The sequence below is a fragment of the Primulina eburnea genome, chromosome 6, assembly GCF_022965805.1.
Source record: "Primulina eburnea isolate SZY01 chromosome 6, ASM2296580v1, whole genome shotgun sequence".
Classification (NCBI taxonomy): domain Eukaryota; kingdom Viridiplantae; phylum Streptophyta; class Magnoliopsida; order Lamiales; family Gesneriaceae; genus Primulina; species Primulina eburnea.
Window position 1 is genome coordinate 22,488,476 of NC_133106.1, and position 72,089 is coordinate 22,560,564.

Genomic DNA, 72,089 nt, shown 5'->3' on the forward strand with positions numbered 1-72,089 from the left:
CGTATACTGATAGACATAGGAGCATCTCATTCATTTGTATCTGTTGTATTTGTTGGTGAGCATAGATTGTTACTACTCCGTTGATAGATACCGTGTCAGTCTCTACTCCTGTCGGTGTATGTTTGATGTCTCATGAGATAATTCTGAATTGTGTGATTAGATTCGGTGATAATATTATGATAACTAATCTGATCAAGCTAGATATGTCTGATTTCGACTGTATTTTGGGAATGGATACTCTATCAAATTATCGAGCTACCGTGGATTGTTTCCATGTAGTTGTCAAATTCAGACCGTATTTTGGGAATAAATGGAATTTTTATGGTAGTGATTCACAATCACGTACTCCATTAGTGTCATCAATGGAAATGTTTAGAATCTTGTCAACAGGAAATGAAGGATTCATGATCTATGCAGTTGATGCGACACATGGAAAAAGATTTGAAGTTTCAGATATTCCTGTTGTCAAGGAATTTCCTAATGTATTTCCCGATGAGATTCCTGGATTTCCACCCTAGAGGGAATATATTTTAGCATTGAGTTGGTGTCCGAGACAAATCCTATTTCGAGAGCACCATATCGTTTGGCTACAGCGAAATTGAAAGAACTTAAAGAGCAATTACAAGACTTATTGGAAAAAGGCTATATTAGACCAAGTATGTCACCTTGGGGAGCTCCGATATTGTTTGTAAAGAACAAATACCGGACGATGAGAATGTGCATTGATTACAGGCAGTTGAACAAAGCTACTGTGAAGAATAAGTATCCTCTGCCGTGTATCGATAACTTGTTTGATCAGTTGCAGGGTACATCAGTGTATTCAAAGATCGATCTTCGTTCTGGCTACCATCAGCTTAGAGTTTGAGAGGAAGATGTTCCGATGACAGCATTTCGAACACGCTATGGGCATTATGAACTTTTGATCTTGCCTTTGGATTGACTAATGCTCCTGCGGTTTTTTTGGATTTTATGATCGTGTTTTTCGAGAATTATAGACAAATTTGTTATTGTCTTCATAGAGAACATTGTGATCTATTCAAAAACAAAGAAGGAGCATCGAGAACATTTAAGTTTGGTCCTCCAGACTCTCAGAGCAGCGCAATTGTATGCAAAATTTTCTAAATGTGAATTCTGGCTGGACAGAGTAGTATTTCTGGGTTATGTTATATCAGCCCAAGGAGTATCAGTGGATCCTATTAAAGTGGAAACTATAATCAATTGGCCAACACCGACGAATATTTCCGATATTCGCAGTTTCTTGGGATTGGCAGGATATTATAAGCGTTTTATTGAAGGATTTTCTATTATAGCAAGGCCTATGACCCAATTAACACAAAAATATCGACGTTTTTGTGGACTGATGAATGTGAGTCAAGTTTTCAGACTTTGAAAGAAAAGTTGACAACAGCTCCAGTGTTGGCTTTTGCATCAGGCTCAGGTGGATATGTTGTTTGTTCAGATGCATCTCTAAATAGACTTGGTTGTGTTCTAATGCAAAATGGGCGAGTGATTGTAGATGCTTCTCGTCATTTGAAGCCGCATGAGACCCGATATCAAGTCCATGACTTAGAGTTGGTTTCCATTGTGTTTGCATTAAAGTTATGGCGTCATTATCTGTACGATGAGCAGTTTGTGATTTATTCGGATCACAAGAGTCTTAAATATCTTTTGTCTCGGCCTGACTTGAAATGAGACAACGTCGGTGGATGGAGTTGCTTAAAGACTTTGATTGTGAGATTCACTATCAACCATGTCGAATTAATCTTGTTGCAAATGCTCTCAGCAGAAAAGTTCAGAATGTTATGCTAATATCTTTGACTATCTCTAAAGTTCACGAGCACTTAGGAACTTCAGGATGGACTTACCAGATCAGTGGAGACTACTTTATAGTGTCATCTATTCAAGTTGAGCCACAAATTTTATCCAGCATCAAAGCAGCACAGAAGACTGATCCGCATATCCATAGATTAAAAGAATTGTCTCGAACAGGTCAGACAGAAAAGTTTAATGTTGCCTCAGATGTTAGTCTGCGCTTTAATGGTAGACTTGTGGTTCTTAATTTGATAGATTTGAAAGAAGCTATACTACGGGAACCACATTGTAGTCGACACAGTACTCATCCAGGAATTCGAAAGATGTATCATACCTTGGGAGCTCATTTTTCGTGGGAAGGTATGGAGAAAGATATTTCTCATTTTGTGGCTAAATGTTTAACGTGTCAACAAGTTAAAGACGAGAGAATGAGACCTGGTGGAATGTTACATATTCTTGAAGTGCCACAGTGGAACTGGGAGTACATTGCTATGGATTTTTTGACACATTTACCTCGTTCAAATCATGGTTGTGATGCGATTTGGGTGGTTGTCGATAGATTGTCTAAATCAGCTCATTTTATTCTGTATGATCGTACTTGTACTTATATAAAAATGGAAAAAATGTACATTGATCATATAGTTGAAAGGGGATCGGTTACGGTGACCGGTTGCGCAACGAAAGTTTAAAATTTGTTTCAAGAAGAACATGAAAACCGAGCACCCACTAAGTGTGTAGCAAATACGAAAAACACAAATTGTCATACTTAGGGTGTTTTAAAAAAATATACCTATCAATCTCTCAAGATTGATTTGGATCCAACTTAGTTGTCAAACAACTAAGCTCTTGAAGGGATGACTCAATCTACAAGCTTTCCAATGAGCACTCCTTGCTCAAAATAAAGCCCACAACCAACAAGCTAGTTCCCCTCTAATTTTGTACTAGAAAAATTAAAGGATTTTCTTTGAGAAATGTTTTCTTTCCTCAACAATTGAAGAAGAAAATTGGAGAGATTTTTGGCTTCAAAATTTCGGCCATGAGGTAGTGGGAGGAAAGAAAGAAGATTTTTTCTTGGTGCTTGAAAAAGTGATAAAGGTGCATGAGCATGCCATGCAAATTTTTAATGAAAAAGTAGTCTCCAACTCTTCACCTCCCAAACATGCAATTTAAGTGGGCTTGTAACATTTACAAAGCCCATGGACTTTAGTTTAAATATCTCAAACCAATTTGAGACCATTTGACTTTACTAGATTTTACTCAAGCCCACTAGTTGAATAATTATTTTCAATTGGGCTCTACAAGGCACAATGTTATTTAATTAATTCAACACTCGAATTAATTTAATTATTTGGACTCTACTAGGTCTAATAGTATTTAATTAATTTAAAACTTGAATTAATTTAATTATTTGGACTCTACTAGGTCTACTAGTATTTAATTAATTCAAAACTTGAATTAATTTAATTTAGTCCATAATAATGTTTATGAAAATCACAATTTTCAAATACATTATTTATTTCGCCAACTTTTTAATTTAAGAACACTTCCACAAATGAAAAGTTATATTTCCCTCATAGAAGTCATGCTTCTATTTTTCCTTACGCTTATAAACTCCTTTATAAGCCATTCAACACATTGAACTATTTTTCTTCTCAACGGGATCTAGAAAGCTAATACTTGTGTGGTCCTCAATGGTTCATTGATACAACTACCCGTGGGTTCACATCTCCATGTGATTCGAGACTAAACATGTCCTTATATGAGCATACCCCAACTGCTCAATTCTTACTTATCAACTCCTTAATAAATCAGAACGTCAGAACTCAAGTCTGATAGTACCCAACCAATCATGTTAAACGCCTAGCAGCATCGCTTACATGATTCCCTAGGTATCAAATGATATTGCCTGCAAGAACCATTCAATTATGGTTAGCGTACAGTACGGTCCCTTCATCTCATATATCCTGACCGATTCGAAAACTATTGGTTTATCGAGAGTTGTCAAAGAATCGATAATATGTGTCATGTCGTAGTTGCATCGATGGTGTAATCTAACAAACCCCTTTCTTAATTACCACCATACTCTGATCAGATATTTCAAACTACATACACATAGGATATCCATACCCGAAAGTAAGCGGTGAATCCCCGACTACAATGCATCGAATCCTATATGTTTCGACAAAGTACCCAACCTTGCCACCTGATGACCCCATATGAGCAGGTAAACAATTCAAAGTACGATTCTAGCATATAGAGTCTCAATGTTGTCCCGGGTCATAAGGACTAATAGTATACAACCATAAACTAGGACGTTTCCACTCGATAAGTGAGAACCACTTGGAAAGTCCTTTATGGAGGGTTGTTCAGTGCACTCTACAAGGAACACCTATCTGCATGTTCGGACATCACAATTTCCCCTACCAATGAAACATGGTACTCACATCGCAGATACTAGTCTCGAACTCGAGCGGTCTATATCCTTCTTAGCGGAGGCTGAATCGACTAGGAACTGTTTAGAATATATAGTATTGCAAATATGAGCTTCATGATACTCATCATATGAGCATCTCATATTCTTTCTACTATTTGTATATTCAAGGACTTTATCTATGCAACTAGCATGGGTATACAGATAAAGCAGTGCCAAAAAAATAATTTCAAATATTATTAAAATAAAGATGTTTATACATATAGTTGCATTGTGAACACTCGGCCAACACTTGGCTCGACGTGCACCTACTCTAACAATAGTAAGATTGCATGGTGTGCCAGTAACCATAGTATCCGATCTTGATCCAAGGTTTGCTTCGAAGTTTTGAGGAAGTTTGCAATCAGCTTTGGGTTCAAAATTGACTATGAGCACTGCCTATCACCCACAAACAGATGGTCAGTCAGAAAAAACCATTCAAACGCTTGAAAATACGGGTTACGGGCAGTAGTGATGGATTTCAAAGGTGGTTAGCAAGAATCATTGTCTTTGGTTGAATTCTCGTACAATAATAGTTTCCAGGCAACAATCGGTATGACACCATTTGAAGCTTTTTATGGAAGAAAGTGCAGATCGCCGATATATTGGGAAGATGTAGGAGAAAGACAGATGTCAAAACCAGAATTTATTGAAGAAATGAAAGATAAAGTTGAATTGATCGAGAAAAGAATGAAAGCAGCCCAGGATCGTCAAGACAGTTATGCTAATAAAAGGCGTAGACCTTTAGAGTTCCAAGTGGGAGATTATGTTTTCTTGAAAGTATCACCATTCCGGGGTACTACGAGATTTGGACATAAAGGGAAATTAGCTCCGCATTACATTGGTCCTTATGTGATTGTTGATAGGATTGGCACGTTAGCTTATCATTTAGATTTTCCGCCGAGTTTGTGTTTAATACATAATGTGTTCCATGTATCTATGTTGTGGAAGTATGAGCCATATCCGTCTCATATCTTGAATGTTGAGGATGTAGAGTTGGACAGTTCTCTTAGCTATGTTGAACATCCAGTGCAAATTTTGGACCGTAAGGAAAAACAACTCAGGAGCAAGACGATTCCATTGGTTTTGGTATAGTGGAGTAGGCATGGAAGAGAAGAATCTACATGGGAATTAGAGGCAAAGATGCGACAAGAATGGCCTCATTTGTTTGGGAATGTAATGAATTACGCGATGTATTCTGAATTTCCTATGTGTTATCAGTCGTAATGTTGTGGGTATCAGTGTTGTATTTGTTAGATTTCGAGGACGCAATCTCTTATTAGTGGGGGAGAATGTGAGGCCCAATAAGTTAGGCCCAACCCATTCCCAAATTTAATTTAAATGAATCCAACCCATTTTGTACAGCGTATAACAGAGAAAACAAAATCACTTCTCTTCCATTCCAGAAACCCGTCGCTTCTCTCGATCTTTCTGCTTCAGTGTCGTCGCGCCGCCAACAACAGAATTTTTAGTGCAGCAGCTTAGAAATCTTATTCCTCCAGTTTATTAGAGTCTTTCCTGCCTTGAATCGGAAGTTATGGAGCTAGATCGGCCTTGTTTCCAGCAACTGTTCCGTGAGCTTTGATCCGGTTTTAGGTAAGGTTTCGGCTTCGATTATTGGTTGTTCTTGGTGGATTACTTTGTAAAAGTGAAGTATTAAGCTTTTCCCCTAATTTTCCAGCTTGTTTTTCTGACGTGAACAGTGTTTCCATTGAATTTTTTGGCGAGCCACCTTCGCAAGATCAACGTTGTGCATTTTAGCTTTGATTCTTGAGGTATTAAGCTTGACTTTCAGATTTTGAAAGGGTTATATAGGCTGTCCGGAATTCGAATTTTAACCGCTTCGATTTAAATTATTTTAGTCAATTGGAATGCATTATATTGATATAGATAGTGAATTTATATTGTATGTTTTATCGTTGGACGAGTTTCATCAGGAAGTTCTTAAGAAATTATTGTGGTATTGTAAGTTATAATTGAGGTACGCTCAAACCTATATCATTATGACGCATATATTGGCGTGTAAGAATATTCGGTGAATGTTGTTTGCTATTATGTTCCTTGAATATTTATTCTGTTGCATTCATGCATTAATTGTGTTAGCATAACATATTGAGCATTGACTCCTTTGACGGCGATTTATGATGATTCTGATAAGATATATTGAGTCATAAGAGGGATGAGTGGGTTAAGAATAGCCACATTCCCATATGACAGCTAGGGACGAGCGACTTAGCTACTCGCATTCCCGATGCTACATGCATGGACGAGCGGCAATTTGATGCTGCATTTCTAGCACAGTGGCCACTGTTAGTTGATGATGTTATTCGTTTGGTCTCCATTTGTTATCCGTTATTCCATTGTTATCATTCACGCATCGCATGTCATTGCATTTACTTGGTATTATTACATGTCTTTTATATACGTCGTGATTTTACTGGTTTGTCGTACTGGGGTCAGAACCCTGTTTTCTTTTTATGTTGTGGTTGTTTTTGATGCCATAATAGGTCATTTCAGGGGGATTGACGCGTCTGGTGGAGCGTCATTGAGTGGTACCCAGTAGTCAGTTGGTTTATGTCAGAGTTCCCAGATATCTATATATTATACTGGTTTGATACATTTGCCAGGGAGATGCCATGTGTAGCTGTATTGTGATGTTTTTAATGTTGTTTGGATTTTTTTTTGTGGTACGTTGTGTCTAGTCCTGACCAGTGCGACTGTAGGATATTTGTTTGGTTGATTGTGAACTTGATGTTATTTTCGAGCATTTATCCCAAATGAACGTTTTAAACTCGTTTTCGCTGTTTACACCATTTAATCGTTATTGTGTGGTAATTAAATATTAAATACGAGCATGGCCCCTCACATGCTGATTGTTTTTTGTTTATGAAGATAACATTTCTTTATTTGATCACTTTTCCTAAGATTTTGGATGTGATATTTGATGGGTTTGAAATTCTAGTGCTCGTTCTTTAAGCATTAGATTGATTCCTTTGTGAGTCTTGGATGATAGTGGATTGATCAATACTTATCTGTCACATTCCACGTATTCCTTGTCATCGGGCTCAAGGTTTTTGCATGAAGATTGAAAAGGAAGAAGATTTAGATACGTGCACCATTTTTACCTTAAAAATAATGGTTGTGATTTGGCATGGTAAAAGGGATTTATTCAGGAACATGTCAAAATGGATTTGAGATCTTATCGGAGTATATTTCGTATTTATATTTGTAGAATGCATCCTTAGACACTTGTCGCAACAGTTGCAATTTTTTATCATGCCTAAGAATGGTATGAATTTTTATGGATAGAAGGGTGTCTATCACTAATCTTTATCGTAATCTGTATTTTCAATTTGGCATCAATTATACTTCTTATCCTAATTGTTATTTAAATATCTTCAATATATCGGTTTAATAAAAGGCAATCTTGTTATGTTGTTGTTTTTTTTTTGTTACTAAACCAGAGATGGCATCGATGCAAACTAGTCTGGCATCAGTTTTGTGCAACAACGTAAATAATTTGACTTCCCTGAAATTTCTGAACAGCTCCTTCCGTGGGATTGATGTGAATGGACAGGTCAGTATCTTACATAGAAAGGATATCAAATTTCATATAAAGTTTTTTGTGAATATCCTGGTCATTTTTATGTCTTTCAGTTCAGATGCTAAAAATATATGGAAACGGTTTCTTGAACAAAACTCCCAAAATTGAGGAAGGAATGGATCGACAGAAGAGAGAAATTGGGAGGACCAAGGTTTACTCAGATGTACTATGCCAAGCAAGGTATCATTACCGAGTACATGGCATACTGTGCCGCTCATGAAAAGCTCAACCCAGAATATGTGAGATCAGAGGTTGCTCGTGGCCGTGCAATCATTCACTCAAACAAGAAGCACTTAGAGTTGAAGCCGGTGATAGTTGGGCGCAATTTCTTGGTGAAAGTAAATGGCTATAATATTGGAAACTCTGCTGTTCTAAGTTCCATGAAACTCGTGAAGGGATCTTACGCTACCGGTTGGAACTGTTCTCATCTATCAAGCTCTGGAAAAGGTTAGCAGGATCGCTTAGAATCTTAGCTGGAAAATTTTCAGGGACACGCTAGCCGAACAAGGTGTTGATTACTTTACGATTCATGCTGGAGTTTTACTTCGGTACATCCCCCTAACGGCTGGAGGATGACCGGAATTGTTTCTCGCGGAGGGTGGTCCATTCATGCAAAATGGTGCCTAACCTATCACAAAGAGAAATTTGCGTATGAGCATTGGGATGAGATTCTAGACATTTGTAATAAGTATGATATATCATTGTCAATCGGTGATGGATTGAGACCTGGATCAATTTATGATGCTAACGATACTGCTCCGTTTGCCGAACTCTTAACTCAGGGCGAATTAACTCAAAGGGCTTGGGAAAAGGATGTACAGGTAACAATTTTTTTTTTTTTTTTATTGTGTGTACCCTGAAAGGTCACATGACGCTTCAGTAATACCCAAGCTATGATTTTATTTTATCGTCGAACTTTATTTTATAGTTTCATACTGGGTCTTATAATCATAGTTTTATTGATCAAACGAATCATCATCATAAAGTACTCGTTTAAGATGTTTTTTTCATCCAAGATGATCCGTCATGCATACAGGTCATGAATGAAGGCCCTGGACATATTCCAATGCATAAGATTCCTGAGAATATGCAAAAGCAGCTGGAATGGTGCAATGAAGCATCATTCTACACTCATGGACCTCTGACCGCTGATATTGCTCCTGGATATGATCACATAACCTCAGCCATTGGTGCAGCCAATATTGGAGCTCTTGGCACAGCACTTCTCTGTTATGTGACTCCTAAAGAGCATCTTGGTTTACCTAATCGAGATGATGCGAAGGCCGGGGTTATCGCGTATAAAATAGCCACACATGCAGCTGATTTAGCAAAAGGACACCCCCACGCTCAAAATTGGGATGACACACTTAGCAAGGCAAGATTTGAGTTCGGATGAAAAAACGCACCAGGGGTGTCTATCTGCTCAGCACTGGCCATTTGGCCAGGAAACTGACAGTTCAGGCTGAGAAAGTTCCTTCGAACCTGAACAGGATAATGCCTGCGTTGGGAGTGTGCATATTTTTCTTGTGCTTGCGCAGGGCTGGAGGTTCATCCTTTTGTTCAGGACATGGATTCAATTCTTTTGCAGCTTCTGGTTTATGCCAGGAAATATTTGCCACATTTCTGGCAAGTTTCATATTTCCTGATCATGTCTCGATCTTTCTGATATGTCGATTAATATGCCATACAAATGGAAGTTACTGAACTAAGCAAGACTTCATGATAAACTCTGGGACTATTTTTTAATTAAAAATTCAAAATAATAACCACATTGTATTATTATTATTATTATTATTATTATTATAATAATAAAATATTAAAAAATTATTGTTGTTGTCGCTCTATTAATTATTATAAAATTAACTTTATCATGCTCTAGTGGTCAACATTTTACTGAGACCAGTCCACCATAATCAATCCCTTGTTTTTTTTTTTCCAATAGAAATTTTATATTTACATTAATTTTAATCCTCGTGTGAATATTGAGGATCTTAATACTTATACCTGTATAGAAAAAAAAATTCCAACATTTGTACATTTTATTTATTTACGACTTCATTCGAGTACATGTCAATATATCCCTCCTGAAGTTGACTTCACATTTCACACTGCAACTTGTGCTGCAGCTAGCCTTGCAATAGGCACTCTGAAAAAAATTACACAAGAAATCAGCTTTAATATATCGAATCCATATGCACTACTTTTTTAAAAAAGAAATTGACTTAGATTTCGTCTTGAGATGTAAATAGACTAATAGAGGCAGGTAGTTGGATGATACCTGAAAGGAGAGCATGAAACATAATCAAGTCCAGCTTCTACGAAAAAGGCAACAGAAGAAGGCTCCCCACCATGCTCTCCGCATATTCCCACCTGCCATTTTACCGTGTCATTTGATTTGAGTCTAAAAACTTAGATAATGGTATTAGCCATGCAAATTGATTCGAGAAAAGCGTACTTTTAGGCTCGGTCGAGCTGCACGCCCACGTTCAGTTGCTATCTTGATCAGCTGGCCAACGCCTTTCTGATCAAGTACCTATTGCCAAGAAATAAAATCATCAAATTTTGATATGATACAATCTCCAAAAATATTTCAAAGTTCAGGCTCGACTCCTTCGAATCCTCTGGTATTAGACCTTCATTGGAACAGTGCATATATGACCAAACCCCTGCATCTTTCAGTCATGCCTCAATCTAGTTTTTTTCCCCCAAAAAAGATGGACAGAGCCACGGTAAGTGACAAACCTCAAACGGGTCGTTTTGTAGAATACCCTTTGACAAGTAAATAGGAAGAAATTTGCCCACATCGTCTCTGCTATACCCAAATGTCATCTGTGTAAGGTCATTTGTCCCGAAGGAGAAGAACTCTGCTTCTTTTGCAATCTTCACATACAAATCAAGAAACGTTAACTGTTCAGATAATTCCATTAGCACACAAATGTAAGTTCTGTACCTCATCCGCGACTAAAGCAGCTCGAGGAATTTCTATCATGGTGCCAACTTTATAGCTCACCGAGGCACCCATCTCGGAAAAGACTTTATTTGCAACTCCACGAACCAAACTCACTTGATGACTCAATTCCTGCCAAACATAAATAACTGGATTTTAGATGTGGTTATATTCCCCTCTCAGCTCCATTGGGTACACCGCATATTTGTTGAACAGTGAATTTTTATGTAGCGTTCCCAAGGATCAAGAATGTGATGAAAACAGTGTTTATGACATGCCTGAGGTGTTCCAATTAGAGGAACCATTATTTCTGGAAGGACTGTAACACCTTGGTTGGTCATGGAAATGGCAGCCTGAAATATTGCACGAACCTGCATTTCGGATAGCTCAGGGTACGATATCCCTAGCCTGAAAATTTTGATTCATTCCATACAGAAATATAGAGATGAGGGATATTTGAACGTGATAATAGCACTCAACAGACAGGATGAGGAAAAGGTAAAATACCTGCATCCCCGAAATCCAAGCATGGGATTTACTTCTGATAATTTTTCAATCCTTGAATAAACTTCGTCTTCGCTCATACCGGTATCGATGGTTAGTTCCTCAACAATCTGTTCAATGTCTCCCTCTGGTAAAAATTCATGTAGTGGAGGATCTAATAGTCTGATTGTCACAGGCAGACCTGAGAAATGTTGGAAAAAAGGGCCAGCTTTTTATTTAATGGTTTATACAATTTCCATTTCATTATCCAAGTGTAAACTTTAATACATATACGCACAGTGACATCATAAGATACAAACTATTGGTTCTAACAAAAACGATTTACCATCCATTGCTCGAAAAATTCCTTCGAAATCAGCTCGTTGATAAGGCAACAGCAAGTCTAAGGCTTGCTTCCTCTGTTCAAGTGTTACTGCCATTATCATCTTTCTCACTGCCTTGATCCTCTCGTCTGAAGCAAAGAACTGAGACAATAAAGCGTGAACGACATCATGAAACACGTTATTTATGATTAGATAGACAACATATAATGTTATAAGAAACAATAGATGCACAGGTTTTGAAGCTGAGAAATACTTACCATGTGTTCTGTCCTGCACAATCCGATCCCTTGTGCTCCATTACTCCGAGCTGTCAAAGCGTCTTCAGGCGTATCAGCATTCGCCATAACCTGATGTTTAAATCACCACCACCACCCTAAGATTAGTAATAACACTTGCGAAATTTCAAGATTTTGATACAGAAAATAGTGCTCGTTCTATTTCAAGAATCTTTGAAGCACCTTGATCCGCCTGATCTCATCTGCCCATGACATGAAAATTTCCAAATCCCCAGTCAGAGCAGGAGGGGAGAGCGGCTGTTTACCCAAGATTACTTCACCAGTTGACCCATTAAGAGAGATCCATTCTCCTTCATGAATAACTTTGTCTCCGACCATAAATACCTGCATTTTTTATGAGAGATTTACATACAAATTCTTAAACTTTGTCGATATTGTTTACTTAATTTAATACTCAACCTTCTCGGAGTCGTTAACACGTATATCAGAACAACCAGAAACACAACATTTCCCCCATCCACGAGCAACAACTGCTGCATGAGATGTCATGCCACCTCTAGCAGTCAAAATCCCAGCAGCTGCATGCATACCTCCAACATCCTCTGGACTTGTTTCAGTTCTCACCTTAAACCAAGTAACATTGAGAACATATAACTTTTACGATCAAAACAAGATTAAGGAATGCAACATTTAGGAAGAAATTATCGTGATGCATGGGATATCAAATGCTAGGGATGACAGGATGTAAGATCGTACCAAGATGCAACTCTTCCCTTGAGCATGCCATTCTTCAGCATCTTCAGCACTAAAAACGACCTGTCCAACTGCCGCACCGGGAGATGCAGGCAACCCTTTGGCTATAACAAAATTCTTGTAAGCAGACGGATCCTCAAACTAAACAAAAATAGCTAATGTTAATGAGAGCGCGAAGTTCTATAAAACAGAGAATATTTATATACGCACTCTTGTACCTGCGGATGAAGAAGTTGATCAAGATGCTGAGGTTCTACCATTTTTATTGCCGTACGAGAACCAACGAGCCCTTCATTTACCATGTCTACTGCAATCTTTACAGCACCTTTACCTGTACGCTTACCAGATCTACATTGTAACATCCATAGCCTATTTTCTTGGACAGTGAATTCAATGTCCTGCAGCATACAACAACATCCTTATCTGCACCAAACTTAAAACATATTTAATTCGAAAATTCATACAATACATAACTCATCAGTACCATCATATCTTTGTAATGTCCCTCTAGTATTTCACAGTTTTCCACTAGCTCTTTATAAGCTTCAGGCATACAATTCTTCATGGTATCCAAGTCCTCTGGGGTTCTAATTCCAGCAACAACATCTTCTCCCTATAAAGCAAAAAATCCATCAAAGTGTATATTCTCGACATAAATAGAAATGACTACACGTGATCAAGACCTGAGCATTAATCAGAAACTCCCCATAGAGCTTGTTTTCACCAGTACTCGGATTTCTTGTAAAGAGAACACCTGTTCCTGAAGTGTTTCCCATGTTTCCAAATACCATACATTGAATATTAACAGCGGTTCCTTTCAGACCAGTTATTTGGTTAATGCTTCGGTATTTTATCGCCCTTGGACTGTCCCATGAATTAAAAACTGCTTTTATAGCCAACTCCAGTTGCTTTTCTGGATCTGATACGAATAGAACGAAAAACACAGCTTAAGTTCTTGAAAATGATTGGAACAAAAATAGTACAAGTTTTGATTCTTTTTAATAAACTATAAGTTCTTGAAGAAATGGGAAAGCATACCGGAAGGGAACTTTTCACCCTTAGCTTCAAGATAGACACTTTTATATTCTTCCACCAGCTCTTTTAAATCAGAGGCTGTTAGATCAGTATCAAGCTTTATGCCTTTTTTACTTTTCATCTTTTCTAGTTTTTCTTCGAACAATGAATGTGGAATGTCCATTACCTTCAAAAAACCTTAACATTTATAAATTTTGAACTTGCACAGGAAATGTCTTCAAACGGGGAGAGAAAAAAACTTACAACATTTCCGAACATATCAAGAAACCGTCTATATGAGTCATATGCAAACCGCTCTCCACTTTTCGCCCCCAAACCAGCAACTACTTCATCATTGAGCCCGAGATTTAGAACCGTGTCCATCATGCCAGGCATAGAAATCTAATTTAAAAAAATGGATTCGGTGATTCATTAAAACCTATCAGCAGTCGAAACACTACTTTTGATCTCTTGGATGTATTTAAGATAGTCCTTTTCTATCAAAATTTCTATAATTGAATTCGATGATTATATTACATTAAACCAGAAGCATTTGAATATCAAACTTCATATTAAGATGACAGTAAGCTAAAAACTTTGATCCACATTAAAATGTTTATGAAAGAACAAAACTCACCGCTGCACCAGATCTAACCGAAAGGAGGAGAGGCTTCGAGGGGTCACCGAGTGAAGCTTCCATATCCTCCTCCACAATTTTTAAACCTTCTAATATCTCGTCCCATAATCCTTGTGGCAGCTTCTTGCCCATTTGCTGATATTCTTGACACGCCTCCGTAGAAATGGTGAATCCGGGTGGAACTGATAGACCAATGCTCGCCATTTCAGCAAGATTTGCACCTTTTCCTCCTAACTAGTACAGATTATGAATCGGGTTTATTTCGGCAAATGAATCACATTCTAATATGCTGCATAATTTGATCCTAGTACTTATCTGGCATGCACCATTTCCATCTAAGAACATGAAGGTACACAATATTAAGTGACAAACACAATATTTGGAATTTTTCTTCAAAGCAAAATGATACGAAATCCTTCATCTTTTTATGCTACGCTTAATATCTAGCCACATATTTCAAGTTTTAAGTAGCCCATCAGTTATGAATACGATTGCAGCACAGCATATTCAAAAAGGAAGGGTCTTAAAGCGTAATAACAACAGGAAAAAATAAACTCTTATTCCAAGATTTACCGACTTACCAAGGACTTCATACCCTTGTTCCCCTCACTCCTTCCCTTGCCAAATGTGTATACTCTCTTCGCAAACAAAACAACAAAAATTTATCAACAAGTACACATGGAGCACAGGAGCAGACGAAAATCTAAGGCAAATATCAGAAATAAAATCAAACATTAGCCAAAATCCAAGCACGATTTTTATATTAAGAGCATAACATAATGAATTCACAATGGATGCATACTTTTCATTTTTGCAGTTACAACATATAAATGGCTTACCCTGAATTTTTAACAAAAGAATAAGAAGAATAACAGCAGTTTACAAATGAACTACCTTCATGGTGTCACTTATCACTTACGGAGAAAAACACATAAATCCAGTAAATGAAAATTTCAAATTGTGATAGCAGAGAGGCTCAGCGTTTATAGTGTCAAGTGGGAAATGGTGAGAGCCAAGAAAAAGATTTAACACCACAGATACACGTGTTATTTCTACTGCCACATGGATAGTTCAAGCCGCTACAGGACAACTGCAGCACAAACACATTTATTATGCCCGTTTTAAGGTTTCAGTGCAGTCACAAAAATTTTTTATAATCAAATGCTTCTAATTCAGCTCAGGATGAAAGTGAAATTCAGTCATGTTTTATTCACCTTATAAGAAAAATTCATATTTTCACAGAAAATTTGAAGAGAACACTTTGGTTTGTCGCAGCTTTTAACATAAAACAAATTAACGAAACAAAAAACAAAAAAAAAAACTAATAATTTACCGTTTGATTTTTCACACAGAAGTATTGGAAATTTTCATGTAATACAGGGACTTTTTCGGCTATTCCCTCCAACTGTCGTATGAAATTTTAGTACTAAAAAATCTATTAACTTACCAAAATTTAAGCTACACTAATTATTTTTTTTCCTGATCCCTTGAAACTCTCGTAAAAATCTAACCTTTGTGGTGGCTGGAGTGGGGTCTGATACAGGACTAAGTACGGCTTGTGCCCTTTTCCTCGGCTCAGGTTTTGTTAGCTTGATTCTTGAACCATGGGACCAGGTGGCTCGATCTGGGCTCGATCTCCGGCTAACTCGAGCACGACATGGATGCACCCTGAGAAGATCAATTTGATCCGCGTATTTCTCCTTCAATGTTATTCTTGTATGCACATCATTCGCAGTGCACCTGATCAGCATTTTTTCACAGTGAATTGATATTTCTTGATCTTTATATCTCCCTGCAAAACAGCAACACACATTCAAATTAAATACTTCTTTCTCCAGAGCATCATCGGATTAAACTTTATGTCAAGAAAGGAAAAGGGAGTCAACAACTGGATTAGCTAGCACTGCATGTAATCAGTTTGAGATCTTTATATCGTTTCATATATTTGAATAACCGAAAAAAATGGAAAGAAACTAACATAATCCCAAATGGGTCGTGAACAAAATAAGTTAGCAAGCAAGAAGTTCTGATCCTTGGATAATATTCCACGCTCTTGTGTGTGCACTGCGTGAGTAATTTCAGTGGTAACACTCATATATATACTACGTCCATTCAAGAAAGGTCTAGCAATTTTTGTTCAAAGAAAAACTTCGAGCTTGTGAAGAAAAAGGATCAAGTTGTTGCAGCAAATCACCTTATTTTGATTAAATTAACGGAAGGGAATCAAAAGACCACAAGTGTACAGAAAGCTCAGAGGTCTTCCGAAGCCCGAAAAAATGGCGGTTGGTGCTTCGGCTGATCGAGTATATTGTGTGGTTTATTATGAAGCTAATAGTCATTTCTTGAAATGGTTTGTCTGGATATATAACCCACATCCAAGAAATTAAGGAGTAAAATTTTTCCTATTTTATTTATGTAATAAAGATAAGATACATTCGCAATTGTTTGAGATCCATTAATTGGGCATTGTCTGTTTTCCCGCACTGTGGGACACGCATTACAAGGAGTCGGATAATGTTCAAGATTTCAAATTTTTGTGTGATGACAAAAAACAGGGTGATATTGGCATGGAAAAGTGTTTAGGTTTTGGATTCGACATTTTTTTATAGTAAAAATTTGTGTGAGACTGTTTTATAGGTCGTATTCTGTGAGACATATCTCTTATCTGGATCATCCATGAAAAATTATTACTTTTTATTGTGAATATCAGTATGATTGACATATCTCACTGATAAAAATTCATGAGATCGTATAACAAAAAACATACTTTTTTTTATATAATTTATTACTACATCCACTAAAATACATGGAGTGTTCAAAATACTTACTTCTATTAATGCTACCATTTATTGAATGAATAAAAAATGGATAAATTTTAAAATTGTTTTAGCAAAGTCTGTTTTTCAAATAATATCCTTAAATTATGGGATAAAACAAATAATTTTATATAATTAGAATGAATATAGTTATTACTATGTTGTATCATAAGTGATCTTCAAAATTTTACGATCTAAACAATTAATTTAATACATAAAAATTATGCCGCTCGTTACATAGCCTGATCGGATTCAAATCCATCGGATCGGATTCAAATGACGTGGGTTAAAAATGAGATAAAGCTCAAAAACTAACAACAAAAAAACTGTGTGATTATATTGAATCCTCATCTATCAAGTATTGATCGGACCATTAGTTTTGAGTGATGCACATAAATGGATTGATGACAATATTATAAATAATGGTTTTTTTTAAAAAAAAAAAAGTACTAAAGTGGGGCCCATTTATTGGTCAGAGAATATACCCTATACCAAGAAATGCTCGACACGTGGCTTAGTTTAAGACACATAAGAAGAGAGGAGAGTAAGCCCGCTCCTGTCTATCTTATCTACTCTCGTTGCAATATTTCCGTTTTATTTAATATTTTTAGTGAAAAATGTATTATGGTTGAAAAATAATATTTAAAATGTGTGTATTGAATATTTAAATGTTGAAAATATGAGTTGTAAATATTGAAAATTAGTATGTGATGATGTAGGTAATGATAAATTTATTTTTGGATTATTTGTAAATAAATTTTATAAATAGCCTCAATATTTGTGAAGAAATTCACAAGTGTGTAGTTTGGTAAATTTTGAAAGTTTGAGATTTTTACTTTTTACCATAAATTTTTATTTTTTCACAACACGTTATCAGCACAGAGCTCTAAACGTCCTCTATATTTTTCCAAGCTCCGGAACAGAAGAAAAAGGTAACAAAAGTAATAATATTTATTTTACTGTTATTTATTTTTCGTGTATATATTTAATATATAATATAATGTTATTATATAATAAAGATTAGAAATAATAAAAATAAATTTTTCAAAAACTTGTTATAAATCCTGATAGGATGTTAAGACGACATCCTACACTCCCGGTAAAGATACGACAAGTATAAAAGCCTATAATATTTTTAAACAAAATAATTAATGACACCTCATTATAATAATATGATATGATCTACATAATTATTTAAACATGACTAATATTATATACACCATACTATTTCCATAAAATTATACAAATACATACATTTATTTTTTTGTACACCAACGGTCATAAACGATAACAAAACGGCTAGTTTTTGCCCTTATAAATATGATCTCACAAACACATTCAATCACTCCAACTTTCTCTTCTTCTCTAAAAATTATTATTCATCAAATTTTTCGAAGGAAAAAGAAATTGGTTTTTTCAAGGTTATTTTTAGTTATTTTGGTTATCATACTCACGAGTCTTGTATTTATTGAAGAATATCCTTCTTGTGTGTTTTCTTTATTTTTAAGAATGCGTGTACTTGTTGTTTATCAATTACTTTGTATTGCAATATTCATTAACTAATAAAATGTATCGTAATTTTTTTTAGTACCACCATGACAAACTTGACAAAGCTCGAATTCATTGCTCTTGATATTACGATGAAAAATTATATGCCATAGACCCTTGATGTAGTAATGCATCTTGAGTAATTGGGTCTAAGCGAGACCATTAAAGAAAATTGTATATCTTCATCACAAGAAAAAGCAAAAGCTATAATATTTTTGCGTCGACATCTTGATGAAGGTTTAAAATGTGAATATCTCATCGAAAAAGATCTCATGGCTCCCTGGAAAAGATTAAAAGAAAGATTTGAACATATAAAGGAAGTTATACTTCCGACAGCCCGTGATGAATGGAATATATTAAGATTCCAAGAGTTTAAGAAATTCAGTGATTATAATCAGCGATGTATCGAATAATATCGCAGCTAAAATTTTGTGGACATGAGGTTACAGAATCGGAAATGCTTGAAAAAAAATTTTCCACGTTTCACACATCAAATATAACTCTACAGCAACAATATAGAATGCGTGGATTTGCGAGATATTCTGAACTCATCGCATGTCTTCTTGTGGCGGAAAAGAACAACGAGCTGCTCATGAGAAATCATCAGTCCCGACCCACTAGATCATCAGCATTTCCAGAAGTAAATGTTGCAAGTAAAATGAATTTAAACCTGGAAACCAAAATCAAATTCAAAGACAAGGTTTTGGTCGAGATTGTGGTCGTGGACGTGGACGTGGAATTGGTCGTGGTCGTGGTCGAGGGCGTGGTTTTGAAAACAATAGAGATAGTTATTTTTATAACTCGTCTCAAAAGGACGTCACGAACCACCCACAGAAAAGGCATCATGAGAATATGAGTGTTAATGAAAATCACTCGAAAAGATTTGAAAGTTCTTGTTTCAGATGCGGCACTCCAGGACATTGGTCTCGTATTTGTCAAGCCCCCGAGCACCTTTTCAAGCTCTATAAAGAATCGATAAAGGAGAAAGAAAAAAAGACCAACTTCACTGAACGCAGTGACTGTTTGAGTGATTCAACTCATGTTGATGCTGCTGATTTTCTGAATGATTTCTCTAGAAATGATCAATATGTTGGTGAGATAGAAATGAAAAATATTGATTCTGTAGATTTTCTCAATGATTTCTCTGAACATGAACAATATAGTGGTAGATTATAAATTTACAATAATTTATTTTCATGTATTCATATAATAATGTTGTATTGTATAATTATGATATGTGTTATATTTACATATGTATTGTCAGTAATTTTTTTTCATTACATATTTTTGAAGTTCAAATATGGAAAATGCCATGAACAAAGCTAAACAGGGAACTTATCCCATGGAAGTTTGCATACCTGATAGTAGTACAACGCACACTATTCTTCGAGATAAAATATATTTCTTGGAACTAAAACCAACAAAAACAATGGTGAATACAATATCAGGTCCTGTAGACTTGATTAAAGGTTGTGATAAAGCACAATTTTTGTTAACTAATGATACAAAAATTTTGATCAATGATGCTTTGTATTCACCACAATCGAAAATAAATTTGTTGAGTTTTAATGATATACACTCCCATGCGTATGATACTCAAACAATGAATGAAGGGAATGAGAAATATATGTGTCTTACCACATATAAATTAGGAAAGAAATATGTGATTGAAAACCTACCAATGCTTCATACTGGACTGCATTATACACATATAAGTCTCATTGAATCAAACATGGTAGTTGATAATTCTTCAATATTAACCAATTGGCATGATCGATTAGGACATACTGGTTCAACAATGATGCGAAGAATTATAGAAAATACACATGGTCATCCAGTTGAAAGACCAGAAGATCTTTCAGAATAATAAGTTTCAATATAAAGCATGTTCTCTTGGAAAACTTATTATAAGACCATCACCAGCCAAAATCCAAACTGAATCACCAATGTTTCTTGAACGTATTCAAGGTGATATTTGTGGACCAATCCATCCACCATGTGGACCATTCAGATACTTTGTGGTATTGATTGATGCCTCCAGCAGATGGTCACATGTATGTTTATTGTCAACTCGAAATGTTGCATTTACAAGATTACTTGCTCAAATAATAAAATTGATGAATCAATTTCCTGATTATACAATCAAGAAAATTAGACTTGATAATGCTGGTGAATTTACTTCCCAGACTTTCAATGATTATTGTATGTCTATGAGAATCATTGTTGAGCATCATGTTGCTCATGTACATACACAGAATGGATTGGCTGAATCATTGATTAAACATCTACAAATAATTGCTAGACCAATGATTATGAAAACAAAGCTCCCTATTTCTATATGGGGACATGCAATTTTACATACTGCTGCATTAATTTGTATCAGACCAAGTGCATATCATAAATACTCCCCATTGCAACTTGCATTTGGTAAAGAACCAGACATTTCTCATCTGAGAATTTTTGGATGTATGGTGTATGTGCCTATTGCACCACCGCAACGAAAGAAAATGGGATCGCAAAGAAAGATTGAAATTTATATCGGTTATGATAGTCCATCAATCATTTGATATCTTGAACTTCAGACAGGCGACGTGTTCACAAAACGTTTTACTGATTGTCATTTTAATGAGGAAATATTCCCAATGTCAGGGGGAGAACAAAAACATCCTGAAAAGAAAATTACATGGTATGTGTCATCATTGTTACATCTGGATCCAAGAACAAAACAATGTGAAAAAGATGTACAACAAATTATGCACTTGCAAAGAATAGCAAATCAAATACCAGATGCATTTGCAGACACAAAAGGGGTAACTAAATCATATATACATGCTGCAAATGCCCCTGCTCAAATTGAAATTCTGAAAAAACAATTGAAGATACTCATGATGTCATTAAACGCCTGAAGCGTGGAAGGCCAGTCGGTTCCAATGATAAAAATCCTCGAAAAAGAAAATTCATAGAGAAACACGATGATCACAAAATAGAGAATGATGTTCCTGAAGAAACACATGATGATCACAGAATAGAGAATGATGTTCCTGAAGAAACACATGATGACGAAAATGTTCTGTCAGAACCACAAACTGACGAGAATCGTGAAATCTCTATCAATTATATTAATATTGGAAAAATATGGAATCAAAAAGATATAGAAGAAATTGATGATATATTTTCTTATAATGTGGAAATCGACATTATAAATGATAATGAAGATCATGAACCAAAATCTTTTGGTGAATGTAAAAATCGGCAGGATTGGATAAAATGGTAAGATGTCATCCATGTTGAATTAGATTTGCTAAATAAACGTAATGTTTTTGGACTTATAGTCCTTACACCTGAAGGTGTAAAACCCGTTGGATACAAATGGGTTTTTATTCGAAAGCGAAATGAGAAAAATGAAATAGTAAGATATAAAGCTCGACTTGTTGTACAAGGTTTTTCTCAAAGGCCTGGAATTGATTATGAAGAAACGTATTCTCCCGTGATGGATGCAATTACGTTTCGGTATTTGATTAGCTTGGCGGTATCTGAAAATTTAGAAATGCATCTTATGGATGTTGTTACAGCTTACTTATATGGATCACTTGATAATCATATATATATGAAAATCCCTGAAGGATTTAAGATGCCTAGAGCACAAAGTTCAAAACCAGAAAATGTTATTCTGTGAAATTACAAAGATCATTATATGGGTTAAAGCAATCCGGTCGAATGTGGTATAATCGACTAAGTGATCATTTGATGAAAAATGGATATGTAAATAATTCAATGTGCCCTTGTGTTTTTACTAAGAAAACAACATCCGGATGCGTAGTTATTGATGTATATGTTGATGATTTAAACATCATTGGAACGTATAAGGAAATTCAAGAAGTTGTGTCATACTTGAAGGAAGAATTTGAAATGAAGGATTTTGGAAAAACCAAGTTTTGTCTGGGATTAAAATTGAACAAAAAGAATGTGGAATGTTTGTTCACCAGACAAATTATACAGAAAAGATCTTTAAACATTTTAATATAGATAAATCAAATCCTTTAAGTATTCCAATGGTTGTTAGATCATTAAACATTATAAAGGATCTGTTCCGTCCATGTGAAGATGATGAAGATATTCTTGGTTCAGAAGTACCATATCTAAGTGCTATCGGTACCCTTATATATCTTACAAATTGTACAAGGCCTGATATATCTTTTGCTGTAAATTTTTTGGCAAGATTTAGCACATATCCAACAAAGAGACACTGGAACGGAATTAAACATATATTCCGTTATCTACGAGGAACGACAGATTTGGGACTTTTGTATTCAAAATATGCTAATCCAAGTATAATTGGTTATGCCGATGCTGGATACTTATCTGATCCACAAAAGGCACGTTCCCAAACTGGATATGTATTTACTCATAGAGGCACTGCAATTTCTTAGCGTTCACAGAAACAAACGCTCGTAACAACTTCATCAAATCATGAAGAGATTATTGCACTACATGAAGCAAGTCGTAAATGTGTGTGGTTAAAATCAATGAACCAACATATCCAAATCTCATACGGATTATCATTCGACGAGAAGCATGTGATACTATATGAAGATAATGCTGCATGCGTTGCTCAAATGAAAGAAATATACATAAAAAGCGATAGAACTAAACATATCCCTCCTAAGTTCTTCGCATTCACCAAGGAGTTTGAGAAGAATAAATGTATTGATGTTCGTCACATTCAATCAAGTGAAAACTCATCAGATCTCTTCACAAAGGCACTTCCCACGACAATATTCAGAAAGCACATATATAATATTGGGATGCGCAATCTACGAAATTTGTGAAGAATTGTTCATGTCAACATGAGGGTGAGTTTACGTGACTGCACTCTTTTTCCCTTACTATGGTTTTTATCCCAATGAGTTTTTCCTAGTAAGGTTTTTAACGAGGTAGTATAAAAACACGTAATGAAGACAACCATTATGATCATTACCACAAGGGGGAGTGTTAAAATAATATTTAAAATGTGTGTATTGAATATTTGAATGTTGAAAATAAGAGTTGTAAATATTGAAAATTAGTGTGTGATGATGTAGGTAATGATGAATTTATTTTTGGATTATTTATAAATATTTTCTATAAATACCTCACCATTTGTGAAGAAATTTACAATTGAGTAGAGAGAAAAATATTATAAAGTGTGTAGTTTGGTAAATTTTGAGAGTTTGAGATTTTTACTTTTTACCATAAATTTTTACTTTTTCACAACAATTATAAGCTTTGATTTTTTTCTCTTTTATGTGATATCTATTTTTCATATCTTTCCACATTTGTTCTTTTATATATAGAACCCATAATAAAATAGAGATGAATGTGAGAAATTATTAAGGGTAAATTGTAAATGATCAAAATATAAATTTATGATAACTTCTTACACTCAAAAAACTTTGTTTAAACTCCCTAAAACAATAAAAATGATCTTATATTTGTTGAGTTTAATTGATTGATTTACATGGGTCGTAAATAGTATCATAGCCGATGTCAAATTATTTCAAACATACAAATTTATTATTAATGTGTAATTAAATGTTTGAGGAGGAGAATTTTCTCAAATAATATGGATCCGAACACAAGTTCGAGATTAATTATTTGCTTGAATTATTCCAATACTTTGGAATATTTTGAAATATTTGAAATTATATATTAGGAGCAATGTGGAACTTATCAGATTCAAAGGTAAATTTATGATTTTGTTTAATAAATTCTTGGAAATAATACTGTATTTCTCTAAGCTTAGAGAAATCCAAAAGACGATATAGAATTATAGTAACATGTTGTATTATGTACCAAATGAAAAAAATCCTTGAAAAATAAGAAGAATTCTTGTAACATTAAATGATATTTAAGCAATAATCCAAATTCTGGAACAACAAAAAAATTTTAGTAAAATGACTTTGGTAGGAAAGTTATAATCATCCTTTGATACTGAACCCTTATTACATCAATGAGGGATGTCTAAGGTGATGACAAAACCTTTAACCGACAAAGAAAAAATGATTTATTTAATTAAAATGTCTCATAAAAGAACTTAATCGGATGACAACTTTAAAAAAGTTTTGTTTCGATGATCTCCAAGACCTTGCAGAATCTTTTGCAAATCTTTATGTCTAGATCTAAAGATGAACACAATTGGAGTGAACCATCCACAATAACCTGACCATATTCTCATAAACAACCAAAGAAAAATGTGGGATCTCATAATACAAATACGAGAGGACCCCAAACATATTTTCATGTTTGTGAAGAAGCAAACCTAGCGGGAATATTGTTGAGGAGAAGTCAAATTTCCTTGCACCAAATACCATATGGGAAATCTTCTGTGGAACCTATGCATTCTTATGAGGTTATGCTTAACATTGATCTACTAGACTTCAAAACCAGATAAGATTGCGTAGATGATTGGAATTCGGCTATTTGAATCACAGCAGGAACACTTTATATCAACACATGAAGATTTGTCTGGTTTTTTTAATCAGATAAAAATATCTCATACATGAGAAAAAATTCTAGCCTACATAGATATCAAATATTATCTGCAGGACATGTAGAAAAATTCTTAGGAAATCTTGACCTAAGAAACGGAAAGCATCATCTAATTTATAAGGTTTCGAGAAGGGAAATGATAATATCAATGGAACTTATGGGAAACTGAATGGAGATGTAGTTAATTCTTTCTGAAGAAATTAAGGAAGAATTACAAAAATTCAAGATAAAAATAGCACGAACCATGTCATAGATTCATATTTAGAGCAATCCAGATTATAATAAAAATACTTTTAAAGAAGGAATAGATTCACTCATTAATATTGTTATACACGAGAAAAATAATGGGTAACCTTCAAGATTCAATACTGAGAACTATCTCAGGGAATCTCTATGCAAGAAAAATCGTAGGAGTAATTTATACAAGAATTTTCTACAACATGGTAGATCGAGATTTCAGTCATGCTTTGACCTTGCATCAAAATTTCAAAGAAATAAAAAGGCTGATGAAAGAGGATAATAGATCATATTCTATTACCAATCAAATTTCATAAGCTCTATCTAATAGACATCATTCAACATTGTTTATTATAAATGAGTTTATTGAAATACCAGAAATTTTTGAAAAAATTGCTCAGATAATTTATCCAGAAGGAATCAAGTTTTCTTTAATACATGAAACAAATATCCAAATTTAAGACAAATCAATTTTACAAAGGAATCAAAGTATTAAAATGGAACCAAGAAGATTATCATTTCAAGGAGATATAATAAAAAGTCAAATATGGGAAAAAAAACATGTCCAAGAAGTCTAACCGACAACACAAAAGTTGTCAACAATAGGAAAACTTAGATGTCCGGAAGGATGGAGGGAATCGAAATATTATTTAATATTACAAGAAAAAGAATCAATTTCTTTGTAATACTATATATTATTTGGAACAATTTATGATATAGGAACTTACCAAGAAATTATCAATATCAGAGAATTGGAAGTTCACATCAAAGGAACCCTGGGAAAAGAACCAGATCAATTGATTCTTGGGCTAAAGTTTTTTGAGTAACACAAACCTTGGAAACTACCGAAGAATGTAATGAAATTTATGGCAAGGAATAGAATGTGGAAGATCCAATGACTTCGAGCTCATTCTTTATATACATTTCAGTAGGGATGCTATGTAAAAAATATAAAGTATAATATTTTGCTGATTATATTGAATCAGAGACTGAAATCTGTACACTAGAAAGAGAAGTTTTTTCAAAAGAATAGAAAGAATAATTATCCCAGATTGTTGGACGAGATTTCTCTAAATGAATCTTAATATTATGTAACAGGATTAAGATGACATAAATATTAATCGAAGGTGATGGACAAACACCTTGGTAAAAAGTAAAAACACCACCGATATATTTTCATGATACAAGAGTTGACATTCTGTTATGAAACAATTTCTTACATATGTTTTAAGTCTTATATACAAGAAAATGTGGCTAGAATATTATTGTTCACAACAATATAAAATCATAACTTCATAGTCCAGAAACTAAGAGAGTTATTTTACGGAAAAGCCAATCGAATTTCGCAACAAGCATGGTGATGGAGGAAAACTTCTGAATTCAAAAATGAAATATTCTAGATGTTTTGGAAAAACAGTGCTCTAATTAAGAGCAGATAAGGACCTATAAGATGTCATGAAAAGGATCAAAGAAATTACTATGAAGATCCTTTGATATGGTGAGAGATAAATCAACTTAAATGCAACCTAAAAATCAAGTAAGAAAGAGTATGAATTTTTTATACGCAAACCTATCTCGATGAACATATCTGATCAAAATAGTATGTTGATTATTATCAAGGAACATCTGAACTTTGGACTAACCAAAGCAGGAATTTCATCATATAACAGTCCTGGTTTTCTGATAAGAAATCATTGTGAGATCAAAAGAAACAAACCTTGTTTGATTATTAATTATCAAGAAATTAATAAAATCTTGTAGTTTGATGGATATTTTATACTTAGTAGAGAACATTACACCAAAATATTTTCTAAATTTGATTGCAAGTCTGGTTTCTATCAGATCCGGTTGCGTGAAGAAAGCAAGAAAAATTCACAGATTTCTCCACATCACAAGGACATTATATTTGAGAAGTGTTACCAATGAGATTGACTAATTCATCCTAAATATTTTTTAAAAAAATGGATAATCTATTTGAGGATTATCTCAAATTTATGTTTGTATATATTAATGATGTTTTAGTATTATATAAAAATATGAAAGAACATATCAAACACTTACAGTTTTTTTCTAAAGTTTGTAAAAAAGAATGACAGTTTCAATTTGAACAAAAAAGCAATTATACAAGAAAGATTGAATTTGTCGGAATAGAAATCGACGATTCTGGAATAATTATGCAAAAAATATGATGGAAGAAGTACATAATTTTCCAGACAAATTGAAAAAAAATAAACAACTACAAAGTTTCTTAGAAGTTATTAATTTTGTAGGGATGTTTATTAAAAACCTAACAAAATACATGAAAATATTTATTCCATTACTTAAAAAAGATGCAAGATTTATATGAACAGAAGAACATACGAAGGGATTTAACCAACTAAAGAAGATTTACAAAAATATTCCAAAAATGGTCATTCCTCAATATAAATATGATCTGGTATTATACACAGATACTAGTGATCATTGGTGAGCAACACTTTTAACAAAGCTCACAAGTCACAAGTGAAGGAGAACAACTATACATGTATTGCAATAGTATATTATCAGAAATAGAAGCCATAAGATGACATATAAACGAGAATAAATTTTATGCAGGAAAAAAGGTTTTTAAAAATGATAATTATTTTTACTAGCAAGATATTTACCTTAAAGGTTGATAACATACAGGTAAGGCTTCCTTGAAAAATAGAATACAGTCAAAACCCGAGAAAGCTATATTTTTATGGTGACAAACTTTATGCCAAAATTATATTTTTGATATTGTGATTATTAAATCTCATGAAAATATTTTGTCGATTTCTTAACAAGATAATTACAACAATGATATCGATATCATCATAAAAATGCAGAGGTATTTGAGGAAACACTTACTCTAAATACAAAAGTTGCGGGTAGGCTACCTAGAGTCAATAAGAGAATAGTCTCTGATCGAATTACATGATGTTTACAAGCTTATATCTTGCTATGGTCTATAATACAAAGGCCTATCCTGTAAAGTCCCAAAAATCCTTACTTTGAAAATTTGCGGAAAATTTAAAATTTTCTTTTTAAAAGAACTTAAACGGTCTCATTCATAAAATCACAGGTGAATCAAGTTCAATGTTTCAAATTATTGCAGCGGAATAAAAATAAAGTTGCCAAAAATAACTACTTAAAATTTGTCCAACGACTGATAAAAATTATTAGCGGAAAAATAACAACTGCTGCACTGAGGTCCTCGGGTGCCACTACTGCCGACCCAAGCTGGCTCACTGGTCCCCGTCCTCGGCCCTGGCCTCATCAATACCTACAACAATCAAGTCTAGTGAGCCTAAAGACTCAGCATGCATATATCGCAGGTAACGAGTAAAATCTGAAGTAAAATATGCATGGGATAAAATATCATGTCATGAGGCGTGCTTAAAGTAATCTGTACTGATGCTGAAAATAATCTGTACTCATGCTGAAAATAATCTGTACTGATGCTGAAAATAATCTGTACTGAGCAATTATAATACGTGCATAACTGAACTGATAATCATAGTAAAAACGTTTGCTCCTTGGAGCCCTGTACTGAAATAACTGGTAAAATTTTCTGTTGAGATTATGTTTTACGCCTGTGGCCACTGCACTAAGCTGAACTGATCGGTAACTGACTACCGGGGAGCCTGAAACTGAGCTGGCGGTCACTGAAGACCCGATGGTACCATCCTGAACTGATAGGTCACTGGCGACCTGATGGCACCAACCTGAACTGAGCGGTCACTGGCGACCGTATAAATAATGCTCCCACATAGTGAATGAACCACAAGCCATATCGCATAAATCTCAAAAATAATCATTTTCTGTTTTCATGCACGTAAAATAATTAACTGGCGATAATGAAAATATCCTGTAATTTTACCAACTGGAGTGGGTTGGATCGTCCCCCAGGCTCGCTGCAACCTAAAGGTGCCATGAAAATATGCAATAGCTTAAACTTGACCAACTATGCAATTTACGTTCAAAAGATGCGGTTATGACGTCTAATGACTTCGTATTTAATCGTGACTCCGAACCAACCAAAACCAACACTGAACCGACATATAGTCATGATTAAAATACGCTGAAAATAATGAAATAATGCTCCCAAAATTATGATGGTCGAAATCTAGGTGGAATGGAGGCCAAAACAAGAAACGCTCTTTCGAGAGTCAATTTGGCACATCGCACCGTAAATTCTCGTACGACTTCAAAAATGATCCGAATGACAAACGGCCAAAAACATGACCTTCCTAACTTAAAGGGGCACTGTCCAGTCCAAGGCCATAGGCTAAAAGCCGACCGAGAACTCGAACAAGCCTCTGAACCGACACAGCAACTTGCTGTAAAATTTTCCAGCAGCTGCGCAACTTGGCACATCGCACCGTAAATTCTCGTACGACTTCAAAAATGATTCGAATGACAAACGGCCAAAAACATGGCCTTCCTAACTTAAAGGGGCACTGTCCAGTCCAAGGCCATAGGCTAAAAGCCGACCAAGAACTCGAACGAGCCTCTGAACCGACACAGCAAATTGCTGTCCAAAAATACAGCAGCTGAGCACTTGTTTTCCTTGTGTCGTTTTCGAGTCCGCCGGCCATTGGGGCTTACACCACTGACCAGAGACCCTTACCAACATCCCAAGGAATGATTTGAACCATGGCTAAGGGCACAAGACCAGCCACAATTCGCACCAATCCAGCAAACATTAGAAAAGATTCACCCGAGAGCACAAATTCTGCGCGTCGGACATTGTTCTTGTTTTGCTGTCACGGATAGTTCCATTGGCCATTTGATTGACCATGGCACAATCTAGACATATAGGGGCATGGTATGAACCGTGGCTAAGGGCCATAGGCCAACCAAGATCCATACCAAACCACCAAACTCGAAATACATATGCTGTCCAAAAACTGAAGGGCCGAGAGGGGAGGGGCTGTTGTGATGTTTTAATTAAAAACCGAGGAGTCATGGACCAAGCCACCAAAATGGAGACTTAGTCATGTCTTAGACATGCTAGGGGAGTGATCCAACCATGGCTAAGAGCCCTTAGAGCAGCCAAGATCAGATCCAACCCTCAAGACAAGAAACTGAAATTTTTCGAACACCATTTCCTGCACCTATGGGGAACTTGCTGTCATTTCGGTTTCCAGCAAGGGTGGGGGCTAAATGAATGGACCAACATGGTCCTAATACATCCTATTACATGTCTAGGAACAGCCTTGAGAGCCTGGAGTCGAATCATAACCTGAAATCCACAACACAAAGCAAACCATGAAGCTGCCCAAGAAAAACCGAAAAATCTGCATGCATTTTCTTTTGACAAATTTGATATGTGTTCGGTTTTTGCATGATGAAATCTGATCATGTACTGAAAAATACTTGATAATATGACTTGATTGAGGTTTAGAAAAAGTATATACATGCCTTGGATTCGTTTCGAAAGAAAACGAAAAGATGAGACGATCCGGCGCGGAGGAGATGGAGCAATTTCTTTTCTTGCTACCTTGCTGGATTTTTCTCCCTTGCTCTAGCTATGAGGGTCACGAAATTTCCCCTCTCAAACTCTCTGAATTTCAGTGGGGAGGGCTGTGATGGAGTGGTTATGGAGGTGGGGAGAAAAATGGTTGGAAAGGTGAGAGGCAAGATCCACAAATATAGGATCTCAACTCAAGACTAAGTCCCACACTCCTTAAAATTTGCACATGCTTGTCAAATCTCCTTGGGAATGCCTTGACCGATGTATTGTATGGTATCCAAGGCTAGGATCATGCTTAATAACTAACTAATTAAGGTTTGGTTAATAATTGAAAAGATTAGCATGCTAAAAATTTACATGAAATGGCCAAATGTGGGTTGGCAAAAATAATTGTCTAGGTACTAAGGGGTGGCCGAAATTTCACTTCTAAAAAAAATGGATGGGGAGTGTTGTTTATCTAGTCAACTAATAATCCTTAAAGGCCTTACTAATCCTTTAATTAATTTAGTGAGCTAACCTTTTAATTATGCAACTTAAATGGGCTTATTTCTTAATCACCTCAAGCAACTTAAATTAAATCCTCACACCTCCCTTATTAACTTAAATGAACTTACTTGCTAGTTAAATTAACTCCCGGAAATAATTCTCGAATCTTAAATCCTATCTCAAAACTCCAACTCCAGTCCGGCCTCACTGAAATAACTGAAATGCTAAAAATCAACTACTGAGATGAAATAATAAATAATTAACTTCAATAAGTGCATTTAAAATAATCATGCAATGGAGTCAATTAAATTTAAAAATCTAGAATTATGCATGGTTTAAACGTAGACTGATTTACGGGTTCTACATATCCTCCAAGCCATCGAGAATTTATTGGTTCCTAAATGAAGAGTTTTCGAGTACATGACTCTATACCTGGAGCAGGTTATTCAAAAACCCCTAGCACAAGTGTTAAGTCGATGTAATCTCCAGATGAGTCAGCCCAAAAAAATTGAGATTCCAGATCCTTATCTTAAGTTTTCAAGTCAACCCTTCATTTCGGGGATTGAGGAGGGAGAGATCAACCTTAAACATCATACAAACAAGGGTAAATATAATATTGTTACTAATGAATATGCAGTTTCTTCATTTTAGGTATATCAATAGAACTGGCAAAAATTGAAAATAAGAATAAGCATTAACTCAGCTACAATTCGGGTTGATGTAGCATGGAAATATCACATGGTATGAATGAAACCAAATTCATATCCAAAGAAAGTCAATGTATGATATGAATTACGGGCTCTTGTCTTAGTTTATACTACATCACCTAACTTCCTTGAAATTTCATGATTACTTAAGTGGATTCAAGAAGCAGTGCACGAGACACGGACAAACAATGATTATTTACCCAGAGGAGATATTCTGGAACTGTATTTTGTGCAGTACCAAAACCAACAGGAAAAGGATCACATGAGGCATTTCATTTTATCAAGCTAAGGAGCTTAGATATGAATATTTAAAAATTTATCAAAGATCCTTCAATCGAGGAAACACCCTTTGTTGATTCATTAACTGAAGATGACGTCTTTACCAGAAGAGCATGAGTTCTATGGGCCTGTTTAATCGAGATAGACAAAATAAAGTTGTCATTTAAGTTTTTATCAGAATTCTGTGAATGAATATTTTTTAAAAAAACAATATGACAAGAAAAACAACAAGTTTTTCAGAAGACTTATTTGAAAAGAAAAAAAAATCTTTGTGGAATAACAAGATCCCGTGGAGCAAAGAAACTCGCCGGAAATTCTGTAATATGACTCATGTGGTAAGATGGTCAGAAAATATCTGCAAAGAATGCTCGAACCAGAAGGAGCCAGAATCCGGGCAAGGTTTTCGGTCAAGATCTGACCGAAAGAATCTTGCAAAAATAGGACCAAGTCGTGAAGGACCACGAAAAAAAAATTCCCTCGTGGACCATACAAAAACAAAAATTTCACAACAAAGACAAAGTAAGCATGTGATCCAATTACTTTATTAATGGAGGTTGAACCACCACTAAAAGACGATTCCACTAATCAATGGAATTAGTGGAAGTTGGATCACTCCACCACCCATAAAAACAAGCCACTAACTAGTGATTGAAGTTAGGGGTGAGCATTCGGTCGGTTCGGTTATCGATCGAATCGAATTAGCCATAACCGAACCGAACCGAACCGAAATATTTAGCCATAACCGAACCGACCTAATTAATTTTCATAGTCGATGAAAATCGAACTGAATTAAAATCGGTTAGTTCGGTCGGTGACCAAATTAACCGATTAGTTTTTTTAAAAAAATTGATTTAATTTTAATTATACATGTAATTTTTCTTGAACACCACAATCTACAAAAATGCATAAAAACATAAAATCACACACATCACAAATGTATAAGTTTTGTTTGAACATAATTAATACATATTATATCGATTTTAAAATTAAAAATTAAAAAATATATAAAAATTGATAAATAATAAAAACTTATTAAATAATAGTATTTATTATATCGGTTGATTCGGTTAACCGATTTCAAAATTTTGAAAACCGTAACCGAACCGAACCGAATTAATCGATATAACCGATTTTTTTTTTAATTTGAAAACCGAATTTCCGAAATAACCGAACCGAATCAATTCGGTTCTGTCGGTTAATTCGGTTTAACCGAAATCTTGCTCACCCCTGGTTGAAAAGATCACCACTCATAAGATGTTGTCGGCCACAACTAGCAACATAATTCACAAGATTTGAAGTCCAGATTTCAAATCCACCGAGCCTTCTATAAATACCAAGGCATAATAAAGATGAAGACATCATTCAACTTCTTTATTTTTCTCTCAAAATAAACTTGTAATGGTTTTCTTTATTGTGTATTAATAAATTGAATGTTTGAATAAAAATATCAATGTTTACTACCCTTCTCATGTATTATTTTCAAATTGAACTACTTTATTATACATCCCGAGATAGCAAACTAAATAGATTTGTGCTAAGTGTTGTTGAAAGAATCTACCTCAGAAACCATTTTGTTGCGACTGTGTGGTTGGACTATGAGGAGAAGTCTATAAAACCCGGTGGATACAACCCGACGGCACTCCGGTCAAATAGATAAATTGTTCAATTTATTATACAAAAGCATGATGAGCCATTAAAAAATAATAATATGAAACTGGTATATAGGCTGAAAATCTTGTATAGCTGCATGTCTTTGGGCTAAATGCCTTTAAGAACAAGCTCGATAGACATAACAATGTCACGTACCATAATTATGAAAATTGATGATATTTTTTAAAAATTTAAAAGATTAATGAGCTCAAACAAACATTAGGGGAAATAAGGATTGAGGAGAAAGATATGTTTGAAGATGAAGAGTTATTAATAATTTGCCCAAAAAATAAAATTAAATTAGGTTGTATGTCACTTAGTAGTCGTTTTTCAAATAAAAAGCAACCACTTGTGATTATGTGGTGCCTCGTCTTTTTGCAAATATCATCTAGACAACCCCGTGATAATTAATTTCCGATTTCCAAGATTTCTTATGATAAAATTTGAAATATTTGAGCTTCTTGTGCTCTACAAAACAAGATTAATTTTGATGGAAAAAAATGGTAAGTGCAATATAATAATGTCCAAGTTAAATTAAAATAAATAAAGAGGTGAGACGTGATTTCAATTTTCAAGAACAAATACATGTGAAATTTGTTTTTATTTTGTGTTGAAACTCAAGAAAACACTGAATTATCCACTTAAATGCATGAATATTCACATAAATAAAATCTAGTTGAGTATAAAGCCAAGAGATTTGAGATCTAATGTTTGCATGATAAATTAGCATAAGGAAGAAGCCACAATAGGTATATATTTAATGAAAAGGGAAATCAGAGTATAAATAACCCAGACTTGACTCGAGCCATATATGTATAGATGGCCTAAACTTTTGGAGAAGATCATCCAAACCCATTATTTATTGTCAAAAACCACATATTTAATTACTGAAATAAGAAATCCGACTCACATGTTAAGATCGATAGCGTACACTAACACGTCGTTGAATTGGACTCCTGCACGACGGGCAGTCCTTCATTCCCTGCTTCTCATGCAACTCATTGCACATTGTACATACAACTTGATGTGCACATGGCAAGAAAACGACAGACATCTCCTCGGATAAACACATCACACATTCCCGTTCACGTTTTACTCCTGTTCCATTAGAGCCGTGAAAATTGGTGGATGTCACTGTATTTGAGATGTAAGGGGTTATGGGATCTTGAAGGGCTTGAGTTTTTCTGAGGTCGGTGAGCTTGCTGGCATAGCTTCCATCTATTCCTCTTCTAAGAGCTGCGATTTTTGATGAATCGGTTTTTAACCTTAGCTGGGCTATTTCTTTACCAAGGTTCTCAATATCATATTTATGCTTCTGTAGATTGTTTTCTGCTCTTAATTTAATTGCATCCTCTTTGGATTTGGCGGTGGCTTCAATTTGCTCTCTTTCTTTTCTAAATGAATTGGCTAGTGTAAGTACTTCATTGTTGGCCTTCTCCTCTAGATCCCGTTTTGCCTGTCATTTTAACAACTTTGCAATCTAAACGTGCAAATATCACCAAGCATAAGCCACAAGGGCAAGAAAATGGTCCTCCAGAAATATAAACAATGCTTTCACAGTTTTGCCGATGCAAATCCAAACTGAGAATATAAGACTTCATATTTTACATTAAATTAGAAACATAGATCATTCTTTAGTTAAATCTTATTGTACTATCATAAATTAATCTATGGTCATGGATCCCAAACAAGAAATTTTCGAGTTCATATTCTCAAGTGAAGCTGTATGCAATGTTCAACTGAATGCAAGAACACTATAATGAGGGCAACATATAACAAAATTTACTTGAAGCAGTCACAAATTTACTTAGAAAAGGTCCAAGATTGAGCATGGCTATCTTTCAATTACCATGAGAACAACATGGTGGTACTTGACTCATTAAAAAGTTTAATTCTTATGGTGGAAGTATATTGATCAACACGCTCCTCTAATTATGTCGTTCCATCATTAACAATTAAATTCCATGAAGACTAACAATTTGGTAACCACAGGAAGACAATATGCATAAGAGGTGATAAAAACGTGTCCACATACAACTGTTAACCTTTGAACACTTTAGCCTCCTCATCAGGCATTTGAGGAATTTTCTGATGGTAGTCGATTAATTCTAAGCACATATCAGTGAAAAAAAATTTGGATTAATGTGAAGGGAACAGTTAAATTATGTTAGGAGCTAAGCATACCTCAACTTGATCTTTTATCTCTTTGGCTTGCTGCAGTTCCTGTTGCAGCTGCTTCAACTTGTGCTTCTCAGCTGAAAGCTCCTCCTGAAAAATTATCTTCTGCTTTTCCCAAGACTGAAATTTCAACAGCGTCTTCTTCTCTCTGTTCAACATTTCTTCACAGCTTGCAGCTGACTCCGCTGCGCGCAATTTCGCAGCTTCCATTTCCCGCCATAATGCAGCATTCTCAACTTCAAGCCTGCGGACAGCAGCATTCACTCGTTCCACCTGCCCACCAGCCTTGCGAAGAGCATTTTCCATCTCAGACAGTTTTTTTGTGGTGTTCTCTTCCAATGTTTGCTTTTCTTTCTTGAGCCGCTCTACTTCTTCCTTCTCTTGCCTAAGTGCCTTGAGCTCAGCTTTGTCCTTGCTCAGTCTACGGGCAGCTTGCATGACCTTCTGATTTGCCCACTCTGTCCATTCTTCTAGCTGAATTTGCAATTCCCGTATTCTAGGAACCAGCTTAATAATCATCTCATCCTTACGGTCCAGCGGGGCCCTATGACCTAGAGACTTATCACTTGAAGCACCGACAATAGTGGACTTGGCAGATTCGATGTTATGATTGATTGGATTTGGATTTGCAGTGCTTTTTAAAGGGAGTGAGAGAGAAAGCTCTGTATCAGCAGTAGGTAATGAAGAAGAGGTATCGCCTGGCACGACAGGAAATGAGGACGAGATATTGGCTTTAGGCAATGAAAAGCTGCCATTAATAGTTTCTGAACCAAACGTGGGAACTGAAGTGCATTCTTGGCTTGCTGAAAGATTCTGATTCACACTGTCTTGAGGCGCATCAAACTCGATTCCCTTCCTGACTTTGAAGGAGCCATTCTTAGCATTGATACCAGTAGAACCAGCTGCAGCCTTAAGTTTCCTATCAAGGACTAGACTACTGAAATTACTAAGTTTCGAATTTCTAGATGTAACTTTAGAACCATAAGTACGGTAGTGTTTCTCCAAGTGAGTCGATTTCTGACGCAATACATTCTCCCTTTTGGTTATTCCAGATACTTTTCTACTCGCCACAAACTTTTCCTCTGAAATTGTAGGGTGGGGTAATCCTGAAGCGCTAAAGGGTTTGATATTATTATTAGACGAAGAGTTTTGACACTCGTTGTCTGGTACCAGTCCATTGAGAACAAAAGTAGTTTTTGGAATCAAGTTAGTATGATTTGTGACATCAGATGCATCAGATTGCATGCTATGACCATCCTGAATTGAATTTAAAACGGGTGTATCAGAAATAGATTTATGAGAATAAGAAGCAGATACGTTTGGTGTACAAGGAACCGTTATATTGGACTCATAACTTTTGGACTCTGTTCCAAATTGGGGTCGAGAAGAAATGGAGGAATTGCCTTTTGAATATGAGTCAAGAAGGAAACTAGACAAAGGATCACTATCCATTGCGCAAGCATGAGATACATTCATATCACATACCAACAAGCACCACATTGCATCCCCGATGCTAAAAAAAGGTCTAACCTCCCTTAAAAGGCAAACCAATTCTGCCAATATATACTTTTCCATCTGCTGCAAATCCTCAAAATAGTGTTCCCTTGATGGATCAACGTCTTGGCCACTCCTAAGAAATGCCAGCGTATTGTCAACGATATTTGACACCATGTCTTTACACCCGTACCAAAGTCCAGACCTTAATATAGCCTTATTAGAAACTTCTGAACTGTAACCACTTGCAGTTATTTGCCTAATCGAACTCCTGAAAATTGCATCCAAATTGCTTAAAACAAGTTCTTCCAGCTGGGATTCTGTAAGATCACTCCAATCTGCGTCATGAAACTCGTTGGATGATGCATGAATTTCCTCTGGAGTCTTGCTCGACTCCACCTCTGATGTCCCCATAGTGCAAGACAATCCAAGGTCCAGTTTTAAAGCAACAGAACTATCTTGATCGACACAGCATAGATCGCACTCATTCTTGTGCCCAAGGTTTGGGATGATCTCAAACTTTTCAGCAGAGAATTCAAAATTGCTGCACTCATTCAGAGGCATAGGGATGATCTTACTTGGATCAGTGATCGGAGGATCAGCTCGGAATTTTCTTTTATTCCTACTTCCTTTTTCTTGGACAGCCATATCGGAAGTACTGCTACAAGCTTTTGCAACCATTGATGCCATATCTAAAAAGCACAAAAGAACATTTTCAACAATTTCCAAATTCAACAAACACTCCATTCCACAAACAACACTATCCTTAATCCCACGCAATGGCTGCTCTATTTCCAACTCTCATAAAAGTAAAAACAATACCAAAAGAAAGAGGAAAAAAAATGGTACCACCATAGTTGTTTTAACAATAAGCCAGCTCAATCAATACGCTTCATCTTCACATTCAAGCCAGACCAAGAACATATCAAAACAGCTAAATTCCAGGAAAAATAATAAAAATAAATTACTGACGAAGCACATCACTGATTCACTCACTACCAAAAAAAATCAAATAATCTGCATCAAAAAACCGTGCATCAATAAACAGCAGGAACACAATCTAGAAACAACCATCCAATAATCAAAGCAAAATAACAGCTTATAAATTCAAGAAAGCTTCGATGGATCATGAAAATCAAATTCGAGAGTAGCCCACAAAACATATTCATAGTAAATTCAATCTTATAGATGAAAAATTAAGATCTCATAAGCGAGTGGAATAAATCATCAATCTTCGATAATACTAGCGATAATTACACGATCGAATTCATACCCGATTCAGCTTATGATTTTTCGCGCAAATATACGTTGAACAAATCCAAAAGCATCGGATGTAAGTAGGGAGATTATTGATAGTTGGATTCGTTTGTATTTTTTTCCCCGTTTTTCTTGGTTAGCGATTTTAATATTCTCTCAGCTATTCCAGCATTGAATCGAATTTTCAATTTGTCTTTTTTTTCCCCTTTAAATTTTATTTATCTGGGGTTTGGTTGCGCACGTTGTCAATGGGGACCACGCCATATTTAACTATACTATTGCAACACAATTAACTTGTGTGAATTATTTCATGAATGCAATGTTGTAGTAAATCCTAAGCATGAGTTGCTATCTCGTTTAAAATATTTTAGTTGCAATGTTACTGTCATACATGAGTTTTGATAAAATCGATATCAAAGTCAGAGTTATGTGTTCGATTCGTATAGATTGCAAATAGTGTAGTAAAGTTTTTGTGTTTAAAATATTTGAACTATCAATTATAATTTTTGGTAAAAACTTATGTAAGACAGTCTTACGGGTCGTATTTTGTGAGACGGGTCTCTTAATTGGGTCAGCCGTGAAAAAATATTACTTTTTATGCTAAGAGTATTACATTTTATTGTGAATATCGGTAGTGTCCTACACATAATCTTTTGATAAAACTGTAAAAGTTCAGTCGTACACCATTTGCAAATAATGATGAACAAATATGACCACGAACATAAACACATACATACATGATTTTCAAAAAACTAAGGTTATCATTCTATCGAAATTTATTTAATTCTCTCCTTTTAAAAAATAAAATAAAAATATTTGCATCTGTCAGTCTCTTCTAATCTTGACCGTCCATGATGGAATTAATGCCCGGAGTTGTATATATTGTGGCGTTGTTGAATTCGTATATTCTCATGTTCAATTTGGATTCTCATCCTATCCTATCATACAATTTTCATGAAATGTGTGAAGGTCGGATTTATTTTAATCATATAGTATATATGTGATTCATATCTAGATAAACTATAATGAGATGTGCAATATTTATGAGTGTTATTTGAAGATGTAAACTAATCGAATCAGTTAGGTTCATTTTGTAAGAGACAGAAGAATATTTGTTTCATATTCAATATTATAAAATTTGAGTTCAAATTATTTTGATTCATAATTTGCAAGTCGTACATCAACTTTTAATATTTTATTAATTCTAATATCCATGACACACTCAGTATGAACCCATCAAATATTATATTTTTAATGAGTTTTTAAATAAAGTTTAAAAAGTACAAAATTTATATATTGGTCAATAGTTTCATTTGCAAGAATTAGTTATAACTAATATTTTAAAAACCTCAAAAATATAAACTTGTTTATCTCCTAAGAGACAGTTTGATATGTGTGATTGATTAAACCAAGAATATGATATATTAGTGATAGTAAGACTTAAGACAGGGATCAATAAATTGCATATGATATGTTTTACATTGTTTGGTAAAGTGTGAAAAAATATGATGTCAAATACACATACATAAAAGAAAACGATAAAATCAGACGTAAGTATTATAATGCCCTTGCACATGTTTCGAAAATAAGTGTACAGTTCTTTTTCTACTTTCACCATTATTCTTCGGTAAAGCACTTTCCCATTTTCGAAATCATTTGCTCAAACGTACACGTCACCTTCTATTTCTCTTTTTCCTACAACAATTAAATCAGCTCAGCTTGTGAATCAACAATAGTGGCAAAGAAAACAGTTGGCTACCAACTTGCAAATTTTTTTTTGTTTCATTTTTTCGTTGCATTTTTCTTGGGCTTTCGACGTCAATCTAGGTTTGTGAAGCTTGTGTCTTTGTTAGAGATCTTGTAGCATTTTCAGCTTCTTTAAGTAGAAGTTATTGTTTCATCAGGTCATGAATTTTTGTTTCCAAACAAAAATTCTTCTCACTGTTCTTAGTGTTTTTATTTTCAAGTTTGATTTAGGGATCACATAATTTGGACGATATTGTTTATTATGTTGTAGTATTGTCAATTTATTGTTAGCCGATGTTCAGCGCACATATGTTTACGACCAATGATAGTTTCATAGAATCTTCCATGGTAAGAATAATGGTTATCTTAGTTCATAGATGTCAAATAATGTAGATGACATGTACACTTTTAAGCTGTCCAAAATATGTCCACCAAACTTATTTTGCTGAAAATTTCGATGTTGACACATTGTTGTTGCGCTTGTCAGTGAAGAAACATGTTTGGAGACGAACCAAGTTTGATTATTTTGTTTATTCGATAGTTTCATTTCAATACACTCTTCTTCAATGCAATTTTCTTGATATATGATTTTGAACATTTACTATGCAGTTTGCTATGGACCTATGAAATCCACCCCAATGTCAGTGCGGGCATGGGATAATGATTCTAAGGCAGACTGGAGAATTCGCTACTCGTCCCAGGAAGTATTACTACATCTGTCTGGCATCTTTGAGCATCCAAACAAATTTATATTGTATGATGAATAGCAATGACTCCATAGCATGCATAATATGGAACCAACTTTTAACGGAAGTGTGTCAAGTGGTGCACCATCGACCAACTTTGGTAATAGAAAAAAACATGCATAATGAGCCTCCCTTCAATGAGTCGTCGAACAAAGCTGAGTCATCGACATCGAACACATGTCAATCTCGCCCTCAAACATTCCCAAGCATGTCCGAACACCCCCAAAATTAACTGGAGAGCAAATATGTTGTTGTTTTGGTTGATTTTCCTCATTGCTTTGTGTCATCTTTTAGTAATATTACTTTTAATTGTGTCCAAGTAAGATGCATGGTTTAACTTTTTTCTGTGTTAGACCACTATGCAGTTGGATCGTTTAAGCTGCTAATGTTTTGGGAACATTATCGTGGGTTTATATTTGACCTATCTTGTTTCTTACATGAGTTGTCACAGTTTTTTCCTTGGAAAAAAATTTAAGGTTATTGTAACAATCTTTGTACTTCAATCAAGTTAATGCAAGATATCTACATCTGCTTACATCCACCAACCTTGACACTGGATTTTAATGCAGATTACTAATGCATATTCATTTTTTTATTCGGTCTACTAATGCATTGTGATATCCGATGTAATATTTTAATTGATATTAAGCACCAACTACCAGATTTTGTTAAGATGGTGTATATGTAAAAGCCCGAAAATTCGTGTTTGGAAATTTGCTGAAAAATTAAAAAATATCTCTTTAACTAATTAAAATGCCTCTTTAAATAAATAAACTGATAAAAAGATTCAATATTTAAATATTCGAGATAGCAGCAGAAGTAATTATTGTTTGTAAAATAACAATTTAAAAATAATCCAACAAAAGATTAAATGTTTTAGAATAAAAATGGTAAATGCTGAAATGAGGTCCTCGGGTTCCACTACTGCCTGACCCAAGATGGCTCCGTGGTCCCCGCCCTCGATCCCGACCTTATCAGTACCTACAACAATCAAGTCTAGTGAGTCTAAAGACTCAACATGCATATATCGTAAATAACGAGTAAATAATATAATAAAATTGTATGGAAGTAAAAATATCATGTCATGAGGCATAACGTGAAAATATCTTATCATGAGCAATTATAATACGTTCATAACTGAACTGAAAATCATAAGTGAAATGTTTGCTTAAAGAGCCCTGTAATGAAGTAGCATGTAATAAATTTTCTGTTGAGAATATGTTCTACGCAAGTGGTCCCTGAATTGAACTGAACTGACCGGTAAGTGACCACCGGGTGAAGTAATAATCGTCTGATCAGACTAATGCCACAGTACACTGGGTGGAACTGAATTGAACCGATAAGTGACCATCGGGTGATACAATAATCCCATGATAGTGCAATGGCCACAAGCAATATCGCATATATCTCAAAAAGGAATATTTTAAGTTTTTTTGCACGTAATGTAAATAAACTACGTAATTAAATATCCTGTATTAATTTTTACCGAATGGGTTGAATCGTTCTCAGGCTCGCTGCGACTTAAATCTAACATGAAAAATTATTTAAATGATTTTTACTTGACCAAACTTTGTAATTGACTCCATAACGAGACAATTACGCCCATCGACTTAGTATTTAATCATGACTCCGTACCAACCTAGAACCAACATCGAACCATCAGTTAGTCATGATCAAAATACACCTAAAATGATGAAATAATGCTACAAAAATGATACAAGTCGAAATTTTGGTGAATGGTGGCCAAAACATGAAACGCTCTTTCGAGAGTCAATTTGACACATCGCACCGAAATTTCTCGTACGACCTCTAAACTTAACCAAACCACGAACGGTCAAAAACATGACCTTCCTTACTCGATGAGGCACTGTCCAGTCCAAGTCCAAAGGCTAAAATCCAATCAAGAACTCAAACAAGCCTCTGAACCAAAGCAACAAGTTGCTGTCCAGAAATTCCAGCAACCGCACTTGTGCTTACATTGCTTCGTTTGCGAGACTATTGGCCATTGGGGCTTGCACCACCAACCAGAGCGTCTTCCCAACATCCTAAGGAATGGTTTGAACCCTGGCTAAGGGCCCTAGGCCAGCCACAATTCGAACCACACCATGAATCACCCGATAGGTCCCACCCGAGAGCACCCTTGCGTGCGTGGGGAGTAATGCTTCGTTTGCTGTCCCGTGCCATTCCAGTGGCCATTTGATTGACCATGGCATGATCTAGACATCAAGGGTATGGTATGAACCGTGGCTAAGGGACAGAGGCCAACCAAGATTCACACGACACAACAAAACCGAAATATACACATGCAGAAAATTGAAGGGGTCGAAGGGGGCTGTTCTTGTTTTGATTTAAAAAACGATTCCATCATGGACCAAGCTTTGAAATACCAACTTGGTCACGTCTTATACATAATAAGGAGGTGTTATAACCATGGCTATAGCCCCTAGGACAGCCAAGATCAGAAACTCCCTCTTGACAGCAAAGTAACAGAAAATCGAAACACAAGTGACACTAGGGAAGAGTTGCTGTCATTTCTGAATTTTAGCATGCATAGGGCTTGAACAAATGGTCCAACATGATCCTTATACACCCTAGCACATGTCTAGGGGCAGCCTTGGGAGCCTGGACACGAGCCAACCACCTGAAAACATCAAACAATACCTAAAACCGTGAAGCAATGAAGTGACCGTAAAATTCTGCACATGATTTTCGAAAAGTGCTGATATGTATTTTGGTTTTCATGCAATTAAATCATGTACATGTGATGTTTAAAATACATATATGGCTTGATTGAAGAGTAAAAGAAAACATATACATGCCTTGGTTTGTTTTGAAGGAAAAACAAACGAAATGACGACGCGGCGCGGAGGAGACGGAGTGCTCTTTTCTTTTCTCACTTTCTCTCTTATTTTTCTCTTGAACCTCACGATTTCTTGGCTGGGTTTTCTTCTGAATATGCTCTGAATTTCGAGATTGGGGGAGAGGCAAATGTCTAGGGAAGAGAATGGGAAGTTTGCAAGATAAAAGGGAGGAATGAATCTTGCTATCTTAGTTGTTGGTGAGATAATGGAAATGATTTGCTATCAAAAAGATTTTGAGGAATATTTTCTAGGGTGAGGGCCGAATTCTAGCTTAGTAAAGTGAGGGAGGATATTGTTTAATTGTTAATTAGTGGTGATTAAAATGAAGGGTATTATCTACTATGCAAAGAATAAGGAAATGAATCAAAGGAATGAGTTGCCAAAAGATTTGAATCTAGAAATGGTGATGGCCGAAATTTAGTAAAAAAAAATGGGTAGAAAAATTGCTTAATTAATAATTATTGAAGATTAAATGTTGAAGGATTATCTATCTATCTAGAAAAGGTTAACGAAAGATAATTAAAAAATGGGTTAACCAACTAATAAAATTTTTTAAAATGAAGGATGACCGATTTATGCTAGCAAGGTGGGGTGGAAAAATGTTTAATTAATAATTATTGGGGAATTAAAAAGGTGGATTTCTCCTAAAAATGGATAAGGAAAGAAGTCAATTAAATTGTGAGTTGTAAATTAAATCAAATCTTCCAAGGGTAGTGGCCAATTTTTATTAATTAAAAGAGGGAAATTTTTCTAGATAACATGGTCGAATATTTCTTAAATATTAATTAGTGATGATAAAAAATTTTAGGGAATTATTTATCATGAAATGGATAGGGAAAGATATTAAATAAATGGGATGACAACTAGTTTTAAATTAATTAGGGAAGGGCCGAAAATTGTAGATAAAAATGGAGGGGAAAATATTTCTTAAATCTTGTATTTTGATTCTTTAGAGTTTTATCTACTCATTAAATATTTTAGTGAATTAAGAAATTAATTGTTGAATTTTATTTACTACTTATCTCAAATTATTCAAATAATTCCTTAAACCTTCTTTCACATTAATTTAACTTATTATTTATCTTAAATAAATTCTAGGAATATTTTCTAAATATTAAAATTTATCTCTTTACTCCAACTACAATCCGGCCTCACTTAACTAACTGAAAAGCTAACAATTATACTACTGAATAAAATAAATAAATTTAAAGAAGAGAATTTAAATACTCATGCAATAAGAAATAATTTTAATTTAAATACTAGAATTATGCATAGCTTATACGTAGTCTAAATTACGGGTTCTACAGTATATGCTTCTTCAGATGTCATGTATTTTTCACTATTAATGCAGCAACTACCAGATTTTTTCAAGTCAAGTTTGATTGTTGTGTTTTGTCTGATATTAAGCACCAACTACCAGATTTTTTAATGTGTCTATTTTCCTATCTATGTTATTTGTAACTGCCATATCGGTCATCTTTTACATCAGAAAATGTGTCCGTATAGCATTTATATAAATGAAGTAACTTCGTAATTATTACATGCATTTACGTTATCCAACCACCAGAAGATTTGATCATGATGTGCTACAGAAATGCATATTCATTTCGTGCAGAATCTTATAACTCCATGCATCAAATCAATTTAAGTCAAGTTTGATTGTTATGTTTTGGCTGACATTAATGAGTTAGTTGTGGCTACAAATTTTCTATTTAAAGCTTATTACCAAATGAGATCAAGTGAAAAGAAAAGACCTAATATTATATTGACATATCATTCTTCCTCATCTACTTCAACGTGACAATGAGTAAGAAAAAGACACAAGCTTCTGATGACAGTGTTACAAGTAGTTGGAAATACATGTTGCCCAGTTACTGGAAAGAAGACCTCAGGTATATTTATCTCACTTCAGATGACAAAGTTGAGATTTTACCATCACCTCCTAAACGTAAAAAATCCAGTAGTGTCCAAGATGTAGTTGTTTCTTGTGCAGACAAAAAATCCCCATGTGATAAGGAGAGGGGTGACAGCAAAGAATGATGTGCTTGTCAATGTTGAACCTACCGGCTTGTAGCAGGATGAAGACTTTGGATTGCATCAATGCGTCAAACATGGTGGGCGGTGAAGGTAACGAGTGAGAAGGAGAACAAACTGATATCCAAAGCTCACAGTCTAGTTGCTCACCTATGAAAAACCATATTTGAGAGTCTTGTTGGATATTGACTATAATGGTGTGTATGACCTCTTTTTGTGTCTTTTGTGGCTTCTCAACAATGTATATATGTTATCGAAGTTAAATGGCACTAGTTATTTTGATGTGCTGCTTTTATGTAACTGTTGTGAAGCTTATGGTAAAGGTTTGCTCACACTTTATTCATGGTTAAGTACAAATGTAATTGATATAATGTTTCTTAAGCATTTTTCATTATTAATGCCTTTTATTTTAGTGTGTGTGATTGCAATATTCAACTTCTCATTTCTGATGGAGACAAAAGCAACTGAATAAAAAAACTAACTTTATACATCCATATTCAGTGCTTTGAAGTGAGAGGAATTGAGTTGTTACTGTATATGATGAAGGCACTTTCATACTTTCTACAAGCTCTTCTTATTTTTTTTTATTTAAAATCTTTCAAACCACATTGAGAAGCACAATTTGACAAAAATAACAAGTGGTTGCCTAAAACATTGCTTAGAATTCGATTCTCCAAGCACAACGAAGGAATTGGTGTGCAATGAAATATGTCTCGTGTATGTAAAAACAAGTTACCATGGACATAAAGTTGGATTGGAAACAACAATGCAATTATCACATCTAAGGACATGCAGTAAGGTTGGGGGAAACACAAGAATTAATGACGGATGGAAAGCTAACCAAACATTACTGAAAACAACTCACCTGAAAATTATATCAACAACCCATTAATTTCTGGAATACCATATCACATATCTTCCCCAAATAAGTCCATATATATGTTGAAAAAAAGTGGAAGACACATATCATGATGTAGCATAGTTACTTCCACATAGCAAAATACATATCTTGCAATACCACATCAACAAAAAGGGAAGGTAACATAGACAGAAACAAGATGGTACCAACATAGCACTGTCAATCTATTTTAGTAATCCTTCGTACAAACAATAATTTGTCATCATCGTGAAGACTGAAGAATATTGTTAACTTCTTTGGTTTCTCTATCAATATCTCTGCTGCAATTTTCTATTCATACCTGTTTAGTCAAGGAATCTTTTGTAACACATCCAGTACATCCTTTGAAACAGGCATCGCCATCTCATAGTCGTGACTAAAATGTTTACCAAGATTAGCTATTGCCTCTTTTGTCATAGCAGTAAAGTTATTGATGGCATCAACAAATAATTCTTCACCTTGCGTTTCTTGTTTTTGTTTCTTTTTAGTTACTTTTTTATTCTTGGATGCTGTGAAGGAGGTTGTATTTGCAACAGAATTAGATTCACCACCCCCTCCATGTTCAGGGGTATGTCTTCGAATCCTATATTCATGTCAGCTCTATGACATCGTCAATCTACAGTTGCGAAATTCTATGTTTTTCCCCATGTTGCACGATCAAATCCAAATTGAAACGTCTGCTCTTTTTATTGCTTTAAAAGTACTAGAAATTTTTTTTAAACACTCAATTTTTGGCCATACACATAAACCTATAAAATATTTTCCCCTTTAAAATAAAACATAATCCAACTAGCATTTTAAAAATCAAGTGCAATAGTCATAAAATGAAATCGTCAACTGTTTTGCCCAACCTAAAAAACAATAAGTTTGAAAAGTATAGCTCATACTAAACCTCTCAAAAATCCTTCAAAAAGCATAAATAAATAGTCTTAAAATATTTAACATAAATCATGAGTCATAAGTCGTAAATGCGGAAAACTTAGAAGCGCTGGTCCTCGGGTTGTGTGCGCCTTCAGTCCAGTCAAATTATCCGTCAAGACCTCCCTCAACCTCACCTGCATCCATCACACCTAGTGATACTAAAGACTCAACACACCATAATCTTTATAACAAATAATACATATAAAACCACATGCAACAGTTAAAATACTTTTACGTAAAAATAACTTTTTCATGACATGCAACCATAAACTTTAACTTTTTCTTTTTTCCTCAACATGACATAAAACCTTTAACATGATCATAAACATTTTCCTTTTCCTTTTCTTTTTTGTTGAATTCAGATCGTTAATTGTGACTTTCCTTAAACCTCAAAAATTCGATGGATCCATCTACATGAATCCGCAGTAGTGGGCGACAGGGGACACCAGCAACACTCTCACCGGTCAACTAGGCCCTGGCCTATCCTCTTTCCAATAGAAATACGATCGTCGGGGTTCTCTCCTGGGCCTTTTCCCATAAATGAGTTCCCTTGGAGCCTTTTCCCCTCATGATATTCCCATTCTTACTGTTACCACATACCGTTACCTCATATTCGTAATGATGAAAATACGATCGTCGGGCTCCCACTGGGACCGTCACCCTCATGATATCTCCAACATTATCGAATTAGTCACAATTACTTCACTTCCTTCAACGTTTACATTCTCATCACTTTAAAAAAATAGTGCATAACATATTTTTTATTTTTGAAACCAACCATGCAACATGTCTTTTAAATGTCTTCCTTAAATCATAAAAATCCCATGGACATTTAAAAATCATAATTTAATCATGAACATTACATAAATATTTAAAAATCGTCATAATATCATAAAAATAGCATTTAGAGCACTGCCATGACGTTTAGTAATTTTTGGTGTAAAAAGACCGTTTTACCCTTGACGTGACATTTTTGCGTTTTTGACTTTTTCTTAATTTCATTGACTCTAACATGTCCCAAATAATTATATAAGCCTACATGATTTTTTCCATATTTTTATTTAGCATAAATCGATGAATTTTAATTTAATCTTTAAATAAGAAGTATTAAAATGTTTTATTCCCGAATTAAACCAAACCTTAATATAAAATTCCCAAATTAAAAACTTAGACTATTAATAATTATTTAAGCTTAAATATAATTTTTCATAATTTTATAAAGCATAAAACTAGGCTTTTCAATTAACTCGTTAAGTAGCATTTCGTGCGGCAATTAAATCCCGAATAAATCCAAAACTCGTTATGATCCTAAATTTTAAACATAACATTTTTAAGATTTATTCTACCCTTCCAAGTTATGGGCCACACCCGTGGACCCATTGATTCAGTTTTAGTCTTTTAATTTTCTTTTTTGACACATCGACGAACACACTGAGCCATCTCTCAATTTACTCGAGCCACGCTCGAGCCAAAACCTAGCCAACCTATCTGGGGACCCTCTTGACCAAGTTCAGCCCATAAAACCAGCACTGGCCCGCTCAATTTCCTACTGAAACTGACCCCAAAATCTGCATGTTTTGTGCATGACTCTTACCACCTTACCAAGACTCCTAGCCAACTAGGACTCCTCTAGCCTCATAACCAACGATCACCTAGGACCCTCACCAACCCTGGACCATGCCCAGACTTGACCCAGACCATCCTCGAGGCCCTAACCCACGCATAAAGCTTCTCTAACCAGTAAACCACCTGCGCATCCCTTTGCTTCTTGCGTGCGTGAGTGTGTTGCTTTTCCTGGAATCTTGCTCGAGCAACCAAGAGCCCTGACCCTTACTACCCCTCTCTGAACCATCCCAAGCCATCACCCAGACCACCTAGCCCAGCCCCAACTGAGCCACAGCCCCTTGGAATCTCTCGGCCACCAGAAATCCCTTCGTGAAGAGTCCTGTCCACCGAGGACTCTCCAACAGCCCTACTGTGCGAGTCCTAGCCCACCTAGGACTCTACTAGACCCTCACCCTGACCCTCCTCGAGCCCCAGCCAGCCCTGGACGAGCCCACTTGCCCCCATGCAAAAAAAAAAAAAACCAAACCTTGAACCTATGCAAACCACAAGAAGACCCACGGCTCCCCTTTTCTTTTTCTCAGTTGTTCCAGCTTGTGTTATAACAGGTTGTGCAGCATGTTTTGTGTTTTCTAAGGCCTCTAAATTTGTGTAAAACTATTCCTTTTCAATTCCTAATAATGGCAGCCCCTTATATACATGTAAATCATGATTTTTGGATCAAATTACATGTTTTTAAAACCATATAATATGCATATACTAAAATAATAAGGTGAGTGCCTTGTTTTTCATGTAAAACAATTTTAAATAATTACTATGGTGTGAAAGATGATAAAAGAAAGAAATATGGTGTGCCTTTACGTTTTAAACGCACGAATAAACAACGGCGATGCGAGGAACTTTGACGTAGGAGCCTAGGTTGAATTTTTTCTTCAAAACCTCTCAATTTTCCTTCTCTTCTTCATGTGGTATCTGCCGTGAATGGGTGAGGAGGATTTCTGAAAGTGGCGTGCCTTTTCTAAGGGTTTGAGGTGAGTTTTCATATTAAATAGTAATTTAAATCCTTAATTAAGCTTAGGCCTAATAAGCATACCAATTGGGCCCATTAGTGATTAATTAGAATTTAATAAAATATTATCAAAGTTTTTGTTTAAATAAATTTGTGAATTTATTAACCAGGTTGTTAAAAAGCTCGCATTTTATTGAAAACGAACACCGACGTATAAAATCACCTTAAAACCTCTTATTTTTAAAAATAAGAAAAAGCATCACCCATATTTTAAATAATTAAAAACAATTATTTAATAAAAATATTTTCTATTTTTCCGCCCCCGGTCTCCGTTCTTCGATCGCAACTCGAATAACCTTTAAAAATATATTTTAATGCAATCATGTATAAAAGTATATTTTAAACATGCAAAAAATAATTAATTATTGCAATTAAAACATTTAATTAAAATAAACAAAGAATTTAATAACTTGCGCATGTGGTTTACGTGGACCTTAAAATTTTCGAGGCTTTACACAAATATTTCACACCAATCTGTATAATGTGGCCATGAAAAATTTCCAAGCTTTTTTTGAGCAGTCTTCTGTCACTAGATCTGGCCTCACGAGAAGTAATGAGTGTAGTTTCAAAACACATCTAAGCACTTCATGGAAATGAGTGCTGACAGTATGCCCACTACGTAGGTAGTCATGGCCAATAACTCTATTGTTCTTGTGATACTAAATTAGACAAAACATGGCAAAATTCTCCTCAACTCGTATATACCTAGATTCCACTAGGCCACCCACATGGGTTACGAGATAGCATAGAAGTGCAAATGCATTACGAGTCATTCACAAATTGACAATGCATTGGACATTTCCCATGTCAATAATCCTACGCAAGTGGTTCACTTGAGCATTTATTCTTTCAGGATCATCATGCCTTACACGTACTCTATGTGTCCTATGCTTTGTTTTGGATAAAAACTTGGTATAGAAACACGACACAATGGTGACAAACACAAAGGAAGATATAAGAATTTGTTGCAACACTAGTAAATCTTGTGTGTATCCATCTTCTTCACCCATGACAGATAGATGTCTGTGACATCATAAATTATTAATATAAAGTTTATGCATAATCCATATGAATGTCCAAATCTGAGTAACCATGCAATAAAAAATTAAAGAAGTCAAGGTACACATAGTTACTTATGAAAATGTACAAAAATAGTACCAAACCGTGGAGGTTAAGGATGTGGAACATAAGAAAGAACAAAACTGGTTGTAGATTAATGATGCGGAAGATTAAGAAAAAAAGATACACAAAAATAAGAAAAGGTTTCATTTGGGAGAATGGACTTTCAATTCAAGAGAAATATACCACAAACAATCAAAAAACAATAAAAAATCGTAGAAGAGAAAGTAGGTTGTTACTCTGAAATATGATCATCTCACCAGTATTTTTGACGAGATATGTTGTATTTCGACAATGCCTTCTTCAAAAGTGTCTCGGGCGGTCAACCCTGTCATCGGAAAGCGATTTAATCTTCTTCTTGGCTCACACTATTTCATACTTCTTTGTTCCCATTCTTTGTTCTTCAGCTTTCTCTTTCCCGAACGAGCTTCATGATCTAAGGTTCTTTCCCTGTTTTAATCTGTTTTTTATTTCTGCCTAAATTCAGTACAATTAATGAGGGCAATATGGGGATATTTCATGAAAATCTAGAATAATGTACAAGATGTGAGAACACAGCTCAAGTGTCTAGTGTGATATCTTGTACTCAGATTTCAGTCATCAATGTCGGGCCCATGGACATTTTATTTTTCTGAATAAGACAAAGGAACAAGGGATGAGACCATATGTGTCATCTAATCCCTCTCTCATCCACCGAGACAAACGGTACTGAAAAGTAAAGATTATAATTAATTTTTTAAGTAATAAAATTTTGAAAATTTATGAGAATTTGTAAAAGTTATATATTATTTTAGAAAAATTATATAATATTTTGTTTGGGTATATAGAAAGTTTATATTTATTTATTTAGAAAATTAAGAAAATACAATATTTGGAAAATGGTAAGTTGGGGGGCAATCCACGTTTTGTGGCCAAGGTAGTTATCCTTTTAGGATCGGGAAAGAGTTTAGAGGAGGGGGGGAGTGAATGAACTCTTTCAAATTTTCTGGAGTAAGATTGTGATTTCAACCGTTTTTAGGCGGTTGAAAATGTCTTCTCAAACAGTTGAGAATGTGAACCACTATTAAGTGCGGAAAACGATTCACAATCTTTAATGCAACTTAAAACACAATATCAGGCTAAAACAATGAATAGAGACTAGACAGATAAATGATTATGGAAAGTAAAGTGACACAGGTTTGTTATGGATGTTCGGAGAATGAATACTCCTACGTCACCCCTTCTTTCTCCTTAGGAAGGATTCCACTAAAAGACTTTGACTTTACAAACTTCTAGCAACAGCCCGCTCCAATCAGGACTTATCACACTGCCTGTTTTGGAACTCTTAATGATCACTTTATACTACTGGATATTTAAGAACACTTAGTTCACCAGATATCAAAGGTGAATCAAATAACCAAAGGGTTAATTATATGAATAAATAGTTTTGATTTTGTAGCACGCAAATGATCCTTAGATGATCAGATAAATTTCTCTTTTGTGTGTGCTGATTGAGCGATGGAGTATATGAACTTTTAAAAGCACTCTGAGATCTTTTTGAATATGCAAGCAAGTTGAAATATTGCAGCTGAGAATCTAGATCCTTTCTACCAGCATACTCTTCCGTTAATATACACGATTTTCTTAACGGTCGGAAAGGACATAACAACGTTAACCTGATCCTCTGTACAGACATGTTGTTGTCAATATTTTGAGCATTAAATGATCTTTGATAAACGCATTTAATGTTCCCTTTGCACAGCATCGTTCTGAATCGTTTTTCTTGAGGAGTTTCTTTTAAGGAAACTGTTTTGGGCAACAGAACTTTAGGTCTATGCTTGGTATTCCTTTTTCTGGGAAAGATAATTAAATGTAGATCAATCTTGGAATTGATGTAAGAAATTTTTGACTTCAAAGCGGTGTAATACTTGAATGTATTTAAGCCGGTCAGAGAATGTCTTTGAGTAATAACTAGTTCTCTTTAATGATCCGGTTCTGATAACGGTCTGAAGTGAGCATTTGAAAACTGCTTTGATCTTTGATCAGTTAGCTGAGCGGTTGAACTGTTGCATATCTGATATAAGAATCGCAGCTGAATACTTGTTTTTGTCAGACACCAAAATTCTTGGGAATAATATTTTCTTAACAATTTCTCCCTTTTTGGTGATGACAAAACTTAGCTCTATGGCTCAGGAAACATTAAGATATTGACGAAGATATATAAGAGCGAGAAATATTGTATTTCATTAAGTGAATGAAATTACAATTAACAGAGTAACAGGCTGTAATTCGTAAATTTGCAAGAAAAGTTACTATGGACCTTTTATTTCGTTCCACTGCTTTTCGCCTCATCTCCCTTTTCTTTTAACTTTTTCAATTCTTTCATGATCGATATTTCAGCATCTTGAATAGCCTTTTGACGCTCTCTTTCCCCTTTTTGACATCACCATGTACGAGGAAAGTCATGATTTCCGCAAGCTGAGTACCTTGGGCATCGAGGCGTTGTTCTAAATTTGTCTGAAGACTGGTCATTTGCTGAGAGGCCAAGGCAAATTTTAAGATGTTTAGAGTTGTGTTTAGCTTGCTTGATCGAGAAACCGATTTCCATGATGGAGATATCATTTCGGAGAGCAAACTTGACTAATCGAAGGTCTTCTTTGAGATCAAGTTGTTTTTGAGTGAGAGACAAAGTTGATTGATCCATAGTACTCAACTTAGTCAAAATTTGTTGTTGACGACTTGTTTCTAAATCTTCTTCTTCTTCAAGTTGTCCTTCTTCGGATAGTGATCTGTCTTTGAGAAAATCAGTTCAGAGAAAGAGCGCTTCTCAGAAATGTTTGATTGTTCAGGCTCATGAAATTCAGCAGTGATGTTATCAATGATTTTATCAATATCATCAGTGAAAGTCGAGGTTTTAGTGCTGGTTATAATTGGTTGATTAGAGTTTGTTGATGAAGGGCTGGTTGGAGGAGATTGAGCAGGCAGTGAAGATGTGATCAGCTCGGTGTCCTGTACTACTTTTGGAGAGGTCAACAATTGTTCTGGAAGAATTGTTGAATCATTTTTGGTGGGAGAGCTTGGTGTAGAGACTGTTTGATCTGAAAATTGACAATTTGATCAAATTCAGGATAAAAATTTTTCTGCCTCATCAGTATAAACAATTTGAGCAGCTGAAAAATCAGGCTGAGATAGTGGGGTAGACATTTCCATGACAGAGACAGTTGGAGACTTAGATGGGATATCAGTGTCAATCAGATGACTCTGTAATTCAGTGCTTAATAAGTCTTCAGACGTGGGTTTTTCAGAAGGAGGTACAATGGTTTCTTCATCACCTGGTTGAGCTGACATTGTAAGTACTGGTGAAGAGGGTTGTGTACTGGGATATTTAAATGAAGAACTCTTTTTGGAAGGGATGGTTTGAAACTGTTCTGAACTCAAATCTTCATTAATTTGCATCACAGAATCAAACTTGCCCTGTTCTGCAATAGCTAGAAGATTGAGATCCTGACACATCTGAGCGACTCTCATAGCAAGTCCTAAAGCATCCATCTCAAGTTGAGATATTACTGCAGAATCATCCATGGCAGTGGGGCTAACAAGATCAAAATTTTGCCTTTTCAGCTGAATAATGATTCGGAGAGTGCTTTCCTTCATTTGAAGTTCCAGAAAGTCTCGTCGATGAATGGTGGTTTGAATATCAGCCGCTTCTGCCCATTCAAAAATGGACCGTTCAATCTTAGCGTTTGCTTTTATTTTTCTAGATTCAAGTAGCGAATCAAAAGTTACAGCCGTTCGATACTGAACCCATGTATCAAACATCTTGATCTTGTTCTGGACAGTCTCATTTACACGCTCGCTTGCGAGTACTATGGATGTATGAACTGTATTGTTTTGCGGTGGATTTTCAATCAAGACATGTTTGCCCTTATTTGAGGATAGAATGATTGGAATTCCATAATAAGATGACTGAATTTCTGGTTCTGCAATTTGAATTCCCTTCAGCTTAGTGATTGGGATTGCAGAAATTGGGGCAGAAACGAATGGTGCCGAAAGATGCTTGACCAGCTTGATCTTAGCTGGTTGTGTAGTTCTCTTTTTCTTAAAGACCTGAGCAACTGGAACGTTATCTGTGGACTCTTCATAAGAGCTGGTCTTTAGAACCAGCTTCCTTTTAGTTGCCTTGGCGGTCAAACCGATTTTTGATGATTTCTTTTGTTTCACAAACTCTTCCCCGGCTTCCGTCTTGATTGAGACCAACACTTCATCTTTCGGCCGATTCTTTTTGATGAACTTTTCAATCGACACCCAAGTGAAGAGTTTATTTTTGCCAACATCTATCATATCAACCGGTTGAACCCCGAAATCAGTCAGAATATGGCATATTTGAACCGCAAAACCCTGCGATTGATTTTCCTTGTTAATCATGGCCACCAATATCATAAAAAGAACATCATACCAATTTGCTCATAATTTGGAGGAGATAGAAGCCATAACAAGAATTTTTTCCAGGGTGATTTTATCATAAGCTCCAGCTTTGGCGAGCAATCCTTTGGCAACGATATTTGCCAGAAGTCTGAATTCAATCTTTAACTCCCTTTTTTGAAAAGTTGGATGAGAGATTGGAGAGTCTGTGTCTGAGAAGGTACTGCGACAGATATCAATATTTCCATTTGGCAGTGTGGAGAAATCAGTCACTCCATCATTGGGTAAGCTGAACAATTCAGCAAACATCTTCTGTGTGAACAGAAGTTTTTTGTTTTGGACGACACATAATTTCGCCGTTCTTCATGTGTGCTGACTAGAAGAACTCCTTCAGCAGTGTGTCGGAATATTTATAGCTGCAACCCAGAAATGAGGAATCCCAGAGTGTTCTATATCTCGAAACATAGCTTGCATTGATTTGTTGGGCATGGCAAAGATGGATGCGAAGTTAACCGCGACAGTGTTCTGAGTGATAGAGGCAGCCATCGTCTTGATTTACTGAGAGAGTTTGAATTCAGCACCTGAAAGTTAGATGAGAGTGCGATCGAGTTGCAAAAACGAAGTAAGCTTAGCGCAGTTGCAAATGTAGATTATGTATGTGCGGTTCAATTACTCACCAGTCAGTCCATGTGGAGGACTATTAGTGGAGAGAATTTTTGTAAATTTTGAAAATCTTGGGCGGCGGTAAAATAAGTAATTTTGTAATTTCAAAAAAAATAACAGCTGTCACATCAGTCAAAAACAGTTGAAAGGTTTGAGTAGTTTTTACGCAATGACGTGGAGGTATTCTGCCCTAGTAAAATGAACCGTATCAGTAATGTAGTTAGGAGGAAACGGTTGAGAAGTCTATTTAATTAACGACTTAACCATTTTTCCCCCTAAGCATGTGGATTAAAGACTAATCCAGGATAATGAACCGTTGAAAGCTTGGACAGAGAGCCTCTTTAACTCCTAGTGACTGTCCATATGCGAGGGATCCTTTCATCTATAAATACATGTAGAGAGGTTAGTTGCAAACAAAATATATCAAGATGGCGAAGGCAGACAGTTCAAGTGAGCCAGATCTTTTGAGGGAATACATGGCCTCAATGATAGCTTCCCGAAAGGCCACTTTTGAAGAGATCATGTTGGAGAAGACGCTGGTAGTCTGGACAAAGATTGAAGGGCTTCGGTCCTCCATTGATGGAGGACGGGGCCTTACTGAGAAGGAAACGTCACTCCTGACAAAAAATCGCTTGACGCATCATACGCCTTCGTTGATGATGGCGTTTACCTCCTCATGCTCTTAGAAGAGCAGAGGATTCTGAGGAAGATTGCTTCCTCATATGACTTTTTACGTACCGCCATTGGCGAGCTGACATCTTGGTTGCGCAAATGGTCGATGGCGGTAGACGAGGAAATAAGGGATGTACGATTCAAGATGTTTTAATAAAATATATTTATTTTATGTTACTGAATTTTTCTTTATGTTCTCGTTTTATTTCCTACAAAACAAACCGAACAAACACAAGAACTAATAATACATTAAGATAGATAAATTAATCCAAGCATCTTTCGAAAATGAGAAAACTTAGCCTCTGGCAATGGTTTTGTGAAAATATCAACCGTTTATTTATCTGTCTTAACATATTCGAGTCGTATTTCTTTCTTCATGACATGTTATAGGATCAAGTGATGTCTGATATCAATATGTTTTGTCCGAGAGTTCATAACTGGATTATATGTGATTGCTATTGAGTTGGTGTTATCGCAAAAAATTGGTGATTCAGTAGCTTGGATGCCGTAATCCTTTAATTATTGTTGTATCCAAATTATTTGAGCACAAAAACTTCCAGCCGCAAGATATTCTGCTTCAGCGGTTGAAATAATAATTGATGTTTGTTTCTTACTAAGCCATGATATTAACCGTTCGCTTAAAAATTGACATGAACCGCTTGTACTCTTTCTGTCAGTCTTTGCACCCTGCATAATCTGCATCTGAGTACCATACAAGATTAAGACTTGAATCTTTGGGATACCAAAGACCCACATTAGCAGTTCCTTTAAGATATTTAAGAATGCGTTTAGTGGCTATAAAATGAGATTGCATAGGGTTAGCTTGAAATCGTGCACCTAAACAAACCGCAAACATAATGTCCGGTCGACTGTCAGTTAGGTATAGCAAAGAACCAATCAATCCTCTGTACATATTTGTGTCAACAGAGATTTCCCCTTCGTCTTTATCCAGCTTAATTGATGAACTCATTGGGGTTGAAGTTGGAGAGCAATTTTCCATGCCAAATTTCTTTAGTATATCTCGAATGTATTTGGCTTGATTGATAAATATATTGTTGCGTGTTTTCTTGATTGCTCGCAAGCGCACGACGTCAAGTTATAGTAAAATGTATTTATGAGTGCAAGTGTCGATCCCACGAGGAGTGTAAATGTAAAAATGTATCAATGCTCGTAATTAAAATAGTCACGATTTTATTTAGAAGAATAAAAGAGAATTGGTGAGTTTAAAACAGTTCAATTGCGAATAAATAATAAATCGAATTACCGAATGGAGAAATATCAATGATAGAAAATATCTAGAGGAATGATTTCACTAAGTTTTCCACTGATAATTCTCCGTGGTTGGATTTAAATTCATGAACACCTACTCGTTTTATTCCTCCTTTCCCAAGTGACGAATAAATTGTATCAATCAACTTTCGATTCAATTATTCCTAATAAAAATCTAAATTTGATTAATAGATGCAAACCATGTTCTTAACTAAGCTTCGCTAAAGTTATACGTCTTCCGAACGATATAAATATTCAACGATGCGTCTCTAATGATCTATAATCCTAGTCCCTCTCCCGAGTTGTAGAACTAATCAGACAACACACAATTTGTGGCCAGTAAATTGCAAGTAAATAAATGTTGAGAACACAATTAAACAAAACGAATTCAATCATCAAAATATCCACGTCAAATCATCGTATAGACACAGCTACGTCATCCTCTAGAATGAAAGTTTAGTTCATCACAAAATCCAAGCGAAAACAAGACATATTCGTAGTTCTAGACATCGCTACACAATGAAATAAAGAAACGAAGGAAAAGATGACAAATCCGAAGTGTCGTCTCTGTCCCCAGATCCGTTGTTCTTCGTATTTGTGACTGTTCTTCGTGCTCTGAATCTTCGTCCCGTGTATGTGCTCCGATTTCTCGAGTATTTCTCCAAGGACGGCGTAATAATCCCCCAGTCTGACCTAAGAATCGCGCTTTTATAATTTTCTGGAATGCGGCGCACGCGGTGGCGCATGATCTCGCGCGGTTGCGCGTGAGCTTCTGTTTGATGGCTCGAGTCTGCGCGCGATTGCGCGTGATCTCGCGAGGTTGCGCGTGCACTGCTGCTCATCTGCTTGTGTCTGCGCGCGCACGGTCGCGTGAGTTGTGGCGCGGCCACGTGCTCCTCTCGGGTCTTCAAGCTCTTCTGTGCGCGCACGATTGCGCGTGAAGTGCCGCGGCTGCGTGCGCCTCTCTGTCGATCATCTTGCATGTATGTGCGCACGGCTGCTCGTGAAGTGGCGCGGCCATGTGCACACCTCTGTTTTCTTACTCCACTTGGTTTCGTGCTACCTATTTTCTCCATTCCTGAAATGACAACAAAAACAAACCAAAAACGCATAATTCTATTCGAAGCAGGCATAATTAAAAATAGAATTTAATATAAATTAAGTGCAAATATTGCACTTATCAAACCCCCCAAACTTGAACTTTTGGTAGTCCCGAGCAAAATAAAATAAAAGCAAATAATCAAGGAAAAATTAACGCTAACGACTATAGTCATGGATATGCAAAATGTGATATTGGCCTCCGACGTGTCTAATTTCATGTAATTCACAATTTCCCAAGAGTCATGTGCGTGTGTGATATGTCAATGTTCATTTACCCAATCGAATGCTCAAATAGAGTTGGCATACCGTTCACCTTACAAACTCAAGAAATCATCAGCTAAGTGCAGCTCACACTTCATTAAAATACAAATTCAGATTCATAGATCACCTAGGACTTTATCGGTGATTAATTGGCTCAATAAATCTTCAACAAAAATATATCACAGATGAATTCACACCATGAGATGCTTGCATACAAATGATTAAAGTTATACGTGTTGACAATGTTTTTAGGTATCCATATGCTTGACTTGAACAACTTTTCTCCACTAGTATATTGTATAAATGTGACAAGGTTGATAGGTCTTGTAAGCTTGTAACTTTAGGCCACGGCTCACGGCTACAATAAAGGGTATGGAAATCAAAATTTGACTAGAAATAATCAAATCTTCATCATTTTAACTATCATTTCATTCATCATCACTTTATTGTTTTCTTCCCAATCATATCCTCCATTTTCCAATTTTTTCTTTTTTTTCACCACTTTTGTTTGATTCATTCCTTTGATTGTTTTTCTTCTCCTTCTTTTCTTTCTATTTTCAACTCCTTTTTGCACACTTCCATTTTTCTTTTTCTTTTTCTTTTCAAGGAGTGTTTGAATCATTACAACACCTATGAACTTATTTCTCTCAAAATTAGGTAGGACAATAAGTGTATAAGCTTCATTAGGCAATTTTTGTGGGCTAGTAGAATAGATACAATGTGGGGGCTATTGTGTGTCATTGACACACACCACTTGATTCTTTAGTAGGCTCAAAATAGGAGATTAGGGATATTTCATTGTCGTTTGGTGGGCTCGAAGGCTCAAAACGGCTCCATAGATCGCCTAAATCATTCCTATGTCACATATTATCCGTATTTCGTCTCGAAAGTGTTCAAAAAAGTTCTAGACTTCCGTCAATCCATTAGTCAACTCATACACACTAGTCACATGCAATTTGTTCAACCAAAAATGATATACGAGGTAGGTACAAAATAAATTTTAAGCATCTCAATTAACTCGAAACTCAAAGGGCTACAATTGACAGTAAGCAAAGAACACATGCCCAAAGATATTGTGAAAAATTGCCTAGATCACTTATATGTTTGCAAAAGTGTCAATCAATGTCATGCCAGAATTACCAAGAATCAGATTTCCATCGTCTATTTAGCATCACATGTATGCGACTTGTCTCTAAGCAACGATATTATTAACAAACACGACAGTGCAAAATAATTGTGACTCCTAAGTTATCATGAACACATATATATACTTCAGGACCGCAATTCACTTTTCATCATCGGCCACACATTTTGCTTATCCATGACTCTACCTAACAAATTTAGCATGCAATAAAAAAAATTCAAATTAACTACTGAGCAGTAATAAAAAAATGCAAAAAATTCTAACAAGCAATTTTACCCCCCTCCCCCAAACTTAAAGTATGCATTGTCCTCAATGTATAGAAATAAAGAACACGACAACACATACCTCGCGCACGAGTGTCAGAACTCGGGGTTCGAGGCATCGTTCACAGCATCTTCAGCATCATCGTCCATGGGCTGCGGCGGTAGATCTGGTGATGGGTAAAATTAAAAATTAAGGGAGTAAAATAAAATAAAATAACAAAAACAAAACGAATGCTAAAAAAAATTGTGGGTTGCCTCCCACACAGCGCTTGGTTTAACGTCATCAGCCCGACTCTCACTAATCATGTTCATTGTGGGTCGTATGATATCTTGGAAGCCTTGAGTTCTACGCGTTGACCATCAACCTCCATGGTCAGTTTTCCTTGTCTCAAATCAATGACGGCTCCAGCAGTAGCCAAAAATGGTCGTCCTAAAATAGCACGAACATTCTGATTGTTCCCCATGTCAAGCACCACAAAATCTGCTAGAAGCCTTATTTTATCAATCTTAAATTCAACATCTTCCACAATACCCATCGGTGTCCTGACCGATTTATCTGCCATCTGCAAGCTAGTCCTGTGGGAATTATCCTACTTAATCCAAGTTTCTCATAAAGTGAACTTGGGATTATATTCACGATCGCTCCTGAGTCACATATAGAATTTTCCACCAATTTTCCTCATATTCACATGGTACTATAAATTCTCTGGGGTCTTATAGCTTCTGAGGAAGATTTCCTTGCATCCCCTTATCATCTCCTCCAGTAAATGCCACATCTTCCTGCTCTGCAGACTGAATATTAGAGTGTAGGGTCTTGAAATCTTCAAGACCTTTTTTCTTGTGAAAATCAGCTTGTAATTGTAAAAATCTCTGGGGATAGGGAAGCAAAGAAATATCAATACGTTGATCAAAATCATAACTCATACCTTTCTTACCTCGGTTTTCCTTTGCTTGGAGTCGGCTTATAGTCCCGACTGGGTGTTCGATCAATTTTTTTCTCTTCTCCTTCTATCATCCCAATCTCCTCATGAAGTATAAAGATAGCATTCACTTCCCTCAGATTTGGATCTGCAGTCTTTTGTATTGCGCCTGATGGTTGAGACGTGAGTTGCTTCGTTATCTGCCCCACTTGCGACTCGAGGATTTTTAAGGAAGCACCAATATTTGCCATGTGTGTCTCTAGGTTGTCAAGCCTAGACTCAGTCCTAGCCATCCTCTTACCAGATTCAGAAACGAATTTCCCAACCAAGTCCTCAAATGATGGCTTCCCTTCCCCATTTGATGTATTGAACCCCGGTGGAGGATTAAATACATTCTTATTATTTGCATATGAAAAATTCTCATGATTTCTCAATCCAGGGTGATAAGTATTAGGGGGAGGGTTACCTTTCTATCCTCCATAGCCTCCAAAGTTTTTGTTGTTGATGTATTGAACTTCTTCAAGAAACTGTGGTTCTTCAACAACAAGCGGTGGACCCTCTGTGTTTGATGTACTCACTTTATTCATGGTTACTATCTGTGTAGTCAACGCTGAGACTTGCGCTGTGAGTGATGTGATAGGATCCACGGCATAAACTCCAGCTGTCCTCTTTACTCCCGACCTTTCAGACGGCCATTGGTAGCTATTAATAGTCATCTGCTCAAGCAAATCATAGGCTTGAGCAGGAGACTTGGCAAAAATTGTGCCACCTGCCGCTGCATCCACTGTTGTCCGTGTCTGACCATTCAGCCCGTTATAGAAAAGCTCAATCTGTACCCAGTCTTCAAAACCATGATTTGGGCACCTCCGCAACAACTCCTTGTACCTTTCCCACGCCTCACAGAGCTGCTCGAAGTCAGTTTGCCTGAAAGTACTGATCTCAATCTTCAACTGTGCAGACTTTGCAGGGGGAAAATATTTAGACAAAAACTTCGTTGCCAACTCTTGCCACGTTGTGATGCTCCCCAGCGGCAATGATTGGAGCCATCCTCTAGCTTGGTCCCTAAGAGAAAAAGGAAAAACGCGCAGTCGAATAATATCATCAGAAACACCATTTATTTTTACCGTGTCTGTGATCTCCAAGAATGTTCTGAGATGTAGATGAGGATCTGCAGTAGTGGCCCCCCAAACTGGTTATGTTGAACCATGTTTATCAATGCGGGCTTAAGCTCGAAATTGTTGGCGTTGATGGTTCCTCGAGCAATACCAGAATAGTGCGTGTTGATCACTGGTCGGAAGTGATCTCTGTTTGGTATAGCCTCAGGCGGCATCTGTCGGTCATTCTCTCTGTTATCAGCCATCGCTTTGATTTCTTCCCTTCTCGCTTTTCTTAATCTTCTCAGCAGTTCGTTCGATCTCTGTATAAAAAATAAGCGAGTCTGGGTTTTGCGATCTTAGCATGCAATGTCAAACAGAAAAAAAATGAACAACCCAATAAAATAAAAAAATAAAGTAAAATAAAAATAAAATAAAGCTCTAAATTAAAATCTAGACTAATTGGTAACAATACTGATATAAATTCAAATTTGACACTCCCCGGTAACGGCGTCGAAAACTTTTTGCGTGTTTTCTTGATTTCTCGTAAGCGCACGACGTCAAGTTATAGTAAAATATATTTATGAGTGAAAGTGTCGATCCCACGAGGAGTGTAAATGTAAAAATGTATCAATGCTCGTAATTAAAATAGACACGATTTTGTTTAGAAGAATAAAAGAGAATTGATGTGTTTAAAACAGTTCAATTGCGAATAAATAATAAATCGAGCTACCGAATAGAGAAATGTCAATGATAGAAAATATCTAGAGGAATGATTTGACTAAGTTTTCCACAATAATTATTCATGGTTGGATTTAAATTCATGAATTCCTATTATTTAATAGCCAAGAACACTTACTCGTTTTATTTCCCCTTTCCCAAGTGACGAATAAATTGTATCAATCAACTTTCGATTCAATTATTCCTAATAAAAATCTAAATTTGATTAATAGATGCAAACTATGTTTTTACCTAAGCTTCGCTAAAGTTATACATCTTCCGAACGATATAAACATTCAACGACACTTCTCTAATGATCTATAATCCTAGTCCCTCTCCCGAGTTGTAGAATTAATTAGACAACACACAATTTATGGCCAGTAAATTGCAAGTAAATAAATTTAGAGAACACAATTAACAAAAACGAATTCAATCTTCAAAATATCCACGTCAAATCATCGTATAGACACTGCTACGTCATCCTCTAGAATGAAAGCTTAGTTCATCACGAAATCCAAGCGAAAACAAGACATATTCGTAGTTCTAGACATCGCTACACAATGAAATAAAGAAACAAAGGAGAAGATAATAAATCCGAAGTGTCGTCTCGGTCCCCAGATCCGTTGTTCTTCGTATTTGTGACTGTTCTTTGCATTCTGAATCTTCGTCCCGTGTATGTGCTCCGATTTCTCGAGTGTTTCTCCGATGCCGGCTGAATAATCCCTCGTCTGACCTAAGAATCGCGCTTTTATAATTTTCTGGAATGCGGCATGCGCGGTGGCGCATGATCTCGCACGGTTGCGCGCGAGCTTCTGTTTGATGGCTAGAGTCTGCGCGCGCGTGATCGCTCGTGATCTAGCACGGTTACGTGTGCGCTGCTGTTCATCTACTTGTGTCTGCGCACGCACGTTCGAGCGAGTTGTGGCGCTGCCGCGTGCTCCTCTCGGGTCTTCAAGCTCTTCTGTGCGCGCGCGATTGCGCGTGAAGTGGCACGGCCGTGCGCGCCTCTCTGTCGATTATCTTGCATGTATGTGCGCGCGGCTGCACGTGAAGTTGCGCGGCCATGTGCACACCTCTGTTTTCTTAGTCCATTTGGTTTCGTGCTACCTATTTTCTTCATTCCTGAAATGACAACAAAAACAAACCAAAAATGCATAATTCTGTTCGAAGCAGGCATAATTCAAAATAGAATTTAATATAAATTAAGTGCAAATCTTGCACTTATCATATACCATCTTCGGACTGCTTGACTTGCAATCCTAAAAAGTAAATTAATTTGCCCATCATGCTCACCTCAAATTGCTCCTGCATCATCTTGGAGAATCTTTAACAAAGCTTAGGGTTAGTTGATCGAAAATAATATCATCCACATATATTTGTACAAACAAGTGAATGATCATTTTTTGAGAATTTAAACAACGTTTTATCAACCGTTCCGATTGTGAAATCATGATCAAGCAATAAATTGGTTAATGTGTCATACCATGCTCTCGGGACCTGTTTTAGTCCATATAGAGGTTTGTCAAGTTTATAAACATAATCAGGGAAGGTGTGATTAATAAATCCACGTGGTTGTTCAACATGAGTATATTTCCTCTCCCCTAAGCTCATCACCGGTATTGGTCCGAACAAGTCCATATGAAGGAGTTCCAGGCATTAGTTGATGAGTTTCTTCCTCTATTTTTGAATGTTGAACGGGCCTGTTTTCTTAATTGACATGTATTTAAAACTCTATCTTTGGCAAAATCAATGTTAGGCAAGCCAGATACAAGATTAAGTTTACTGATAGTAACAATGGATTTAAAAGTGAGATGATTAAGATGCTTATGCCAAAGCCAATTTTTATTTCCATTTAAAGCAACAAAACAAGTAGGTACGCTAAGACAATCATCATTCCATTTGACTTTGTATGTATTTTGCTCTCTATGTCCAGTTATCATGATTTTACAAGCTGTGGTTCTCACAGTGCATAAGAGTTTTTGAAATTCTACTATGTAACCACTGTCACATAGTTGGCTTATACTTATCAGGTTATAACAAAGAATTTCTACTAGAAGTACATCTCTAATGTTAATTTTGCCGTGGATAATTTTACCCTTACCCACAGCTTTACCTTTAGAATTGTCGCCGAAGGTGATTGTTGGACCTTTGCAGTTAACTACTTCAGATAAGATATCTCTGTTCCAGTCATGTGTTTAGAGCATCCACTATCCAAGAACCAGATGGATTCTTCCAGGTTCCTTTTCTTTGACACCTGACATTATTGAAAATAGAAATTGGTACTATTTTCTATTTGGGTCTTGAGTTTATCAGTCCTTTAGGGATCCACACTGGAATTATCCTGAAGGATTTTTCATGATGTGTCATAAAATAGTTGCTGTTGTGTGCGTAATCAAATGATGTATTCAGTGCTTGTGCAGTATGTTGTTTCAACCGTTTGTCATTGTCACTCAATCGATACCTCTTTTGAACAGGTCGGCTGTTGTGGTAATGGTCAGGTCTAGTTTTTGAATGATTTCCACTTGACCCTGGCTTTCTGCTAGCCCAATTTGAACCGTTGTGAGCGGTTGTAATAGGCCTGCGTATGAGCCATGATCTGTTGGTTTAAGCATTCTCAATTTCGACGTATCCTAAGCAACATCGCCTTTTGTTATTTTCAAGATTTACATTTTGAGTGCTTTGATCTTCAGTCTTATCATGTTCATATACCGTGCTATATCTGACAAATTTAATTGGTTTTAAACTATCTTTCTCTAGTAGCAGTTGAGTTGATACTCCGGAAGTACTGTATTCATTAATGTTATGTTATCATAACAAAACTATGGGTCACAGCTGTAAGAAGAATAAATATTAAAAACAATAATGACACACATGCATATAAACAGTAGTGTGATTGTGTCTCACAGCTTTCCTCCGGTTTTACGTCCATAAACGAATTCAACGCCTTCTATGAGTCGAGGATGTAATATCCCAACCTTTTAGCATTTTATTTATAATATTATTTTTGGTTTGGTGTTTAGGAAATATGTTTATTGTTTATGGTTATTGTTTTGGAATCATGTTCATAGTTAGTGATGATTATGGAAGTGAATGGGTAGAATAGAAAGTTGATCTTAAGCCAAATAGGAAATGGAAGTGCAGAAACGATATAAAAATATGGCAGTAGTTGTGGTTTTTAGCATAATATTTTGTATATTGATCCAATTGATGTGAGGTCACTTTCATTAGAAAGATAAGATATAAGGCTATAACTTTCATGTTTTGAGTTTTGTTCAAATCATTAGGGAAGACGAGCCAAAAGTGGCCCGAAGTGTGTCGTGTGTTTTGTTGTTCTTGCACTGACACATGTTGGTAGAATGTGCATAAATTTTTACTCAGACCTCCAAATGACCTGAAAATGGTGGGAGATTCAAGAAAAGACATAGGGCTACAACTTTCATGTTTACCATTTTAGCTAATTCGCAAGAAAAATTACATTTTTGTCCCCTGGCAGTGGGTACACGGACCCATACACAGGGTCCTGGTCTTGCCATGAAAAATGAGTAATTTCCCGAGTGTACACAGACTTTTACATGGATGGGGGCATGGAGTCCGTGTCTATGGCATAGAAAACATGTTTTTGGAGGTATTAGAGGCTTATAAACATGGTTCTAGACTATTCTACTCATTTATACTTTTCTTCTTTCTCTTCCATCGTTTCTTATCCCTTTTTCTTCTAGTTTTCTCTCCTTCAATTTCCTACTTCAAGTGCCAAGCTCATAGTTGGTTTCTTAGCTTCTTCCACTAAGATTTCAAGCTACAAGGTAAGATTTCTATTAATGGAGTTGGAAGGGTTAGAGATATTGAGGTTATATTGAAGGGTTAAGTTGAATTGATTGATTCCTTGGATTAATGATGATGATTTATGGTTATTATTGTGCTTATTTTTGTAGGAATCATTCAAGATCATCATAGCAACCATATTGCTTGTGGGTTGTAAGTAGAAGCTTCCTTTCAAATGCTCACATGATATATATGTATATAAGCCACGTTTATTGATAATTAGCTTCTTTCATTGGTAATTACTTGTTATTTATGTTGTTATGTATTCATTGTTCAAAGATTATCATTGACTTCATTGACAAAGGAGCTAATATTTCATTGTTTACACCAAGTGTTTGTGAAAATGCCTCAATGAAATTTCCTATGATTAAAGCCAAGGAATGATAGAAATTCATACATGTCATTGGCCAATAACATGATTATGAGTATCTCTCACAGTTTTGATTTATTTATATATCAAAGAGATACAATCCACAGGTCACAGAACCATCATTTTTTTTTCTTTAATTCATGTCATGAAATACCATCTATATTAATTTGCTACCTATTGTTCATTAAAGATGGTATCATTCATTGTTCATTGCCATTGATTCATTCTTTAATTGCCATTGTTATAGCCATGTTTCAAGCCAAGCCAATGTATATGTACTTGTTATGTATATCTTTATGCTTACTGAGTTTTATCTCATTCCAGTTACTGTCATGTGATGCAGGTGATAAAATGGATTGAAGCGGATTGTCCGAGGTGGGAGAAGTCATATATATAAGGCAATGGGAAAGATTTGTTTGGTTGTGTCACTTTTGTTTTGAGTTTAGTAAATATGTGATGTTTTAAAATGTCATGTAATTGGCTAAATGAATGATGAGGAAAACTTTATGTTGGCTTTTGGTTATGTGTTGAAGGATATGATTGTGAATGGTTATGTATATTAGTGCGTAAAATAGTTATGATGTAAATGGTATATTGTTCTTTCCCTTTTAAATGAAATTCTTTTGCGTACGTTATTTCTATTAAATGTTATTGTCATGGGAGTGGGGTGTTTCAGAGGATATGCTTCCCATCCAATTTTCTCATAAATTGGCAAACAATGTCTTTTTTAGTCAGATTCCCAAGACTATGACGCTCATCTTGGAATTGTTTCCACAAACAGAGAAGTTCAATATGCACGTGTCCACTAGAATGTTCTCAAGAGTCAATAAGATGTTATCTAAAGACTCTTTACTCAGCCCATTCTTAATGAAACTAATTTTATCTTCTCTGTTATTGGAAGCACATCCCAAAGATCTGTATCATTTGTCACAAGTTCATCTTGCAAACTTATGACAAACCCCTAACCTTTTGGCCCTTCGTTTTTTCGCATAAGTGCTTTTTCCTAATCCAGGCAAATACCGAATGAGCAATGATTGTGAAACTTCTCCTCTTAATCGGACCTTAGCTTCTATTACAAGACGAATATCTTCTGGAATTCTTTTTTGCATTAGCAATCTCAATCTTTCACACCTACCTGCATAAATTTTTCTTTGAATATTTTCAGAAACAGAGGAAAAATATTTACAAATTTTTGAGAGAATTTCATCCATTTTGAAAAGAAAAGAAATTATTATTTTTTATTTGTGTATCAGCAATTGTGGGAAACTGATTTAACTAACTATAAGAGTCACGGAGTACCGTTATCCACCATTTAACCGGGAAAATAAAAAGATTAAGGATACCTGAACTAAAAACAAACAAAATTAAATGTGACATAAAAATTTAATGATCGAAAAGGGAAATAAACTCTTCTTGAAAGATTTCATTTTCTAAAAATGGTTTAAGCCTTTGTCAATTTACTTTAAAAACATCATCATTTTTAAGATTTTCAATATCCAGAGCTCCATAAGGATACACATGCTTTATAACATATGGGCTTGTCCTTCTTGATCGTAATTTTCATAGGAATATGTGAAGTCGAGAATTATAAAGCAAAACTTTTTTTATCAATCTCAAAAGATTTTCTAAGAATTGTTTTATCATGAAATTATTTGTTTTATAGATCCTTGAATTCTCATACGCATCATTTTTGAGTTCATCAAGTTCATTAAGTTGCAAATTGCGCAATTTGTTGCAATCATCCATGATTGAATTAAAAGTTTTGATCGCCCAATAAGCTTTATGTTCCAATTTCACAGGCAGATGACAATGTTTTCCGTAAACGAACTTATAGGGAGAAATATTCAATGATGTTTTAAAAGTTGTTCGATATGACCAACGTGCATCATTAAGTCGCAGAGACCAATCTTTTCTATTTGAGTTAACAGTTTTTTTCCAAAATTTGATTTATCTTCCTATTAGCTAATTCAACTTGTCCATTTTTTTGAGGATGATAAGGAGTAGTTACTTTGTGAGTAATACCATATTTTTTCATTAATGAAGCAAATGGTTTATTACCAAAGTGAGTTCCCCCATCACTTATCATGGCTCGAGGAATTCTAAATCTACTAAAAATATTTTATTTCAAAAATTTGATGACGATTTTATGATCATTTGTTCGACATGAAATTGCCTCTATCCATTTGAAAATATAATCAACTGCAATTAAAATATATACGTATCCAAACGACGGTGGAAAATGTCCTATAAAATCAATTCCCCAACAGTCAAAGATTTCAATTTCAATGATAGGATTCAAAGGCATCATGTTTCTTTTTGAAATTGCACCCAACTTTTGACAATTTTCACAGACCTTGCAGATTTCGTGAGTATCTTTAAACAAAGTGGGCCAATAAAATCCACACTGCAAGATTTTTGCAGCTGTTTTCTTTGAAGAAAAATATCCTCCGCATGCTTCTGAATGACAAAATTTAATGACACTACTTACCTCATTGTCAGGTATTCAATGTCGAAAAATTTGATGTGGACAATACTTGAACAGATACGGATCATCTCAATAAAAGTTTTTTTACCTCATTCAAAAATTTTCTTTTATCTTGGGAACTCCATTGCGGTGGCATTTTTCCTGTCACAAGAAAATTTACTATGTTAGCAAACCAAGGTGTAGTCGTAACTGAAAATAGATGTTCATCAGGAAAATTATCGTTAGTTGGTGTCATTTCACGAGATGATCTTGTTACTAGTCTCGATAAATGATCGGCTACGACATTCTCGGTTCCTTTTTTTTTATCTTTGATCATAGTGTAAAATTATCGGAGCAACAAAATCTATCGTATCAGTCATGGATTTGCATTCTGTTTGGTCAATAAATATTTAATAGCAGAATGATTAGCAAACACAATAGTCGTTGATCCAATCAAATAAGAACGAAATTTATCTAATGTAAATATTACAACAAGTAGTTCTTTTTCAGTTGTGGAGTAATTCATTTGAGCATTGTTTAAAGTTCTACTTGCATAATATATCACATAAGGCTTACTGTTTCTTCTTTGACCCAGTACTGCACCGACTGCATAATCACTCGCGTCGCAAATGATTTGAAATGGTAAAGAATCAAGAGGTTGCATGATAGGAGCTGATGTCGAATGATTTTATCAAAAGCATTTTGACATTCTTGAGTCCACTCAAATGCAGTGTCTTTTGTTAAGAGGTTACAACTGGGTTTAGAGATTGAACTAAAGTCCTTTATAAACCTCCTATAAAATCCATCATGTCCTAAAAATGAGCGAATTTCTTTAATGGTTTTTGGAGGGGGTAAATCGGCAATGACATCAACTTTGGCTTTAAAAAATTCAATTCCATGAGATGACACAACATGTCCCAAAAAAATCTCAAAAGTAATCATGTAATGGCATTTTTCCCAATTTAAAATAAGACTTTTTTTTATCTCATCCTTTTAAAACTTTTTCCAA

At 35.6% G+C, this 72,089-nt stretch overlaps 2 protein-coding genes, 1 long non-coding RNA gene and 1 pseudogene across 5 annotated transcripts; 1 reads left to right on the forward strand and 3 right to left on the reverse strand.

Annotated features, from left to right (window-relative positions):
• The first annotated feature begins 4,837 nt into the window (after positions 1–4,837).
• On the forward strand, positions 4,838–9,282 carry LOC140835389 (phosphomethylpyrimidine synthase, chloroplastic-like; annotated as a pseudogene).
• Positions 9,283–9,796: 514 nt separating this feature from the next.
• On the reverse strand, positions 9,797–16,661 carry LOC140833888 (pyruvate, phosphate dikinase, chloroplastic-like). 2 transcript variants are annotated; one of them, XM_073198374.1, is made up of 21 exons: positions 16,495–16,661; positions 15,812–16,092; positions 14,882–14,938; positions 14,301–14,534; positions 13,928–14,065; positions 13,688–13,850; positions 13,333–13,568; positions 13,134–13,262; positions 12,868–13,047; positions 12,653–12,790; positions 12,356–12,520; positions 12,119–12,280; positions 11,918–12,007; positions 11,663–11,801; positions 11,341–11,518; positions 11,112–11,241; positions 10,837–10,965; positions 10,629–10,766; positions 10,342–10,419; positions 10,165–10,256; positions 9,797–10,032 (listed from the first exon to the last, which is right to left on the reverse strand). In XM_073198374.1, exons 2-21 carry the CDS (start codon positions 16,049–16,051, stop codon positions 9,990–9,992), a joined length of 2,859 nt encoding a protein of 952 aa, XP_073054475.1. In that variant the 5' UTR covers positions 16,052–16,092; positions 16,495–16,661; the 3' UTR covers positions 9,797–9,989. The 2 variants fall into 2 exon arrangements, with proteins under 2 accessions (XP_073054475.1, XP_073054476.1); XM_073198375.1 differs by lacking the exon at positions 16,495–16,661 and adding an exon at positions 16,279–16,405.
• An 11,854-nt stretch (positions 16,662–28,515) lies between these two features.
• Positions 28,516–31,028, reverse strand: LOC140833379 (uncharacterized). The gene is made up of 2 exons (XR_012118449.1): positions 30,857–31,028; positions 28,516–28,715 (listed from the first exon to the last, which is right to left on the reverse strand). It is a non-coding gene; the product is annotated as an uncharacterized lncRNA (long non-coding RNA).
• Positions 31,029–34,753: 3,725 nt separating this feature from the next.
• LOC140833889 (putative E3 ubiquitin-protein ligase RF298) lies at positions 34,754–39,140 on the reverse strand. Of its 2 annotated transcripts, XM_073198377.1 has the most exons (4): positions 38,976–39,140; positions 38,552–38,636; positions 36,215–38,394; positions 34,754–35,486 (listed from the first exon to the last, which is right to left on the reverse strand). In XM_073198377.1, the coding sequence occupies exons 3-4, from the start codon at positions 38,390–38,392 to the stop codon at positions 34,944–34,946; spliced, it is 2,721 nt and encodes a 906-aa protein (XP_073054478.1). In that variant the 5' UTR covers positions 38,393–38,394; positions 38,552–38,636; positions 38,976–39,140; the 3' UTR covers positions 34,754–34,943. The 2 variants fall into 2 exon arrangements, with proteins under 2 accessions (XP_073054478.1, XP_073054477.1); XM_073198376.1 differs by lacking the exon at positions 38,552–38,636.
• Positions 39,141–72,089: the final 32,949 nt, after the last annotated feature.

Excerpts from the sequence above, each read along its gene's own strand:
- LOC140833888 (XM_073198374.1), bottom strand. The coding sequence starts at position 16,051 with ATGCTGATCAGGTGCACTGCGAATGATGTGCATACAAGAATAACATTG. Across the intron at positions 13,048-13,133 it reads GACATTACAAAGATATGATG|GACATTGAATTCACTGTCCA; the intron begins GTACTGATGAGT and ends TGTATGCTGCAG. Across the intron at positions 10,966-11,111 it reads CTCTAATTGGAACACCTCAG|GAATTGAGTCATCAAGTGAG; the intron begins GCATGTCATAAA and ends TATGTTTGGCAG.
- LOC140833889 (XM_073198376.1), bottom strand. The coding sequence starts at position 38,392 with ATGGCATCAATGGTTGCAAAAGCTTGTAGCAGTACTTCCGATATGGCT. Across the intron at positions 35,487-36,214 it reads AGATAAAAGATCAAGTTGAG|GCAAAACGGGATCTAGAGGA; the intron begins GTATGCTTAGCT and ends TTAAAATGACAG.